The 72,089-nt window shown below is 41.9% G+C and overlaps 2 long non-coding RNA genes across 2 annotated transcripts; both read right to left on the bottom strand.

The window, feature by feature from the left end:
* Positions 1-5,788: 5,788 nt before the first annotated feature.
* Positions 5,789-15,572, bottom strand: LOC120741705. Its single transcript, XR_005697665.1, has 2 exons — positions 14,900-15,572; positions 5,789-5,991 (listed from the first exon to the last, which is right to left on the bottom strand). It is a non-coding gene; the product is annotated as an uncharacterized LOC120741705 (long non-coding RNA).
* A 42,940-nt stretch (positions 15,573-58,512) lies between these two features.
* LOC120741709 lies at positions 58,513-60,812 on the bottom strand. Its single transcript, XR_005697669.1, has 2 exons — positions 59,313-60,812; positions 58,513-58,952 (listed from the first exon to the last, which is right to left on the bottom strand). It is a non-coding gene; the product is annotated as an uncharacterized LOC120741709 (long non-coding RNA).
* Between the last annotated feature and the right edge of the window lie 11,277 nt (positions 60,813-72,089).

The following is a 72,089-nucleotide window of genomic DNA, read 5'->3' on the forward strand; positions in this document are numbered from 1 at the left end:
ACCAGGCAGTGTGTGTTTGTGTGGATGTTTGCATCAGACAGCCGGGAAAATCGAGTGGGAGGATGAAGAGGTTGACGCAGGCCTTCGCCCAGGCCTTTTGTTGCCTCTGACTGTTTCTGCCACCGTCGCTGCTGATGATAAACACCTCCACAGCCTCACAAAAGAAATCTGCTTCTCCACCTCCTGCTTGCCGTGCAGTTTGATTTACTACTCGAAGGAAATAACATTAACTTGTCTGCGTGCCCCTCCCTACCCCCTGCTCCCGCTCTTTGTTCACAGGTTTGTTTACTATTCTCTGTATGGAAAATCCTTCAGGAATGTAGAGGAAGTGGGTGTTTCCTCCAGGAGCTTGAGTTTTTTTAATGGGGTTGGGTGGAGAAGAACAAGAGACGTGGGGAGGATGGGGGGCAGCTGTTCCAATATCCCACAATACTTCAGGTGGCCAGACAGGCAGGCTGGTGGATGTGTGTGCGTAGCTTCAGGTTACCTGAGGGAGCAGGGTCTATTTTTCATCGTTCCACTGGTCGCATTAATTAAAGGTCCAATAAGTTAAGCTTCAGTTGTCAACTGCAGGGAGGAGGCAGTGTGGGTCTTTCCACCGTCCTGTTTTAACAGAAAATACGATAATCACACAGTATTTTGACATAACCTTCTAATTTTATTCGAGATTTTACCTTTTTTTCCAAGCACTATGAAACAGTGTTCCCTTTAAGTACCTCTTTAGCAATGCTGAAAACAAAGATTGAGTTTGAAGGATGGAAAAAAGGACTTTACAAAACAGGCTCACCACAAAGTCCACTTCCCAGGTCAAGAGTAAACTTTTGGTCTTAGCTTTTAAGCTAACATGGAAAAGTGGTCAGAAAGAGCAGGAGAAGCTGGACAAAGATGAGCACTTCTCGAGCTGGGAAAGGCAACACAATCTAACCAAAGCTTTGGCTGTGGGATCGCTTTGTCATATCAAGGATGTTTCTTAAGATTATTGGGCTTTTGTGGCTTCTAATGTAAAGGCAGAACACAAAGCCTCATCTCAAAATGCACATGTATATGGTTGGAAAGTATATTAAAATACCTGACAAATCCCAAATCACCTTAAAGGTATTAGGATACGCTATATTGGGGTTTTCTGAATGCCCAAGCCAGTGATTCTCATAGTTTTTCCAGCACTCCTCTTATCGGAAGCCAAAAAAAGTTCATGCCCACCCTGCCCATACCCCCATTTTCTTTTTCTTCTTCTTCCATATTTACCTTTAGTTTCTCTCCATAACTATCATCCCTACACCAGTGCAGCATCCCACCAGGGGGGCTGCCTTACCAATGGCTAAGACAAACCTTTTAAAACACCTTGAAGTGGCTCCAACAAATGTTTTTACATTAACAATGGAGCAAATGAGTACGTGCAGTATGGAAAGGTGTTGCTACAGGGGCAAACCCACAGAATAATTAACTAATTATAGAAAGCCCTTTAGCGTCTTTCCACTCATTGTTAAGCTTTTACAGCCTTGCAGTTTTACCGTTTTGGTTTAATCACATATCCAAGAACTGTCATTACCATTGTTTCCCTTGGCAACGAGCTGTGAAAACCGCCTAAATCAGGGGTGGGCAATCTCAGTCCACGAGGGCCGGTGTCCCTGCAGGTTTTAGATCTCACCTTGGGCCAACACACCTGAATCACATGATTAGTTCATTACCAGGCCTCTGGAGAACTTCAGGACATGTTGAGGAGCTAATTCAGCCATTTAAATCAGCTGTGATGGATCAAGGACACATCTAAAACCTGCAGGGACACCGGCCCTCGTGGACTGAGATTGCCCACCCCTGGCCTAAATAGTATTTCACTAATGGGTGTGTTTAAAAGTTTCTGGACACATGCCGCTGTTCTTTTCTTTCCTGCTCTAACTCCATTTCTACCATTATCATTGTGTTCTTAATGACTTGTCTGGTTGTCTCACTATACCATCTTGTGGTATACATTTTTTATTACACAAACGCATTGTGCTAGCTCCACTTCAGCTGGTCAACACAGTAGATACGTGTTTCAGACATTAGGCCATAGTGACATTTGTACCTCAGGAGTTTAAGCAATGCTAAAAGTGACTTACACTCATCAAGTGCTTAGAAACAGGCCTTCAAATGATTGCTAATATAGTTTTATTGCTGGAGATATTTTTATACAGCACACGCTTGTTTTCCGTCACCCCCAAGCAGTTGTGGCAGATGGCTGCCCCTCCCTCACTCTGCTTTGGCTTGAGGTTTCCTCCTGTTAAAAGGGAGTTTTTCCATCCCACAGTCGCCTGTTTTCATCGTTGGGATTTACTTTGTATTATTGTAGGGCTTAGAGTACAAAACACTCTGAGACGACTGTTGCTGTGATTCGGCGCTATATAAATAAAAATTGAGCTGAACTTTTAAAGTGCATCACCTTAATCTGTAAGGCCCATAACTAAATAAAGTGATGCATAATAGTCCTTATTTACAGACTTATAATAACTTATTCAATTACTTTCCTGAGGAGATTCTCAAAAGGTCAAAACCAAATCATTTTAAACATTTTGGTCATGATACTAAGTAGAACTTTAACAGGATCTTAACCTTCCTTTTGTTGCTTTAAAACGTTGATAAAAGAGTTACTCTTATTTGAGCCTTACGTTAACATATCTGTAATTTAATTGGCCTTTACTTTGTGCACTTAACTGTTTCTTATGTTTTCAAGATTGCAACTTTAAAGCATTAACATCTTCCTGTCTGTTCAAACTCCAATAAAACCTAATCTAATGGAATCAATCCTATTTTACAGTAAACAAAATTGCTTGTCATGATGACAGCAAGTCATTTCCTCTTTTTTATTCCACATAACAACGTTTAGTCAGTCATTGTCTCCAGTTCATTATTGGATTTGACCTCTGACCCGCTTCTTCCTGTAAAACACACCTCTGAGATTACACGCATACACCTGTGGTCACCTGCAACCTCCTTTGCTGACCTCTGACCTCTGGCGATTCAGTAGCTGCATGTAAACCTGCATTCAAAGATGTGTTTATGTTGAAGCGATTACACGAGAATGGCACAGCTGAGGAAAACATGGCCGTCGTAGCAGGAGTGCAATAATCATTTCCTGTCTCCTACTATGGAACTGATGGAACAAATTCACTCTATGAACATATGTGGGTCACAACCTTCCATTGTACTAGACGGTGCTCTCACTCCCACTTAAACACACACACACACACACACACACCCACTCCCAGTGCACTTCCACAGCATTGCCTTGTGAAAAGGGGCTGAATCATCTGGGCTAATGAGGACTTTAGATTGCCATGCCGCACTCATTCTGACTGTGTTTGCGTCTGCCTTGACCACTTAAGAGCCACAGCTGCCCACAGAAATGCCTGCATCCTGACTCTGTGTGTGTGTGTGTGTGTGATTCAGAGCCTTTAAAATCAATTTATGTACCTCTTTTTGTGTGTTTGTTTCCACATTAGCCTGAAGCAGCTAATGCAGAGGGGGCTGAATTGCAACATCCAAAATAAAGCTCTCTTTTCAAAGTTCATTTGCTCTGGAGTGACTACCAGGAAAGCTTAGATGCTCCCAGAATAGTTAGAATAGTCTTCTGTGTGATGTCCCCATGTACCTGACACGGCCACTGAAATGAAACAAATCCCAACAATGCTTTTCAATCACTTCCAGTCTGGTTTTATGTGCAGCATACTCAGTATAATCTCTGTGGTTTATACTTGTTTCAGTGGTTTGTACATGTGGAGTCTGCCTCTGCAGGGTGTGTGTGTGTTTCATATCTGTGTGTGTGTGTGTGAGAGCATCTCTCCAGGTTATGATCTGATCTCAGGTGTGTGATTGTGTTCGAGGAATCCAGCTCCTCATCTTCCAATCTGTCCATCTCTCAGCGCTCATGTAACAACAGATGAGAGTTCCACCCGTCTGCCACAGGTGATCACAGGACTCCTTTAACTGTTTTATGGAAAGCAGCCTGTCACACTGGTATGTGGCCTGTCTGTCAACGTTTAGCATAACAGCAAGACCACAGGTCCCTGCTTTTAATGTAACTTCACGTATCTGCTTTTATCTAATAACTTTACAAATAAGAAAAATTATTTGTGAATTGAAATATAACTTAACTTGTAAGGTAGAAAAAAGATCCTGTCTGTATTAAAAGCTTACAAATGTCGATAAAAGTTGACTCCTCACACACAGATCACTCTGGAAAAGGTGGTAACCAAATTTTCAGTAGGTGTGATGTTTCCTAAATTGTTATAAAATGACTCCCTGCAGAATCTTAAAAACTTTGGGAATACAATATATTTTTATTTGGTGCCATTAACTGTTGTCACTGTTAACTGGTCTAGTACTTTCTTTAGTGACAAGAAACCCTCAAAGGTAACAGCATTTCCACAAGAGTTAGCTGCACTGGGTGTTTAGAACTGATGAGAACATACTAGCACATTATATTAGCAACTTCTTAGGTGAAACACCAGCGGTCAGAGAGTGATGTCCTCCTGGCAAGCATGTTAGCAGTCATGCTGGTTTGCTAACTTGGTGAACATGATTGCTAATGTAGCTCCTGAATGTCCAAGCATAGCCACAACAAACTAGCTAGCATGGTTGCTGATTCTTCTTAAATGAAGAACTAAGCTAACTTTCATTTGCTTAAGCTAAACTTTGCAAGCAGCAGCTCAAAGAGGAGACTGCTGAGTGCGCACCTCTTATTTACTTGGGCTGAGTAGCTCTGGCAGTCTGAGTCAGAGCTACTCAGCCACGAGAAGCTACTGACTAGCTTGGCTGAGTAAAGCCTTGCTTTTCCAGTCACTAGCAGCACATTGTAGCATTATGAGGTGGTTGTGTAGGTGTTTTGGAACCATTTAATTTCCAAAAATAATTCACAAACTTCACAAGAAGTTGCTAAAGAGGCCTGTTAGTGTATTAAATATTTCCTACTGCTGTCAGTGTTTATAGAACAATTATAAATTTCAGCTTAACAAGCTGGAAACTGAAAAATGCACACAATATACACTGTCTCACGTTTAGTCCTTTCCTCTTGCACACCCAGGATGCCTCATGGAAAATGATTAAAATGCTTTAATGTGCTAGAATTAAATGAATGTTTTGATGTAGTGGCTCATGGCAAGGTGTGCTAATTAAGTTCAATATTAAAGTAAAATAAATTGGACTTTGTTAACAGAGGTTTGAATGCGTGAATATCTAAGTTCACAAGAGTTTAAAGAGCTGTCAAAGTTTATTCCTACTTGTCAGACTAACAAAACAGTCTGCTGTGAGGATGAACTGTCTTGTTTTTATTGCTGTTACTTTAACCCTCACTACTTTCACAGGAGCGTGAATGCTGCAAGTGAAAGTTCATTTCTGATTATATTTTTTGCATTACTGACTGTTTCAACTTGCAGGACTAAGATAGAGGATAAAACTAAGGGAGGGGAGGCAAAGATGAATAGAGCAGAGGGCGTAGAACATACAAGAATACATCAACAGTATTACTGTAGTCCCGGGTTCATTTCTATACTGGCACCATAAACCTTCAAGAAGCTTATGAAGGCCTGTTTTGCATGAATGTCATCTTTAAACTTTTTTTTAGGCTATGATATCCAATAGGTGACTGTGATGAATGAAATTAATTATAGTTCAGATTTATTTAGTGCCATAGAAGTTCACATGAGGAGCTATAATCCCATGGCCTCTTCCCAGCTAAATGGAACAGGGCCAGAGTTAATGTTATTAATTACATGTGTGTAACCTTTAATGACATCTCAATAAGGAGAGAACATTAGAAGGAATTGAACGTGATTTATTGAAGTACAGTTTAAGATTTGGATGGCCCATCACAGCAGAACAGGTCGGTAATAGGAATCAGAGCAAGACCTTCCGGAGTCTAGATGCTGGTGGTGGAGATGAAGGTTGAAGCTTGAACTGAGCCTGAGTGACGAGGGAGAGGTGGTGATGGCGAGGAGGTGGGTTGTATGGAGGCATCTGCAAGGGAGAATAGCAGATGGGCATTGAGATTTAAAGTACGCAGAGTGAAAGCTGATTGGCCTGAAGAAGGCCAGCAGAAAAATGATTGGACTAGACCAGTGATGTCACAATAAGCTTGACAGCATGGGAGAGTAGAACTTAGATTAAAGCTCAGATTAGCCGCCAGCACCTGGGAAGCGGAAAGATGTGTTACTATAGAGCTTCCTTACTGAACTTACTTATTAGCTTCATTTCAAAAAGGGTGAAAAATAGGTACCTCTTTAAAGTAGAACATAGAAAACACATAAAATGTTTAAAGTGAGAAATTGCAAAAGCCATTATTATTTGATGGCAGACACATGTCTCAAAAAAGTTGGAAGAGGTTTAAATGTCCTGGTCTGGTCTGACATAAGTTCCGAGTTGATCAAAAGTCCTGGATTGTCTTTGCCATTTCTTTCAGTTTGTGATGTGCCCGTGGTGTCCAATTTCCAAAAGGAATTTCAGATTTCATTTCTGGATGTTCAGATATGGTTTTTTCTTTGCAAGACACAACTTTAATCTGCATTTGTGGATGACACAGTGAGCTGTGTTCACAGACATTGATTCTTGAAAATGTTCTTGAGGCCATGCATTTTCTGAATGAATCATGCCTGTTTTTAAATGCAGAGCCTTCTGATTGCCCTAAGATCACAACTACTATTGAGGAATATCATTCTGAAATTGTTCCACAACTTGGAGACAGACATTTTTTGCAGATTGTTGAACATCTGCCCAGTTTTACTTTTGAGAAACTCTTTTTAAAGTGCTCTTTATATAGCCAATCAAGTTACTGACCTGTTGCCAATTATAATGTTCCTTTTTAGTACAACTTACTTTTCCAGCCTTTTGTTGCACTAGATATGTGTACATATCCAGTGCAATGTGTCCAAACAGAACTCAGAGGAGAGGAGGTATCCACGATGGGTGGCTGTGGAGATGTTGTCTTTAATAATTTTCAAGCCCTGCTTGAAGAGACAATTCACCAAGACTGCCTTGGTGTTTGAGGTCAATCTTGGATATAAAATAATGGTGAGGTTAGGTATGTTTTGGATCAATAGGATTACTGTAATTGTCCAGCATGATTGCGGTGGCAGAACAGACTGGATGTGCATGGCTGAGCAGACCATGACTTAACGGTTGATGGAATTAAACACACGCACAGCGCGTGCATGGTTGGAAATTAAATTTAGGAGAAGAAGAAAACAAAACCAGCCTATAATCCACTTTAGGATTATGATTGTCTGTCATAGCTTGTCAAGCAAACTGTGTGGATGGAGGGAGTCTTGTTTTGAACCGACCACTCCACTCTTACCTTCATGCCAACCAATACACACAAAATCACAGGTAGAGCATTCAGCCACAGTGTTTACCATTATCAGATGGCTCTGTAATCTGATCTGAGAGAGCTCAAAGAGAGAGGGAGGAGGCTGAAGAGTTATAGCAGGTAGATAGTGAGGCCATGCTCAGGAAAAAGGTTTAGGGACATGTTGGTGGTTTAAGTGGGAGTGCCTGTAATTGCTACCTAGTGAGCCCTGTGGGGTAAACTCATGATGTGTGCTCTGAGTGGGTGTTACTGATTAGGTTGGGGGTGTTTCTATAATTTAACCAAAGCACTGACCACTGAACCTCTTGACAACTCAGTCCTGGATGATAAATCAGTCTAATCTTTGAAAGGTCAGAAACATCTGCCTTCTTTGTATAAATGTGGGTGATCACTTGATTTAAATGTATTCCAGGCAATGCACTGATCAGGCATAACATTATGACCGCATGCCTAATGTTGTGTTTCTCCCCGTTTGCTGCCAAAACAGCCCTGACACATCGAAGCATCAACTCCACTAGACCCCTGAAGGTGTGCTGTGTTATCTGGCACTAGGGCTGCGTCGATTTGTCACGATTATGTTGACTATCAAAATTGTCGATGACTAATTTAATAGTCGACGCGCCGTTTGAAGCTTCGTATGATCCTAAAAGATGCAGGAATAAGTAGTAGGATTTAAGAGTGTAATAACAGACTGAAACAGAAGATGGCAGCACCGCATCTACAAGGATGCCAGCTGCTGTTAAACGCCAAAGAAGAAGAAGTTGCTGTGTCTGGTATTGTAGCTGTGTCCAAACTCAGGGGCCGCATCCTTCAGAGGCCACATTTGTAGGCCGATTACATGACAGAGACGTGGCGAAGGCTGTTCAAATTCGTAGACTCCTCTAAATGCGGCCAACAAATGGGTCCTCCTTTCCCCCAGATTTGAAGGATGGGTCGGGTGTATCCTTCGTGACCCAACCTATCCCAGAATTCATAGCGCGGCCCATTGTTGGTGCTTTTGGCCGTGGACAGGAGTCAACATGGGCATCTTGACTTTAACTCGCCTGTTGAATCAGACTACACAGGCCAGCCTTTGCTCCCCATGTGCATCAGTGAGCCTTGGCTGACCATGACTCTGTTGCTGGTTCAACACTGTTCCTTCCTTGAACCACTTTTGGAGATGCTCTGACACAGTGGTCTAGCCATCCCAGTTTGGCCTTTTCAAATTCACTTAAATTCTTATACTTGCCCATTTTTCATGCTTCTAACGTCAACTTTGAGGACAAGATGTTCACTTGCTCCCTAATATATCCTACCCATTAACAGGTGCCACGATGAAGAAATTGTGATATTTTCACCTGTAGCATTCGCGTCTTTCAACAGACAGAATGACTTCTACATGAAGCTTGTAGAAGCACTTGTAGCAACAATAACTTGAAGTGCTTGTTTTCTGTATTTTTGGAATTTTGGCCCAATTCAGTTTTATTTATACAGAGCCAAATCACAACAACAGTCGCCTCAAAGTGCTTTATAGACCCTACAATAACAGTACAATAATACTTACAGAGAACAACCCAACATATGACCTCCTATGAGTGAGCACTTTGGTGACAGTGGGAAGGAAAAACTCCCTTTTAACAGGAAGAAACCTCCAGCAGAACCAGGCTCAGGGAGGGGCGGGGCCATCTGCTGCGACCAGTTGGGGTGAGAGAAGGAAGACAGGATAGAAGACATGCTGTGGAAGAGAGCCAACGCTTTTGCAACGTTGCTTCAGTTCAATGAGGTTTGCAGGTGCTGCCATAGCATGTCAGCCAGGTTGAGGTCTAGAGTTTTAATGGTTCAATGCAGGACTTTGATTATTTTCTTTTTCATTCATTCTGTTGTAAATTTTCAGTGTAATTGGGATCATTGTCCTGGTGCATGACCCAGCAGATGGACTCAAATTTGACTCTTGAAAAACTTTAGTGTATAGAGTAGCTGGTGGTTGACTCGATGATTGCAAGGTTCCTGACTACCATGTCTACAAAACAAACCCAAATCATCAACTCTCCACCCCGTGCTTAATGATATGAAGCATTTTTGCTGATATGCAAAAATGTTTGGTTTTTACCAAATTTAGTGTTTTCCATTATGGCCACTTTGAGCTCGTCTGTCCAGAGGACATCACTCCAGAAGTCTTGCGTTTTTGTTCAGATGCAACCTTGCTAACATAAACTGTTATTAACATGTTATTTCTTTCAGAGAGGAGAGGCTTTCTCCTTGTGGCTCTTTCAAACAAGCCATACTTGTTTAGCACTTTTCTAGTTGTAGTTTCTTGTGAACTTTAACATATCTGGCGTTTGTCTTGGTTTTCTCAACTATAAACTCTTAGGCCTTAGTTGAGTTTGCTCTGACCCAGCATCTCCTCCCACCGGGTCCCACAATACAGAAATGGTGCCAGGGGAAGTGTAGTTCGGGTTCATTGTGTTTCCAGCATGCCACATCCACAATGGCATGAAAGACGTCTTGCTGGGTGAGACGGGTGAGGGAGGAAACCGAAGCAGCTGGAGCACACTCACCCGAGCGGTTTTCCATTGCAACGAGAAAAATGTTTCACTTTTGTCTTGCTGTATCGTAACAATAACAATAAGAACTCAGAGTTGGTCACAATGCTTTTTCCTCGATCCCAAATATCTCACATTCACAGAGAGCTGTTGTTGTCGCCGGCTTTCATCGAGCCATTCATTTCATGTCCTTGCTTTCTGCCTACGTCACAATGATTTAGGCTCTTCATGCTATTTGGAGAAATAATGATGTGATAGTGTCAATGAGAAGCAGAGAGGAGGCTGGAATACAAGACCACAGACTGAGCTGACATTTCCTCAGATCACGTTTGTTGTTGTACACCCATAAACAAACAATATAATATGGTTAACCAATGAAGTGACCACCCAGGTTTAGGGTTTGACTTCGTTCTTGGAGAAAACCCAACCCATCCTGTAATATGTTCCTTTTTGGACAACAGTTTCCCCACAGAGGCACATGCCAGCTCATATTTTTATGTGAAATTACTTTAAACATTATCCTATTTTCTTATTAAATGTTTTGAAAAGTTTAAACAAATGTTTGTATGTGCCCCTCATTCTTGCACAGGTTTTGTTTCAGAGCTCGTGGCCTGTTTTCTCCTAGAAAAGACACACGCTTAGTTAATCCCACCTATCTCTGCCCAGGACAAGCCTAAAAAAGATTCTTTTATTTCAAATATGTCACTACTTAACAGTGAAAAAAGTTCCTTTTAAATACTTACCTTTCTGTCCTTTAAATCACTGTCTTACTCTCCTTGTTATAAACGCACTGCATACATTTTAAAGTCTTGAGTGTGGTATTAGAGCCTCAACATTTCTTATTTAAAGTGACTTTAATGTCAACAATTAACCAACAAGTAAAGCTAATGTTGTCCTTTGCTAATAACTAAACTACTGGAACATAAGTTAACATTTTTGTTAACTTGAAATATGCTGAAATATGTGCAAAACACAAGACATAAATATATATATAATTTAGAATTTGTTACATGCTAACTTTATTTGCTTACTATACTATGCATTCTCATGTCCTATGGATAGTCCCATATTTTGCCAATATCTGAGTTTTACCCACGTTTAGAATGAATTCCTTACAGATTATTGTTAAATTAGGTCAATATTATGTATTTTTAAGTACTAAAAAGACTAATAATGTTGAACAAATTCAATTTAAGACATTAAATTCTGAATATATGCTCTGATTTACATTTTATTTTTGCATTTTGATTGCATTTTATTGGTCATTGCATTTAAATGAAACTTCAGTATATTATAAAAAATGATTGCGTTACCTAAATTGTGCTTCTCTGATAAAACTAAGTCACTGTTTCAAAAAACAAAACAAAACAAAAACCAGAGTGAAAAAGTGATCTGCCCTTGTGATTTGGACAAAGTGCAGCACGCATCATTAAATAGGAAGAAGATAAATAAGCATAAGAAAATAAACATGCCTCTGTATATTTGACATGAAAGCCTCCACTGTTCGTGCAGACAGGTTATACAACAAACAAGACCCGGTTCACCTCAAATCTCTGTTTTATAAGGTCAACGACGACTGACTGTTGTTGTTGAGGTTTGATTGATTTAGGCAAATCGCAGCAGAGGGTGTTATTGTGGGTAAGTGAGTCACCCTCATTTGGGCAACCGCAGGCCTGTTCATGTCTCAGAACTTCAGTTGGTAACCAGTAAAGTCAGTTATGAGTTCACATGATGTGACAGTTATGCACATGCTGCATGCTGTTGTATAAAAGAGGTGAGGGTGTGCAGCATTGCTCAAGCTTTGTTGAAATCTGTCTCTTGTGGAAGTGAAGATCTTAAATGTATCAAATTGCACGTTAAAACCCTTCTTGTTTGTGTGTTTGCTTGCTCGGTAGAACAAGGCAGAGCAAGCTGCAAGAGCTATCAAGCTAGCAACTGGGTACGAAATACATGCACACAGAAACAACTTTAGATATGCACGATTAATAGAGCTGCACTGCTAAAGACGATGCATTGCTAAAGGAGAGCTAATATCATTTATTCTCCATGCATCAACAAACAAAGATAAAAAAAAAATGCCTTCAAAAGCTTTAGTTGTGAAAAGGCATTGAGAACTGTGGATTTATCTTCCATATGGATGCAGGCTTATATTCCTTTACACATGAATGGAGAAGAATAGCACTAACAGCCACACCTGCACACCTGCAACTAAGGTTACATAATATTTAATACATTATATTACCGCATATTATCTGAACAATAGGACACCTGCTTTTTCCATTTTTAAAAAAAAGATTTACAGTCAAATGAGTGCATCAGCATAGGATTGCACCGTAGAGCAATTGTATTCCTTGAAAATGAAATGAAATTGTATATTTTCACATAAAATCATCTTAAATATTGAGAAGTTTCCCATTTGTTTTCTTCCTCAACCTATTCAGACATGTTTCTGTTTGAAAGGCAGACACCTGTTACTAATGCCTTTGGCATAGTAGAGTTCAGATCTTTAATTTCAGAGTCCACCAATCACTGATGTTTTAAGGTCAAACATGACACACTTGACTCCTCATCTGTCTCTCTTTGCAGCAAGTCTTTGCAGTTATAAAGTGCAAATTGATTGATGGGCAAGCAAGAGCAAGCTCCACATCAGCCTCAAGTGAACCTCGAGGCCAAAAGCTGGTATGCAGACGTACACACATGCAGATTTATAGCCCTGGTCCCAGAGGCATGAGTTACTTTCTGTCTACCCCCTAAGACATGGTCATGCACTCAGTAAAATAATGACTCTTTGAGCAGCAGTCAGTGATTGCTGGCCACAAAAATTTCACTTCAGCTCAGAATTTATGAGAGGAGTCATATTATCTGGCTTTCCCATAGGACACCATCAGGCCCTGTTAATTAATGGTATACAAGCTACCTGGGGTTTAAACAGATAATGGCTGTAATCTAAAAAGATTTGTTGGATGCAAGGTTAAATCCAAAGATTGCAGCTGTTTTTCACTGTTCATGTAGCATAGCAGGAGTGAGCATGTGAACAGCCCCACTCTACAGCTGCCCTCGGGCTACTACTCAAAATAAGAATGAAGTTACTGAACTGCTTTGTCCAGATCTACGTCTCTGTAGTCGGTCTGATATAAAATAGACTTAATTGTGTCCTGGCTCGTCTTCGTTATGTGTGTGACGATATTAAAACCGCTTAACAAAACAAAGGAAACTTTAAATCTATACGTATAATTATCGCTTGAGCCCTGCTTACCTCATCTGTCAGGGAATGACTCGAAGCCAGTGGTGTCACATTTAGCCAAAGTAAACCTGCCCTGATTGTTTGTGGATCAACCAGTCTAATTAAACAAGAGCAAATCTAGTCATGTTTGCCAGGAGCAGGCTGAGTCTTGTTTAGCCTCACCTACAGCAGAGTTCAGTAGTTCTGTAATCTGCCTGGTGCTCAGAAGCAGAAGGGATTTCCTTTCTGCTTTATTGGTGTTTTCTAGAAGATGAGCCTGTTGGACATGTTTAATTGCTCGAAAGTAGACATCATATTTATAATCATCATGCTGATAATCATCATACTGATAATCATCATGCTGATAATCATCATGCTGATAATCTTGCATCACATTTTTTATTCTAATAGCTTTTCTACATTTCCTAAGACTGTTTCACTACAGGCTAGCTATTGTCTTGTATGTTGATACAAGACATTTTATATTAAATCATATATAAACCTATATAGTTTTTTGTGTCTATGAAATCCTGCTGCAGTTATCAGCTATGTTACTGCTCTGATGGAAGCTACATTATTATTAGTGGTAAACCAGTGGTGGGAACCACACTTGCGTCTCATTTAACAGACAAAACTTAGCAGTAAGGAGGCTAAGCAGGCTGTAGCTCACAGATCAGCAACTCTATCTTTGAAATGTGATGGTCATGGTAGATCACGGTCATTATTTAAGCTTTATTAGTCTGAGCATGTACAAAGCTTGGTACAAATTCAGACGCATGTTTGACCGACTGATAGCTAAAGGTAGGTGAAAATATTCAGCAACAGAAGTCAGTTTGGAATAAAATGACTCTGTGACTCTTGCCTTATGGATGGATAGCACTATTTTACTTGGACAAAATAGTGCTATCCATTTAGGGACAATGTGTATATAAGAAAAAAGTTATAAAGTGCTTCACAGTGTAATATAAAATAGAGAGAAAAATGCATAGATATAAGTAGAAATAGAGCAACTAGAACTAAATAAAAGCAAACCTGTACAGACATATCTTAAAAGATTTATATGTGATATATAAATCTCACAGCAATCATTATAAATGTTTGAATTTTCCAATATTCAATTTTTATATGAATCGGAGTAAGCTGAGCAGAAGGCTTGGTTGATTAGAGACAGAATGACCCAGCTGGGTAGACTCCAGACCTCCATGATCCTGAACTAGATAAGCATGGAGGGAGTGAGTGAGTGAGTTTTGGTGACTATTTACTCATGCCTTGATGGCTAAGGTATTGTTATATTGATATGTTTGTATAACACTTGAAAATTATCTGTTGAATTAGCCTGTTCTGTGGATCTGTCCTGATTCCCGTTTGCGTTAGAAGGCAGCAGGGTGGAGACTAGCGAGAAGCACTTTTCCAACGGTGACAGGATCCGTCAGCGCTCGCCAAACCCAGGAGGAGATAGAATCAGTCAGCACGGGCCGAGCCTGGTGTTAGACAGCTAGCTTACTTACCCTCTGCTCAGAGCCTAAAGTCTCTGTTTGGAAGAAGGGGGAAAGTTCTCAGCACTTTTCAGCAGCTTCACTGCTTTTCCATACACTAGGCCTCTTCTTTCACCATCATCATCATCGCTGTGTGGATTCATGCCGACGGTCCAACTCGTGAGTGACACTAGGGTGTTGTATTCATGAGCTCTTATTGCTTTTTCACACCTTTGCATGTGCGTTAGTTTTATGCATTATGTTAGTGCGTGATCATCTGTGTGTGCCTTTTCTTGTCTAGTGTGTTTTTCTCTTTTAATGTGTCACAGTGTGTGTTTTTTACCCAGCAGGCCGGCGGTATGGCTGAAGGCCCGGCCATGAGAAGCAGCAGGATGACATCAGGGGACAAACTGTACTCATAACAATGTTGGTTTCCACGTAAACGGCCAGCCACTTTGGTCCTGTCACCAGTGTCAACCCTTCTCCTCCAGGCAGTTGAATCATCATCGCATTTAGGGGCCTGTCTAATCGCGTTGTCCGGCTAGCCTTGACCTCCACGCTGACGGCAAAATATCTATTTCACACTGACTTCCTTTTGTTTTCCATTTGTCTCTCTTTCTGTGTCCCTCTGCCCTTTTCCTCTCCTCTTTTTCCATCACTCCCTGTCCATTTCTCTTCCTCTTTCTCCTTCAGCAATGCCTGTTTTTCTTGGCAGGTGAAGACTCACGATGGAGGTTTGGTCTCAGTGACACTGCACATTTTCCCCTCTCCCTCGCTTCCTTGCTTACGGTCTATTCTCGGCCGATGACTCTGCGTCCTCAGCAGTTTAAAGGCGTTGCTCTCCCAAGGCGTTGAGCTAATTGATGTTCCATTTCCCCATCTCTACGTCACTGCATCTGAATGTGTGACTGATTAAGTTTATGTGTGCGCATTTTTCTTTTTCTGCTTGATTGTTCAATCACCTTTGTGTATTTGCAAAGGGGCGCGTTTGTACGTGCTCCCTCCTCTGTGAGTGCACACTTGGGTTGTCATTTTGTATATTCATATGTGCGGCGTGTCACTTATCATTGCATGCGTCTCCTGATTTAGGAAAACCTGACACGGCTGCTAGTGTTCCACAGTGACTGGAGCAAGTGTTATGTAATTAGACCTACTTCTATAGATGCTGCAGATGTCTCTCCCTCTGTGTTTCAGTTTGCGTACGTGTGTGTGTGTGTGTGTGTGTGTGTGTGGGCGGGTGTTATGGTTAGCGATCCATCTCCCAGGCATCTGCTCTCTATTATGTTTTAATGGATGTCAGATAAGAACATGACAAACGGATACAAAATGCCTGAGAGACGCCTCAGCTGTCCCACTGGGGGAGCTCGAGTCTCGTTCAGGAGAGGATAACTCTCCCATTTTTCTCTCCTTCCTTCTCTTCCCACCAGGGGCCCAAAAACCAAAGCCAAGCAATTTTTGACGATAGTTTTTATGATTTGTGTTGGCTCTGCTTCTGTGCCAGATGGGTGGGATTTGCCACATAGAACAATAAAATGAGTGCCAGAACTATTAGACAATCATTTTAAAGTATTTGAATGTCACTTTGTTGAACTTTTCTGTGACTGGGAACTTGACTTAACACTATTTGTGCTGTTTTAATGGTGTGAACCCCTCCTAAACTGCTGGTACTCCAAGCAGGTTAAAGTAAATGCTCAAAAATTATTTGACCACAGCTTTGTTACTCTGCCTGTTCCCATTTATAGGATAATTTTCTTTGGTCGTTTCTCTCTTCCACCATTTACAGCTGCATATTACAATCAGCTAATTACTTATAACAATAGCACTTCAATAGCACCAAGAAGCTACACACTAAAAAACACTTTTGGTCAAATTTCTTGATTAACTTCACTTATGAGGTGTTTCATCCCAGTCTTATTGTAAAATTTAATTACTGTAGGGTTCATTAGCTGTTATCTAACTTTTAGTTAGCTTCCTCCAACTACAGTGAAGTTTAATGTATGCACGTGATAATGTATCACTGGGGTTTTCTTTATAATAATGGAACAATAAACATGGTATATCCTTGTAGTTTAAGCAAGTAATAGTCTAACTAGACAACACAATGGCTGGGTTGTGGCATTAGTTGTTTTAACAGAAAACACAGTAGTATAACATACTTTTCATAATTGAAAATTGCAAGACTAATTTTAAAAGTTGGTTCAACTGGGGTTCATGTGACACAGAGCTTTCTGGAAACCCAGCTGCTAACATCAGCCTGCACGGTGCTAACCCTAACCAACCACTGGTGGATGTTAAGAGGTTAGCTGAATATAACCAAATAGACAAGGAAAGGGTCATTGTGAGTTGAACGAAGGACAATTTTAGATCCAATTTCAAAATTCTGACTTGTTGAAAAGATAAGAATCTCAGAGTTTTTTTGTGGTTTAAAAAGCACAAGCAATGGAAATCTATAGCAGTTACTTATATTATGGAAAATCATAGACAATATGAACATAAATAATAAATGTAACTACATTGGAACTGAAGATTGGTTACCAAACTGATTTTGTGTAGCCTTAAGATTAACCAACCTATCAGATAATGTGCCTTTAAGTTGTAGGATTTACAGAGAAAGAAAAAGAGACAGGACCCATTATTGAACCTTGAGGAACTCCAAAGGTTAGAGAATCACACATTCTCAACATTAAATACAATAAACATGCATAAAAATAATGCAAGAGTTATAATGGTACCTTAGCTGATATTCTCTGAATGATCTTGCGACAACTTCAAAAGTAAAATTTACTCCTAGAAGAACAAAATTTTGTAACAGAGCTATGTGTGCTGTGCCTTTAATGGTAACCCCACCATTTTCCCTTTTACTTTACATCTCTCCTTTCTGTCCTATTTTTTCCCCTCCTGGATCACCTCTCATTTTTCCAGATGGTCTTTTCACACTCCATTCATTCTGCTTGGACAGCAGGAAGTCAAGCCTGTAAGACTGGGACATGAATGTGTCCCCATTGGATGTTGATCCACCCATCGGAAAAGAACTGGAACTCTGGGTTCTCTGGCATCTTCCAAGTTAGCACTATCAAACTGGCTACCAAGCCAAGAAAATGAGTTAGGGTGTAGTTTACCTTGATTTAATACCCTTTTGGTCTGTTGCACTACTCTGCTTTTTTAAAACTTTTACTGGAACTTGATTTTCAAATGTGCAATTTAAAAAAAAAATCTTCATCTGGCTCTTGGTTTGGTATAAGGATATTATATCACTTGTATGGCGTATTATATGTCACTCAAAAATATATGTTACAAATTAAATTCATTCACACACATTCTCTATTTACTCCCTCATGATCTTTACCTTCACTTCTCCTCCTACCCAGCCACAGTCTGCTTCTCATTGCTGCACTTTGTTGGAGAGCCAGCATTAGAAGCTCCCTGTGGCCTCTTCAAATAAAGACAGTAATGCACATGACTTAACCAAGTGCTGTTCCAGTAACCATCTTCCTGACACAAATCAGTTGCACTGGTTGGGCTCCTGTCCCATGTTAGGACCCCTCTTTGAGCCAGGCTGGTATCCTGGAAACTACATGGTTTATGACTGCTGAGTGTATGAAACACAGCACTGCTTACGGGGAGTCCACAGCTCTTCAATGAAGACTCCATCCAAACTGTTAGATGTTATAGCTAAATTCATGTTCGGGGTCCTATGATGCTAAAACCATGCTGCAGTTTTTTTTTTAATTATTAGAAGGGCTATTTTAAAAGTTAAAAACATACTTTTTATATCAGAGATAGGGTTCGGCCCGATTTAGGAAAAAATGACTTCTAAAGTTGATCTGGATTTTTTTTCAGTGATTACTGAAAGATCATCTTGTTGTTTGTGAGAAAATATCACCAGCTACTAACCAGATTAATTTGATTAATACCAGGGGATTGATTTGTGCAGGATGAGGGGGGAATTTTCAGTTCTGGGAAAGTTATCCAATCCCTGCTGAGTCACATATATATTTGTGAGTGCATTTGTGGAACCTCTGCATGGTCACCGTTTGTACCGATGTAATCTAGTCACGCAAAGATTTTATTCACACATATGCAAATCCGTGTACGTGTGGACACAAGCATACTTGAATTTGAGTGACCCTGTGTTACTGAGTAAGCATGTAAACAGTGATTGCAACAGTTTTAACAAGCCTGGACTTGTGCAATCAGTGCAGATCTTGTGTGTGTGTTTATTAGTCAGAGGTTGGAGGTTGGGTAAAGGTGGTGAGAGACACCTAATCCACAGTTACAGAAGACTTAGCTGGAGCATTGCCAAGGACAGAGGTAATACTCTTTGTTTTTCATGTTGCTGCACGAGTGTGCAGCGAGAAGATGGCACTACTGTGATTAAAAAAAGGCACTTCTACATAATTTACTTTGTGCATCCCAGCTGAGTGACAAAGGAATAAAATGAGAATCAAAAACACGACTGTCACTGTTTCACTACATTTTATAGGATCTCTATAATAGCTTTTTAAGATTGCCGTTGCACTTTTCTTTTTTATGTTCATGATGATGTTCATTGTGTAAAGTCACAGGATTTCCTAAAACTGCATTTCCTCTAGTGACCACTTGAGGTTGACTCCTAAAACAAAGCAGTTCTCAGACGTTTTCACAGTCTGGTACAAAAGTCATGGAGAGTTTCTACCCTTCATAAGAACTTTGGATGTTGTTAAAGTTTACCTTTGACTGACAGGTGTGGTAACAATGGCAGCTGTAGCTGATCAGTGTGTGTTAGACCTCACCTCCTCTTCTTAATGTAACTAGAACTAGACTTTTTTTTGTGTTGCTGGTTCCTACTGGGGCGTAATCTGACAAATAATAAGCCCTGAGCCCATCAAAGAAGTTTGCGCTCCAGTTTTAGGGAGTGAGATTCGATCATTTTATTAATCTGTTACGTTTCAAAATGCAAAGCTGAGAAACCAATGGTTATAACACATTGAGTACATACACCTTTATATACAGTCTATAGGAAAAGTTTAGAGTACTCCAAGACTGCAGGGTTTGTACCACTGTGAGAACTACCACATGTTACACTGGACAACTTTAAAAAAACAATTATTGATTTTTTTAGTTATTCATCTCAAAGACAAAGCCATGCTAACACAAACAGAAAGAAATGTTAACACACTCGTGAAACACATTCTTATAACAAACAGCAGTGGCTGTCTTTGGTAACATAGTGACCCAAAGGACAAGCACTGGTTGCCTCAGACTCTGCTCACGATTCAATCTTCCTGTCTCTGATTATTGAGTTGTGGGCGTTCTCCATCTTTTGTCTGTGGTGGTTGGAAATGCAGATGCTTGATGAGGTAAACTTTTTGGAGTGTTTATAAAGAGGCTATAGGGGGCTTGTAGAGGATTATGCAGGATTTCCAAAGGATTGGTTTGGTTAATAAACCCGGGCTTGTTGGGTCCTGCATGTTGACAGAAAAGGGAATGCTGGTTTGCAAGGAGGGCAGCATATCTATGAACGTAGTGCAAACAGGCGCATGCACATACCTTTGGGGTGGCAGTTGTCGTGGTGAGACCAAAACCTGCAGCAAGGCCTCTCTCAGTGTGATAGGCCAGCTTCTAAATCTAATAACAGATAAGTGGAAACTGCACAGCCACACTGGCACACATGTGCAAAGAATTATGCCCCCGCCCCCCATTAACCAGCAAACTATCACTGGACTCTGACAGCAATCACCATCAGAGAATGAAAAGCAGCAGAGCATAAAAAGAGGACCGCAGCGAAATTCTTTGCATCCTGCTTTCTTAAACGATTGGATGGAACCCAGAATCAGTGAGGGGTTAATTGTTTGTTCCACGTGCAAAAAACCCAACAAAACAAAAAATCAAGATGTTTTAGTTTGTTCATTGTAGGCCACATGTGGACAGGGATGGTTTAAACTATTTACGCTATTCTGGGAAGAAACTTTATTACTTATCCCTCTGCTTCCTTACATATTTCTGGCCGACCTCATTAAACACAAGCGTGACATGATTGTGGTTGACACTAAATATGATTATATGTAATGTCCAAAATCTAATCATGCAATCTAATATTTTTTTTTTGCTTTCCAGACATTCCAGACAAGTCTTTTTTTTCTCTAACCTGCAAACATGCACATTTGGATTAAAATGAAATATGAAACGAGGATAAGGCCTTCCCAGTAGAGCTGCCAAGTGTGAAGAGCCATATTGAATGACTTGCCTTCAATTCATTTATTCCACTGAAAGCGTAAGATGACTGACTGCTGGAACTTTCTGTGCCTTGGAAAGGCTCAAAACACTTCAAGTTTAACTGTAAGATTAAAAATCAAAAGAAAGAAAAAACATTGCATTGTTCTTTATTAATAAAAATGTTAAACTCACAATGCACACGAAAACTTTCAAGCAACAAAACCATTGCATACATTTTATGTAGCACTCAGTCCAATAGAGCCCCTCTGGGATGTGGTAGAGCGGGAGATACACATCATAGATATGCAGCCTACAAATCAGAATCAGAATCTTTACCGTCATTGCAGCAACAACACATTGAACAACGTACAAAAGAAAAACAGTGTCGTAGTTAACAACCACCCTGTATGCAGACGCTGTGCTACTGTGCTCAGAAATGCTCACATTATCATAGATAGAAACATTAAAGTAGGAATTTACAGTGGAAACAAATGATTTTTAAAGCAATGTCAGAATCAGTGCATCTACAGGTGCAGGAATTTTGCATTATGTGCACAATGTGCATATGTGTGTTTAGCTTGGGTAGTATTACTACTACAAACACACTTATTGGAACAAAAGACTCCAGGGCACCTGTGGACGCAAGAAGACACAGTGATCAGAGTTAAATCCCTGCAGAGAGACGGAGGGAAAGCAAAACAATGATGCAAAGAGACCAACACAGCAGAAACTTTACTTTTATTCTGTGTGATGCAAGTCGCTCGCCTTTTTAGACAAGTTCCTTTTGTACATTACTTTGTGAATAAACACAGACACACAAACACAGGCTTGTTTCAATTACTTTAAAGTCCCAGAGACGTCTCCTAATCATCCTATCATGACCTAATCCTAACTGTAAACCAGGCTTCATTATAACATTTTAGAATTTACATTATGGAGATTTTCCTCTTTATCCAGCAAACAAGGGCAGGCGTTCACAACTATTACACATAAACACACATGAATACACACACTTCTCCTCCCCGTTCCCTCATTTTGCAGACAACACTCAGCTGGCCTGGACTACAACCAGCAGCTCTGATTCCTAAAGTAAACACTGCTGAGATATTTCAATCTTATCACCAGCCACTCTCTTCCCTTTAAAACTCTCCCCCTTAACAATCCCACACACACACACACACACACACACACACACACACACACACACACACACACACACACACACACACACACACATGCCATTCAAAGACTGTTGATAACTCTCTTTACAGTGCGCCTTGAAGTGTTTTACAGTAAGGGGTTGACCCTCGTGTCATTGATGAGGCCCTGGGTTGTGGCATTGTATTACCAATAACAACACTCGTTTTTTCTTTCCAGATTGAAGTCTTAGATGTTAGGACACAGTAGATAAGCACAGCAGATAATGATAAGCGTCGAGCTGATCCATTGATTTGAACAACATTCACCCTTACTTAAAGGTCACCTGGGGGGTAAAATGGCATACGTAAGCTATAATGTATCTCCATTAAAATGCCCTTGTCTGCTGACTGTACTCAGCTCAGTGCAGTTAAAATCGCTTGCAGCCCTTTACATAAGTATACCACCCATTTTATGTTGCTATGTGAAGTACTTGATGAGCTCTCTTAGGGAACTTTTCTTGACGTGCATTCTTAAAGAAATAAAGAAATAGGACAAATAGGACATTCAGAGCTCTTCCTTGGATGTTGGCTGCCTTTAGTTCTGTTCTCTGATCCCACACTGATTCAATAATGTTGAGGTCTGGGGAGGCCAATCCATGACTGCTGGAGCTCCACTGTGTAATTTTGTATCCAGGTATGCTTTTGCTGAATTGGCAGAGTGATGGGATCACTGTTATTCTGAAAAATAAAGCCATCACCAAACAGATGCTTTCCAAAGGGACCGCCCCTCATTTCAATGGATCAAAATCTGACATTTTTGACCGGATCCCCATCACCATTGGCTGAAATGCAAGGACATGACGTCCACTGACTGTTGTTCTGCTCCAATTACTTTTTTGAGTGTGCAACTTTTTCTTTTGTCCTTCACTTGTGCAGTTTACTCAAATTTTGTAAGAACGCTTTGCACACCAGGCCAAAAAAATATGCTTAATTTTTAGCAAAAGTTCTTTGGGAGTCTCCTTGTTAGTACTAAAATGCAGTTTTATGCATGCCAAACTGTCTTAGCATCTTTGTGGATTCAGCTAAAGAAATGGAAACAAATTACATGTTTTTTGTGACAGGCTGCTTAAGTGCTATGTGTGTTATGTGTAGCTACAACACTGGTTCATCCCTTGAATTTTTCTGTACTTTTACATGTACTACCCAGATTTTGTTGCAGACTACTATCACCTCCCACGATAAAGGAGTCCAGCTCGAGAAGCACAGCAAAAAGCTCAGAGATTTGACTCGACCTTCAAACTGTCCAGAGTTTAACCCCAAAAGCAAAAAAAGCATGAAACACAAATGGCACATTTCCATAAAGTTATCTCCATCTCCATACTCTTTCAAACGTTTCCAGCTTAACATAGCATCTTGCTTTCTACTTCTATAATGTTCCCTGGATTACGAATTAGTGCCACCATCTGTTAATGTCAATAAGCTAACTCATAATTTTAGTATAATGGTTATGGTAAACTGGAAACCCAACTATAATTTATGTTTTCTTTTGCCGATTTTCAGAAAATGTGGTTAAAGTTTGAGTTGCATTTGAAATACAAACCCTGCTAATGATATTTGAAGACTGTGTCTAAATAATCTAGTGACATTTATAACTCAGGATAAAAACTTTCTGACATTCACAGATAAACAGTCGAATGTTCTAGCTTTTTTCAGCTATTAAATCAGCTGTTTACACAATGTAGTTTGAACTTGCTCTTTCAACACTTTTTGCATCACGCCAAGTTTCCAAGACTGTTGCGTCACCTGCTGACCAGCTGTGTTTTAATGGCATTTTTATTTATTTACTTTTTAAATAAAAACCAATCTAGGAGTTTCTTCACTCTTCCACTCTTTTTGAAAAATAAGTCCATCATATGCTGGCTTAAACTTCAGATTTAGCTAACATCCCAACCCACCTACATATGCCTATACCCTGTAACACACCGTGCTGTCTATAGAAGCTTTTTTCACACTCTCCCAAAACAAGGCTCCCACTCACCCGCATAATTAGCATACATCTCACTATCACCTCCCCATAGGTAACCCACCTTTTTACGTAGACTTATTTTGATTGGGTTGGAAATACAAACTGTTGCATCATCTCCTGTGAGATCTAGAAGACAAATATTTTGAAATCAAGACATTCGATATACGGTCCTGAGCACGTGCTAGTGAGAGATATAAGGCGAGACCTTTTATTGCTGCTGTGCGATGCTGTTTTTAACCTGTGTTCTCTGCTGCATAAACAACAGGGAAACAGCAAAAAAGCTGTTTTTCATGTCAGGATTTAACTGAGCAGTTTGTGTATGTTTATCTCTGTCACTGTAAAAGCACAGTTGCTGACACCTTGGACCACGAATCACCCACCATATCATGAATGGATACTTTCTCACAAGTCACAATTTCATCTTTCAACGGTTCAATGTGTAGTTTGGGAGGAATACCACTTTTTTGCACTTTGGATGATCAAATAAAGCTCCATCACGATCGCGTATGTGCTTTGAGCGCCTCCACCCTTTCCTTATAAACGTATGTATGTGATGTGGATATCATGTATAGGCTCTGTGGCTTCCTCGAGGAGCGGAGTTGGGCTGCATGTTTGGATTGAGGGGGTGCTGATGGAGAAAAGACTGAGGGAGGGAGTGAGTGTGAGGGGGAAAATAAGAAACAGCTGGTTGTGCTGAGTCGCTGTCAAAAGGGGACAGGGGAAAAAAAGGGGTGATGGTGTCACTGATTGAAGAGCTGCACAGCCTGAATGAATTCTTCTCCCATAGTTTGTCACTATCTGTTCCCTTACGCAACATTTTGCGTGTTATTTCTAATGGTGATCCTTTGTTCCAAGAAATCAGGCCTCCACTCAGTTATTAAATACCCTTCCTGGGCTGGTCTGCAGAGACTCGTTTTACTGCAACTCTGGATGAAGCTCAAGCTCTGAGGTCACTTAAACTTTTCCCTTCATGTTGAGAAACTCTAAGAATTTTACTACAATTCAAAATGTTAGAATGCACAGATTTAAGGAGTCATTTTCTTTGTTTTATTGTAATTTTGGACTTATGGTGTTTCCACATGAGGTATGAGTACCTCCCTTACTGGCTGGTATTCATTCATTTTGTCTTTATTCATGCTAACTCAACTCATTTTTCAACCTGATCTCATAGCAAAACATTAGTCATGAAAAAGCAATCTGTTTGTTCTAGCAAATCGACACAAATTGACCTGTTCTTTAATGATAGGGTGTTTCCACCAACTAGCCTATTTGATTATTACTTCCAGACCCTAAAGTCAGCCTCTTCCAAGTTTTCCAACAAATACAAATATGTTTGAAGCTGTAACATTATTTATCGAAAGAAAAATCACAAAAAAGGTAGCACAGATGTTAGCAATGTCATCTCACAGAACGACTAAGGTTCATTGGTTTGGTGTCATGGGTCCAGCAGTCCTGGTGGGGGCGTAGGCTGGGATAGCCTCCAGCCCCCTATGATGCTGATAAGCAGATGTATGTATGTATGGATGGATCCCTCTTTCTGTCTGCTTTCAGGTAGAGTTACAGGCTTCATGCCTCGCCCCACCCTGTCTTGATTGATAGGTTTTCCCCCAACCGGTTGGATCCCTGAACCATAACAGGCCTTAAACCTTCTGTATTTGACAAAGTCTTAAACTGTGTCTACACAGGAGCATAGCAGGAGTGATGTGGTGACCAGAAAGTGAGCTGCAGTGACAACATGAGGGGATAAAGTTAGCAAAAAGGGTAGGTAAATACATTAGAAGCTCATGCATATACAACCGCAGTCTGGACAAACTATCATCAGCGATGAAAAAAGGGTGAACAGTAAATAAGATGAGATAAAAAAATGGGAAATTATTGTGTCAAAGCAGCCAAAACATGAAAAATAACCAAGAGTCTGAATTCAAACAGCGATAATGGAAGAGGATTCTGTCAGCGAGTGATATGGACACATTCCAAGCTTTTAGTTTAACATTCAGGCCACAAAAACATTCCTTTGCTGTAACATGTCGGGGATTATACCACTTTTCATTCACAACAGTTCACATTTTTTATTAATACTCAGACAAACATCCCTGTCCACCAGAAAAGTCCTGAAACCATGCTTGGTAACACTGTGGTCCGGGAAGTGTAGCCACGTCTCCGTGAAACACATCAAACTACACTCATTGTATTCCCTCTGGGTCTTAATCAGTTCACCAAGCTCGTCCATCTTATTGTCCAAAAACCTCAAAATCAACATGATGATAGCTGGAACAGATGGTTTATAGTTTCTCTTCTTAGCTTTTCACTTAGCTCCAGCTCTGAAAGTCTGTTGTCTCCGTAGCTCTACCAAGACTGTAAGCCTAAATCCGGGCACAAGAAGTTATGGTGGTGAAGACTCTCTGTTGCCAAGAGTATAACACAAAGAAAAACCACTGGAAGACTTGCAAAACACAAAAGCAGCCATTTCACCTCGTGATGAAAACACGAGAAAATGAAAAGCAACTTTATCAGGTGATCACGTCATTAAAATAAGAACGAAAATAGATAAATCAGACAAACTACAACAATGGGAGCTGCTCTATCAGACTGCCACTCAGCAAGAGGCCAGGAAAATTTAAAAAATAAAGAAGCTGATTATTGCCAGTAATTCAAGCATGCTCACTTTCTGTTTGAGGTCCAGAGAAAGAGATTTAGATAATCTGTCTGAACTGGCTTGTTATCAACCTGAACGGCATTTTCCCTCTCCTGTTGTTGCAGCAACATTGCCTTATTTCCAGGCCTCAGCTGTCAGCACAACGGCCAAAACGATTACTGTGAGATCCAAATCAGAGACTGGCTTATTGCCTCTAAGTTTCTAGTAAAGTTCAAATCAAGTCAGTCTATCGGCCCTCTATCAGACCAATGGAAAGGAACGCACACTTCTGAGACTTTGCAACACCAAGTGTAATAGTCCCTTTCTGAGCCTTTTTAAAACTTGATTCATTTAAGAAGGCTAAAGGCTGTAAACACCAAATCCATATGGAAAAAGTTATTAATCAAGCAGCTGTGTAGCCGTGAATGTAATATCTGTGTTTTTGCACTCAATGAATCATCCTGTGATCCTGTGGGGATCGTGAAGCAAATATTGAGAACTGTGTTAGCGAACAGAGGAAGCGACTGAAGGACGGGGAAAATATATAGCTGTGTTGCAACGTTCTTGGATTCAGAGCAGGGACAGAGAATTGTGGGGTGACCTTTCACCCCTCACAAATCATAGAGGAGTGTGAGTTTGGTCCATTAGTGGCCTGTTTTTGGCTGTAACTCAGGGTTCAGGCTGTACAGTACACAGCCCTCCACCCCTCCTCCTCTCATCTCCCAATTCTTATTTTTACTCCTCATGATCACCCCGTGAAGCCCACCACCCCTCCTGAAACTGCCCCACACTCAACCCTATAATTTGGGTGAAAAATCCAGCGGCTGTTATTTTTATTGAATTCCCAATAATGTTGCTGAGATTACAGTTAAGTGCAGGCGACTGGAGCTCGCGGCTCTGCTGTGGGAGCCGTTCAGGGGCCAGTGGGATGCTGAGAGTGGTGCCAGGGCGGGAGGTGGGAGGGTCATTGGCTGGTTTTTACATGGAGCAAGGGAAAACGCAGGGCAACAATCATCACATTTATAGATGGCTCGCCGCGCTCTCTGGGGCCAAGGCAGACGCTGCCAGGTTTGAAGCCAGCCAGCGGGCTACTGGCCACTAATAAAAGGATTTCATCCACAGGGAGTTGTAAAGGCACTGCATAGTATGCAAAGATGTGTAAAGTGAGTGCATGCAGTGTATATTCTCAGTCTTATTTCAGCACGTTAAGAAAGGTTTTCTTTGATTATTTGGCTCCTTTGTGTTGGTACATTGTATCTCTTCAGTGCAGCGTGACACTGATGACTCACACACCTTCCTCATATCCTGTTATATGAATTTTCAATTAATCATGCTGACTAATTTGTAATGCAGCATTTGTGTTTTTGTTGCCGTTGCTAAGTGACACGTCTGCAATTAGCGATCATGAATGGAACTAATATTTGGTTCTTTTCAAGCTCGACTCTGTGATGTCATATACGAGACTTCAGCGAGTAAAGTATTCGTGTGTGACAGATCTGAAGCTCTGTAATGCTGGAGCTGTGTTCAAAGGCGTGATTGTATATCAAATGGCCTAAATACTTTTGTATACTTTACACCTGTGAACTATAACGACTGTGGTGTCGCCACCCCTCGCTTGAAGAGGGCTTGTTCAGAGGCATCCTGTGGATTCTCAGTTGGTTTAGGATTTGGTGGCTTTAACCTGAGGAAAATTCTGTGGATTGAAAAGTTTTTGGATAAATGTTTATGTTTTTTCTTTTCTTTTTTAAATATTACAAATCAGAGACTGGCTTATACAATTAATCCATTTCACACAAGTCTACCATCTGGCACCAGTCCCTCAGGGAAAAATGTATATTCCCTCACCAGTTGGCAAGTAGTTTTTGGTGGTTACTGTTGGTCTTGCACAGAAACCACATAAACGTGGTTGCACAGGGGTATATGGTGTATGACACTGAAAACTTCATTGTGATTGTTTTGGTTGACAGTAGCTTGCATAGAAGATCCTCACTGGTCTTTAAACACTTGCAAACTGGTTTGTATCATATTTTGTCAAGTTTCACTACAGCTCAGAGAGGAAATGAGTCTTTGCAGATAAATTGGACCCTTCCAGTGTTGCCAACTCCCAAATAAGGAAAATCACTATTGGCTGTCCTAAAAGTTGCTAAATGATGTCATTGCCTAATTTGCATAATTGGCCATGCTTGAGTAATTTTAACCTACGTTGTAGGAGAGAGAAATAACATCGTGGAAGAGACATAAAGTGAGTAACAAACACCCTAAATGCATTTAAAACAGGGGTCTTGAACTCCAGGCCTCAAGATCAGGTGTCCTGCAGGTTTTAGACATCACCCTGTGTCACCACATCTCCAGGCCTCTGGAGAACTTCAAGACATGTTGAGGAGGTATTTAGCCATTTAAATCACTCTTGGATCAAGGACACATCTGCAGGACACCGGCCCTCGAAGCCTGGAGTTAGTGACCCCTGATTTAGAATATATTTAGAACTACAAATTAAACTTCTTTTAGCAATCATTGTTTTTTTTAATGTCACAATTCCAACCCTCCTCCTTTATCTGGGCTTGGGACCTGCAAAAGTGACCTGAAATAGTCACTCTATTTAACTCTAGCAGAGTTACTTTTGTGTGTGTGTGTGTTTTTAAGTAGTTTTAAACCTTGTGATCCACAAAAAGTTAGAATAAAAGAACTGACTGCGTTACAGTCAGGGCGGGAGCAGCAGCTTTGCTAATGTGCGACTCCTTTGCAGTTTTTACGCGTAGAGGTTAACATCTCCTGCTCTGACAGCTGCTGGGGGGACTGCTGCGTGAGGAAATCTGCCGCCTGCGTGTGCCTTGGCACGGGTGAGGAGCCCACGGCAACAACGGCTACTTGTTGTGAATAAGAGGGAGACGTGCTTTCACGTCAAGTCTCCAATAACACCAGCAAAAGTTGCCAGATTTGTAGTTAGTCGCTTTTTAGGAAAAAAAGTCGCTAAGGGGTCTGTTGGAATTGATATTTTTTTATATTGTCATTTGTCATGAGTGCAAATAATCTGCCAGTTGATTTTGTTTCCCTACAGGAAGAATGCCTGAAGTCAGGAGCCTGGGTGCTAATAAAAGTCATAAAGAGGAAAGTGCTGGTCGAAACCACAGTGGGACGGACCATACCAGGCTCTGCTGACAACACCAACAGCTGTAAAAATCGCAGAACCACCTGGATACACCAAAGTCATTGCAAAAAGGTGACACACTTCCAGGCCAGCTTGGAGTAAGTGGCAGGAAGACCGGGAACAAAGGGGAGGGAAAGCCTCCGGGGCCCCTCATCTCAATCCAGCTCGAAGGACCAAAAATATGTTGGGTTTAAGTCAACCCTGCTGGTAAACAGAACCTGTTACTGAAAGCAATCACACAGACACCAGTGTACATTTTACTTGCAAGGAGAGGGTTGGAGAGCATTGCTGTCATTTGCCTGTCCAAGCAACTCCAAATCATTCCTTCGCTATTGTCAGCAAGCAATCATTCATGAATATGCAACTACAAATACACGTGACATTCTTAAGCAGGCATATGTGAACAACATCAGTGTCTGTATTCTGTGTGTAGGTGCATGTGTGTGTGTGTGTGTGTGTTTCCAGCCATACTTTACATAGACATACAACCTTTCAACAAACTTAAACTGTGTATGAGTTATGTAGAAAAGCAGAAGTAAGCGTCTTGCTAAACTATAAATACAGGAACTTGCAATGGGTCTTGTCTCAAATGCACATTTAAAGGTATGAAGTCTTGCACTTGAACAGTCTGGTTTCTAAATCTATAATGGAAATTACCGCTGAATATAGCAACAAAGTCGCTAAGTTGGCAACATTGGACTCTTCATGCAAACTGTGACCGTGGCAACCAGCCAGAGGTTTTTGGTGCAACTCCCAATTTCACCTAGCAGCCTCCAGCAAACACTCACCAACTAATGGTGAATACCCTAACAGCTGGACATAATTTTTTACTACAAATGTTAGTCTTTTCATAGGTGGATTACGATAAAGTTTTGCTGAGATTTTTAACACAGAGCCACATAATTGCACTACTGGAAAAAATTACAGCCAGCCAACCTGACAGCGTGCGAGAGTGCCCTGCACGTCTACAACCCAGCTGCTGGTATGGTGAGTGTAGCTTCTCGAACCTCTCGGGTTCAACCGCACTTTCTCACATTTGTCTTTGCAAACACACACATGCACACACATAACACTCAGTGACACACAATGCAGCGGTTGCCCAGAGCTCCTGAGGGAGCAGCTTTGGTTTCAGCTTTGCATGAATCGTAGCGGTGACACTGCAGACACTTGACTCCTCCACTGAGGTTAGTTTGAAGCCAAAAAGGCCTCCTCTGCCTGGTAACAGCATGTTTTACTTCCAGACACAACACTGTTTCCGAGCTGGTAGCGGGATTTGACCCTTTTTCTCACACTCAAAATGATGTTATTGTGTGAGTTGTTCAGCGTCTTTGTGAGTCTGACCCTTAGTTCCCAGGCCCACCAGACCACCCTATGCAGCACAGCTGTCTTTAGTGTAACCTCCTGGATGATCCTCCTAGTAATCCATGTGTAATGATACCCTAATCATCAGTGAGGCACCAACCCTGTTATCCCACATACCCCCTCCCCCATCTGCCCCCAGGACTGAACGGCGCTTCTTGAAGTTGTTTGATGGCTTACATAATACTATTCACTTTTTTATGCGAACGAGTTATGGAATGAGTCACCTATGAAAATGCTACATGAACTGACTTTTAGATTGAGTTTTTCCAATCTCTCAAGAGGTCAATTATAAATTGAGAGCAGAAAATCAGTAATTACTATACTTGTCCCTATTTTTTCTTGGAACACTGTAGCACAGCAACAGACACTCATGCCCTTTACCAGAGGATACATATTAAACAAACTTTAAAAACGTATTAGCAGAACATCTTATAGGTAAAATATATAATAAGTCCACTGTAACTTATTTCTGCAACATCGATACTCGTGCAACAGCATGTATCAGTTTATCTCTTAAATCTCCCTCAACTAAATTCCCATTAAGCTGCTAGTGGTTAAGGTGCAGTTAGATGCTACGATAAAGGCTAAAAGCAGGTGAGACTAGTTAGCCTGGTCTGTAAACAGCACTTAAAGAAGTCACAGCTACTTCTCAGAAACATAGCGTGGCACACAACCCTGCCAGAACCACAATGTTCTTGCTTTTTTATTTTTATAGAGGTTAGACCTCTGTCTTGGATAGAGCCAGGCTAGCGGTTTCTTCCTGGTTTTTGTCTTTGTCCTAAGCTAAGCTAACAGTCTCCTGGCTGTAGCTTCATAGTTACATAACAGGAAAAGGTTTGATATCGATAATGTTCTCTATTCTACTAAAGTGAAATCCTTTGGGAAAGCTTTGAGAAACTTTTCTGTAAATGCCTCTGTCTGTCAGCGTACTCCTTTAATCACAGTCTAGTATTACTGTACATTCTTTTTCACTCTGTCACAGAGAAAAGGGGCAGCTGTCTCGCTTTTTTTCTCCAGACATTTGAAAAATAGTTTTCCACTCAGTGACTGATGCAATTTCTGTGCCCCTTCACTGGCCTGGAGCTGTATTCTCTGTGCGACCTGTGACACCCACGCCGCATGGAGCCTTGTTGACGTTGTGAGCGGATAGGAACTGGGCTGCAGTCATATGGCAGCTTGTCAGAGATTGCCAATAAAGCAGTGCTGTGATTTACTCGGGCCACTGCTTCCAAAAATAAGCAGAATGGAGTTAAATTTGTCCTTGGCAAAGAAAGATGTCTGATTCCTGATTGTGCCTTGGCCAAGAACATCTCTCCCCTGCCTCTGGTGTACACAGACACACATCAGGTCTTTTGGTCCAGTCCGTTTGTGTGTATGTGCTCAGTCAGGCCCAACATGTGTTGTGGCTCATCAGGCCAGAACATGGAAACTGTGAGTGGCTGCAGATGTTGAGAAGGGTAGAAGAAGTTTCTTTTTGTTGGTTTTAACATGGTTCCTCGCACTCCACTAAGACGCCTTGGTAGACCTTTGCCTTATCCCACAATCACTGGGGCTTAGAGGAGGATTGCGAGGTCTGCATAGTTCTCACTGTCCATAACCTCCCATCTCTATACAGTGATCCCTTGAGGATTAAGGCTCCAAACTGGAGGCCAAACTTTTGGACCCAATCCAAAATGCAATTGTGCAAAAGTCACCTTAACCTGAAGTGCATGCTTTTCTATTAAATCCATATCGCACCAGTTCGCATTGCTAATTGCCTTTTGGTACTTATTTTCTTCTTCAAAAACAAAATTAGACAGAGAACACCAAATAATTAACAGTCTCTATCATCGAGCACTTGGTGACAGTGGGGAGGAAGAAAATCACTTTAAGCAGGAAGAGAACTCCAGGAGAACCAGAATCAGGGAGGGGCAGCCATCTTCCAAAAACAGTTGGACTGGACTGGAGCAGAGGGACACCACGAACAACAATAGGACAAAACACACTTTATGAGGTCCAATATTGGACCCTAACACTGAGGAAGAACAGATACAGGAAATGTCAGTAGGTGTTACCTCCTTTACCTTAAATTGTGTTGGATCCTCTGGCACCAGAGATAACAGTTCCTTTAAGATTTGGCACATAGGCCTCAAAGCACTGTTAAGAACTGACACTAACTTGTATTAAGTTGTAATTTGGACCCAATGCCACATGATGTTGAATAATAAAGATGTTTAGTCCAAACAATATTTGAACATAATGGTGCATCATGAGTAAAATGATGCAAACAGAGAGTCAAAGTCATGTCAATGTCTGAGAAACACAAAGACAGACTGTGAGGACCACAGAATTCTTCAAACATGAATGGATGAACGACAACGACAGCGCCCTTTATTGATAATGCAACTAATGGGAGCTCACGCTATCGCCCATCATGACTAATCCTGAAATGTCACAGCAGCCACTTGGGATCCTAACCGCAGTATCCCCGTGGTAATTGCGTTGGCATCCGGATGGGCCTTTTGGATGGACCGCCACACCACACAGAGGGTTATTCAGCAGAGTAGACGTGTGGGAGAAAAAGCTTGACCTTGGAAACTATATGTTAAGCCTGTGGGGTTAGCGATCTCTCAGCATTGTCGTCACACTTGCAGGGATTCTCACACTCCCCCCTCACACACCTGTCTTTATGTGTTAAGAGTGCAGACTGGCCAGTCTGGGATTTCGTGAGGCGACGGTGCTTTTCATGGGTCAAGAGGTCACCCTCTGCGGAAATGTGGGAGCACTGTTTTAACGACTGAACAGTTGTTTTGTCTGCACTGTGTGAAATTTTCCTCTCAAAAATCATTCTGAATAAATCATTAGTCGAGTTCTTGGTGCTTTTTTTGTTTTGTTATTTCACTCCGCTGCAGCTCCAGCTTTATTTTGGATGTACCGACTGCAAAGGTTTCGGGGCCAAATATCTGCGAAAATATTCTGTGATACAAGCATGTGAAGAGCCTTAATAAGCTTCTCTTTTCATATCAATGTTTGCCATGAGAAACTCCTTGAAGGTAAAGTTAACTCATATTTAGCAATCACCAAACAGATGAACAATGAAACAATGTAAACAATCTCTTGACAGCAGATACTGGATTATTATGCTTCCTGAAAAACTATTAGAAGTGCCATGAGTCAGTTATTGGCAAATGCCTGGACATGCTTTTGTGATATTCAAGAATGAGCTCTCACATCCATCTGTTTTATTTTACTCAAGTGCTGATGGGGATTTAACTTCCTTAGTTCATCTTGAAACTGAAAATGAAAATATTACAAAGACTGAAAGTGTGTTTGAGGTGAAGCAAATGCAGACTCATACAGACCCATAAAAAAAAAGTTTCTCACCGTATACGTTAAATCAGAGGGGGATTTTTGAGTCTGTTAATACCAGACAGTGGCACAGGTTTAACTGCACTTTCAAAAGTGGTAAATGAGTTAAACTGAAGTCAGCAATAAACTGACTGAATCAAAAACCATCTGTTTTTCATATCTGGCCCTTCATCAAACTGGACATATTTTAAAATCCTGGTCATGAGTTTGGACAGTAGGCAATTTTAACAGTTGTGGGTGTACCTTGTACATTTAACAATCATGCCTGCAGTCTTTTTGTTTGCTGGAAAAATTACAAAGAAGTCAGCAGTCTATCTCAGTTTGCTAATCCAATCCTTTATTATTAGACAAACAGTCAACATAGTCACAAATGACCGGTTGGCGAGTGGTTGCTGGCTGTCGGTTGGTGAAATCAGTCACAAAGCAACTGCTTCACCAAAAACTTACTTGTTTTTGTTTTGATCACCAGCAGATTGCATCGAAAACACCAGCTTGTCTGCTAATGCTCACCAACTACATGTTAGCAATAGCAAAACTTGAAAAAGTCTGATGCAAACAGCAAAAATGGAAAACATTCACCTTTAAAGTAAAAGTTGCATATTGTAGCCAACACATTTTAGGGGGCAGAGCTTCAGAGCTTCACGACTGTGTCACTGGGTTTAGTTAGCAAAGTACTTTCCTAGATTTTATAGCAGCATTGCAGTCAAAGACTCCTATTAATGAGTTTAGACGATTTTATTATGTCAGAAAACTGTATAAATGAGTTTAAAAAGGCAGCAACTCATAGACGGTCAAAAGCTCTACTTCAGAGCCTTAGTAGGATTTAAATGAATGAGTTTAAATGCTTCAATTGTCATTTCTGAAGGTTTTTACTTTTTTTTTTAACCCATCTTAAAAAAGAATAAAAAATAAAAAGCATCCGATATGCATTTGGGTCAGATACCAATCTGATTATCTGTTTAGTAAAGTTTTTTTAATGTATTTACCCATGCAAAATAAGAAGTATTTTGCTGTAAATCACACCTGCTTTGTATTGACATTAGGATTTGATGGATGGCATTGCAGTGTTTCTATAATCCAGCACTGATTAAACTGTCATCAGGTTGTCTTTCAACATGCTGTATGGCTCTATTTTCCTGCTCTTCCATGCCCGTACAAGTAAAAAATAAAGCAAAGAGAGCAACAGCAAAGTCCCAGCACAGAAAAAGGGTAGACATCAATGGTGAACGCTATGAGACTAAGTCAGCTTAAACCAGCTTAAATAGCAAACGCTATATGAGATTTACACAGTGAATGTGTGTAGAAGAGCGTTAACTGAAGCATCAGCTGATACAATCTGGCCTTGAGGTCAACTGATTTAATTGTTTCTCAGCTTGACTCTCTAGCCCCCCCAAACTAATACTCTGCTTTCCTTGATGTTTAGCACTGCTGATTCTAAATGGACCCAACATGCTCAATCATCCAGGTAAGCACATCCCAGATGCTGATTCTGTTCATCTGGACTTTGCACATTCAGTGAGAGAAACGTGTCATCACCCATCCGTGATAACGTGATGTTTCTTCAGAAGTCATTTGGATGAGTGACGCATTGTTTTCCCACTGAAAACGCAAAGTCCAGGTAAACAGGATCAAATTTCTGGGATAGTAATAGCATGGTAACTGGGTCGAGCATCTCCAAAATGCCAAGACTTGAGGTCCATCTAGTCACTGGTTGCATCTGAAAATGCCACCAAAGTTCTTTTGTGAATGCCTTAGCATAAGAAAACAGCTTTTTGCTAATGGCCATGTTGTTTTAGCTCATCAGTGCATGGTCTATATCAGCGGTCCCAAACCTTTTTTGCGCCATGGACCGGTTTATGTCCAACAATATTTTAACGGACCAGCCTTTAAGGTGTCGCAGATAAATACAGCAAAATAAAACCAGCAAAATAAAACCAGCACTGGTACCAAAAAGAAAGACGATTCATTCATAACACACGGGAAAAGACCCAGGGAAACCGAGCTAAAAAATAACGCTAAAAAAAAGCTAAAAACCCTAAAAACCATAAATTTCACACCCGAGCCTCAACTCCAACCCCTGGCCCGGGGAAAACGACTCACGGATCGGTATATGGTAGACTCAGTGACGTTAAGTCTACCATATAGTCAATCTGTCCAATCACCAGCTGTTTGGTCAGAAGTCAAACAGGTGTAACAACTGTTCATTTCTCCATCCTTTGACCGCTGATACAGGAAGGAGAAAGGCTGCGGTTCTGGCTCAGTAATGTTATTAGCATGTGGATGCTAATCATGCTAATCATTGTGATGCAGACGACGGTGATGATTTGTCTTAGACTGCTTATTTTCAGCACCTTAAAACCTACACATTCATGTAATGTTCGGGTAACTTCTTGCTGCCAAATCAGATTCCTGCTTGGAGAAATAAAAGATGAAACTTGAACTTAAAATACCCCTCTCATTATTTTTCCGCCTTTCCTCTTGCCCCCGTCTACATCACCCCGTCCTCCTGTCCACAGAGGACTCACAGCCCTTATGCAACCCAATCAGTACACTATTTAGGGAAATTACGTTAAATAAACGGTGATGTGAACCAAATCCAAATAGGGACTCTTATATAAGAATGAGGTTGCTTCATAGATGAATGGCTCTTGGAATGGACATAGCTTCCCAAGGCCTGTATTTATTTTCATTACCATCGGAATAGCTTTGCCTATGAGCACCGAGGCGAATGAAGATGAAAAGCAAATGAGAAAGAAATTCATCTAAACTCATTTAATCTTGCAGAGTCACCACAGTTTAAACATGCAAGAAAGTGATTGATTCTTTTTTCAGGTTTCACTAAATCAACAGTTTCCCATGTCGATTAGCTGACAGCTATTGAAAGCGTGTAAGTACATGTGCTAGTTTTACGTCTGTGTCGGTTCATCTGTGTGTTACTGGAACACATTGTTAGTTTTTTTTTTTGCTGGTACGTCCTGGCATGTCAGGAGCACACCTGGGAATCACCGGCTTAAGTCTCCTCAGTCTCTGATGTTGACTTTGGATAGGGTTGCAGAAACACACCATCATGTTCTGACAGGAGACAATGCTGATAATCCCCAAGACATATAACTTGTAGATATGAGTAGTGCTACATGGTTTTGGATGACGTGGAATGGGTTTTTACACGAAGTTCTGACGCACAAGTCTGTCAGTGTGCGGGACTCAAAAATGATGCCAAAATACTTGAAATATGAAAGAAAGTTTAAAAACTTACTGCTGAATGTGGGTGGCATGAAGTGGTACCACGGTGCTGGTGTTATGAATAGATGAATATGGTAAATGGCCTGTATTTGTATAGCGCTTTACTTAGTCCCTAAGGACCCCAAAGTGCTTTACACTACATTCACACACTGGTGATGGCAAGCTACATTGTAGCCACAGCTGCCCTGGGGTGCACGGACAGAGGCGAGGCTGCTGGACACTGGCGCCACCGGGCCCTCTGACCACCATCAGTAGGCAACGGGTAAAGTGTCTTACCCAAGGACACAATGACCGAGACTGTCGGAGCCGGGGCTCGAACCGGCAACCTTCTGATTACAAGACGAACTGCCAACTCTTGAGCCACGATCACCCCAAGAACTCAACTCTTTTTTTTTTTATATATGTATGTATCAGTCAATCATAATTTTGCAGGTTTGGTAGGAACTCATCATCATTCCATGTAAGATTATGTGGCTATAATTAATTTACTATTAGAGAACTAACTTTGAAAATTATAGATTTTTTTTTAGACACATTGAAATTTGAAAAATGCAGAAGAAAGTAAGATTTTTAACTTCTGTGTAGTGCTTGAGGAACTTTCAGCATATCAAATGTAAGTATCAGCAACCAGAAAGCTAAATTAGCCTCTGTTAGCATCTTTTCTTTACCAGAAATGCCTTCAACTTCCCATGCTAAAAGTATATAACAGGTGGCTGTAGCCATGGTGACACTCAATGATTGGTCTCTGGACACTACATTTTGGCAACACCACGTTGGTTTGTGGAGCTGGAACTGGACACATCTGAATGAAAGAGTGAAGTGCTGAATTAGGCTAGCAAGCTACTAAGCCAGCGGTCCCCAACCTTTTTTGCGCCACGGACCGGTTTATGCCCAACAATATTTTCATGGACCGGCCTTTAAGATAAATACAACACAATGAAACTAGTACCGGTACCGAAAAAAAGAAGATTTATTCATAACACATGTGAAAAGACCCAGGAAAACCGAGTTAATGATAAAAACTATAACAAAATAACGCTGAAAACCGATAAAAACCCTGAAAACCATACATTTCACACCTGAGCCTCAACTCTCGCGGCCCGGTACCAAACGACTCACGGACCGGTACCGGTCCGAGGCCCGGGGGTTGGGGACCGCTGTACTAAGCTACAGCTATAAACTGTACAAGCGCTTTGCACCAAGGTTGGATGTAACACGTTCCAAAGTCACGTATTACTGTAACCCCATTACATTTTTTAGTAACACAGTAATGTAACGTATTACTGTATTAAATCCAGTAATTACATTACAGTTACAGTCATCTGCTCAGTTATCTGGGTGGATAGAACGAAAATATCAATGAAATATTTTTTTCTTCAAGCATTTCAAGCAAGTCTTGGTCTACATACAAGGAGGGACCGGAGGGTGTGTTCCAACTACAGGGGGATCGCACTCCTCAGACTCCCTGGGAAAGTCTATGCCAGGGTGCTGGAAAGGAGAGTCCATCCGTTAGTCGAACCTCGGTTACTGAAGGAACAATGCAGTTTTCGTCCTGGTCGCAGAACACTGGACCAGCTCTTTATCCTCTCAAGGATACTTGAGGGCACATGGGAGTTTGCCCAACCAGTCTACATGTGTTTTGTGGACTTGGCTTCTCCAAGTCCCCCCTCCCACAGGACTGTGTCCTTCGGGGTTTCCTGTGGGAGGTCCTGCGGGAGTATGGGATGTCTGGCCCATTGCTACGGGCCATTCGATCCCTATAAAACCATTGCAAGAGCTTGGTCCGCATAGCCGGCAATAAGTCGGACTAGTTCCCGGTCACGAGCTAGGGTGAGAATTTCGGCCATCCTGGAGGGGCCGAGTAGAGCCGCTGCTCCTCTACACCGAAACGAGCCATTTGAGGTGGTTCGGGCATCTGACAAGGATGACTCCTGGGCACCTCCTGGGTGAGGTTTTCTGGGCACGTCCCACCGGGAGGAGGCCCCGGGGCAGGCCCAGGACACGCTGGAGAGAATATATCTCTCGACTGGCCTGGGAATGCCTTGGTGTTCCCCTGAACAAGCTGGAGGAGGTGGCTGGGGACCCGGCCCCAGATAAGTGGAAGAAGATGGATGGTTGGTTACACATTTGAAAAAATCATTACTTTTTTAAAAGTTACTCTAGGATACAGAACACACAAGCCTGAAAAAAGACGACCAAATCGTGCCCTGACAGGTCAGCTGCCCTAAAAGCTTTTTTCCCCATTACTTTCTTTATTTTAAAATTATGTTAGGCTACTTGGAGGAAATAATTAAGCTCAACTTATATAACCTGGCACTGTAAAAACAATCTACAGCAAATGCTTTCTAACTACAAGGTGCCTCCCCAAGGTTTTGTGTGACAGAAAGATAGTCTGTGAGGTGAAAGCCACAGGTGTCCTAAAAAAAGTCAATTTTGTGTAGTTTGGCCACTCATTTGGCCCACTTACAGTATTAACACAAAATCTGCAGCTGCAGCTTTGAAGCACGTCGGTTACTTTAAAACTTTTTAAAGCATCAAAGCAAGCAGTGACCCTACTCGCAAACACAGACTAATAGCTAATTCTCCATAATAATCTGATAGCGCCAGTTCGCCAATGAACATGGACTGCAAAGGAACACAAGGAGACTACTGCGTACTGTATCCATAACAACAATAAGCTTCCTGTTTACATCCTCCAAAGCATCATGGGGGCAGCAGTTCCAAAAAGGTACAGTAGAGATAATTACCACCGTAGAGGTTAACAAAGAATAATAACAGGAAACAGTTCTGTGTGTTGTACTATTAATACATTTTTTCCACATTACAAGGGCTCAGCTCACCAGACTCACAGTTTATTCCTTATTTTGCTTAAAACAGTTTCAAAAGATGAATAAAAAAATGTGCATGTCGAACATTTGAACAAAATGCCGACGCAGCGCATGTGAAACACATTTACTCATGTCGTGCGTTATGAATTTATGTGTTTGCTGTGTTGCAAATGAGCTGTTGCGTTCCTTCTCCCACTCTGGAACTCAAATAGAGTTGCACCTCCAGAATGGGTGCTGAAATTTAGAGCCAGGAAAGCATTTCCAAAAGTACAATACATGACATACTTACCAACAGGAAAAACTGAAAACATGGACATGAAAAACAAACAAACCAAAAAAATAACAAAGGAAAAATAAATGGACGTGCGATGCTACGACATACGTGTGATGAAAACAAAAGAGGGATGTATGTTTGTCAGATTTAGAAAATGATATCGTTCCCTTTCTGCTAAGCAATTGGCCCGCTTGCTGCGCCGTGGCTAAACATTGACATTGGCTACGCTGCGAGTCGCTGGAACAGACTGGAAAAGGAGATTACCGTTTTCCCAAACTCAGACTAAACTCTGCCCTGTTTTCCATTTGACTTGAAAATGAATGGCACCCGAGAGAAAATAGGCAGATGAAAGACAGACGAGTAGGATGATAACTTGTGCATGATTCCGAAAAGAAGTTGATGTACATCAGATGACAGCCGCCCATTCCAGCCTCTGTTCAAGTTGCTCTGTGATCCTGCTTGTCCGCTTCAGCTTCGAGTACAAGACGTATGTGCTGCTTTTCCGCCCAGCTGGCTACTATATCTGTTATCTTTGTATATAAATACCAAGATATATTAATGCGCTCTTCTGATCTATAATGCAAGGATAGCTTTGCAGAGGCTTTAAGCACCGTGGCAGTGTTTATCTGTTATGTAAGCATGACAGTGCCCTTAGATAAGACAAAAACATTCATCATCCGCTCCCCTCACTCCCTCCATTCCTCACCCTGTGCCCACTTCCTGAAGCTGAGCTCAGCACAGATATGTGCCCAGCCCTTCCCACTCTCCCCCGACCTTTGCCCTGGTCTAGCGGATGAGGAAGTGTCAGTGGGAAAGGGCCCGGTCAGGTCGGGTCTCAGTCCTGGGATCCCAGGTTCCCGGCTGTTTGGTGAGCAAGCCGTTCCTCCTCCATGTATTGAGCCATCCACATATGTTTCCTGTTGTTTTTCAGTCTAGGAGTGCTGCGCCAGCCTACCGCACAAGAGCAGGGGCCTTTTCCTGACGCTTTGTTTGGCCTGGCCTCTGGGACTGGCTTAAATATAGGTATGTGCGACAAAATGCCCCCACCGTGCTGATCATAAGCCACAACCAATACATTAGAGTGTGGTGAGGTCTCACATCTTTTTCATTTAATTGCTTTTCATCTAGATCAGATATCTAAACAGCTCTACAGATGATGGGAGAATTTACAGGAGTGTTTACAGTTTATTGACGTTTATACTCAATTCATATCCGATAATTCACAGTTGATACAGTTTAGTAGGCTGTTTACACACTATTATGAGACAGCTGAAAGTGTTTATCAACATACAACAGTGGGGCCTTAAAGTTCATCCTTGACCATTATTGATTGATTTTATAAACTGAAGATACAATTACTAATGTTTCCAGAGCGTTAACTATATATCACATTCTCTTTGAAAGGAGACAATTTATAGTCATCTACCCGAACACTCGCTTGATCAAACACAGATGAGTTAAGAGACTAAACACTGTGATATGGCCTTAAAAGCTCTGCTGTTAATAGTATCACAATAGTATCAATAATTCATGGGGGAAAACAATGTTAGCAGATTCATTACCTAAGGCAAAATAAATTCAAAAGTATTTTGAAGAGTTTGGACTGCTCCACATAGGAATTGCAGTTTTATAACATTCATAAAGTGGTACAAATAGATAACTGAGATAAACAGTGGGGATGTTATGTTGTCTTATATTAAGCTGCCAGAGTACACAGGGCACAGTTTGTTGTGTATGGGGCTGCATGAAGGCAATGTAAGACTTTAGTCCATGTTCTGCTGGGAAACCTTGGTCCTGCCATCCATATGAATGTTACTTTGACTCATACCACCTACCTAAGCATTGTTGCACACTGTTTACCCCCTATGATGGAAGCAGTCATCTGATGGCTGTGACCTCTTTCAGCAGGATAATGCGCCCTACCATGAAGCAAAAATGGATCAGGAATGGATTCATGAGCACAACAACGAGTGTGAGGTGTTGACTTGGCCTCCAAATTCCCCAGATCTCAATCCAGTCGAGCATCTGTGTGACGTACTGGACAAACAAGTCTGTGAGGAGGAAGCCCACCTCACAACTTACAGGACTTAAAGGATTTGTTGCTCAAATTTTGGTACCGCAGCAAACCTTCAGGGGTTTAGTGGAGTCTATGCTTCAGGCTACGTCTACACTAGCCCGAATAAATCTGAAAGCGGCGTATACGTCTGAAAACGCTCCGCGTCCACACATTGTTTTCATTCGTTTTCACAGAGTTGTGCGTCCACATTGAAACGGCTGAAAACGCTTACGTTCCAGTACTGCGCATGCGTGAAACGCAAGACGATTCGACCTGCCTCATTTCTGTCTGCTGTTTATTTTCTTTCCGGCTCTTTGAAACGTTGCGGCAAAATCTCGAGAAAAAGCACCGAGTTTTTTAAATGGACTAACAATGAGGTGGAGTTGTTGCCGCGAGTACCACAAAAGTACAAAGTTGCAAAAGCGAGTGAGAATTAAATAATTTGGAGAAAAGCTATCTGGAGCATGTACCCTTTAATAGGGCTGTCAAAATTGAGAGCAATCAAAACAACTGCTGTATAATGCCCTCCGCTATTGGTCACATGACTGCATCTCATGACTAAAATGTGTCAGCATTTTCGAAAAGGCTCCGGCTTCGATGTCCACACTGCGACGCGAAAACGGCGTTTTCAAATGTATCCGCTTTGGAGAGCGTTTTTTTAAAACGCTGCATTTTCCTTGAACGGAACGCCAAAGCGGAGAGAAACAGATGCGTTTTCAAACGAAAACGTATTATTGTGGACATGGCCTCAGTGGGTCAGGGCTGTTTTAGCAGCAAAAGGAAGACCAACACAATATTAGGCAGGGGGTCATAATGTTACGCCTTGTTGATGTATGTTCAGTAACGGAACAGATCAGGTTGTGAAAGGTTTAAAAAAAATGCTTAACTCGCCAAGTTGGTCCAGAGATTGAATTTAGTTCTTCTTACCCTTGAACAGATGTGTTTGATGTTCCTAAGCCACTATCATGTGTTGAATGGTAGTTGATAGTTAAATGGCCTTTAGTACAACAGAGCATCTTTAGGACTAAATAAATCTCTGGGAGTGACTGAAGACATGTGGCGAGTCACACTTCAAGAAACTGTGCTATGGTTTACACCACAGCGCTGGAATATTAACCAGTGGAAATTGAACTTCTATTTTTATCTAATTATCTTCAGTGGAGTGTGAGACCAAGCCAACTGAACTGCCTCTGACTTTTCCGCAAAGCGAGCACTACATAGACCATCTACAGGGAGCAACAAGTCTCCTTTGATGTGGCTCAAGATGTTTTCTTCAAGGCCTTTTCTAAATTGAAAAGATACCTTGACACACGCTAAAGCAAAGCACGGCTGTCACATTTCAAGGCCCCTCGGTGTTGCCCCTCGAATGTTTTCCATCAAGAGACCGGCGGACTAATTTACAGTGTGGTGAGAAAAAACTGGCAGTTCAGCAATCCCACACCCCCCAACCCTTCCCATCGACTGCCATTGGCACCCCACACCCCCACTCCTGTCCTTCCCCTCCTCTTTCCTGACGCAGCAGTCCTGTGCCAGTGGGTGACATCACAAGCGCTCATCTCCAGAAAACACTGAAACATTCCCAGCAGCGAATACAGGAGAGATGGGAGAATGGCTTCCATATGGGGCTCTCTCGCTCTCTCTCTCTCACACACACACACACACACACACACACACACACACACACACACACACACACACACGCGCACACCAAACTCTTTTACCTCTCCCTCTTTTTCCACAGGGATTGATGAGCGCGATCGAAGGACAAGAACAAGAAACAGGAGAACTGGCAGTTTATCTTTCTGACTGAAATCCGAAATGGAGCTTTCATCTTCAGCTGGCACGCGGTGTTTGCCCACAGCCGAGCCCGCTCACCCAGATCTATCATTTTATCATCTCTGTGTGTAGACAGGAAAGATGGCTCATCAGGTCTTTCTTTCTCTCTTGCGCAGTGATTGAGGAAACAGTAACTGGATCTCGGTGCTGGGCCGCTCTCCTTCCAGCCGCCATGGTTTGGCTTGGCTCTGGGCCAGCCGGCCCTGACACTCCATAGCATGGGAACATCCTGCCTCCCTGGCCTGACTCACTGCTGTACCAGCGCCTTCTGAAGCAGTGCACACACCAGCTAGTACACTCACACAGGCACGCACAAATCATTTATTTGTGTCCACATCAATGCAAGATAAACAGTAAAGACACATTTTTCAAGGAGCAGTGTTTCCATATGGGGCTGATTTGAGATGACACATGCATGTATACACACAGACACACACACTGAAGAGGCAGGTTGTCACAGTAGGAAGAAGTAGTGCAGCTATGTGTGTGCGTGTGGCTGACTGTACTTCAGTAGAGTGCAGAGAACAGAGGCCTGCACAGAGATTAATGAATGTCTGCCCTTTGTTCTCTTGCAGTGTAGGGGGGTTTATGGCCCTACAGTAACACTTAAATCTCTCTCTCTTTCTCACAGACACACACACACACACACACACACAGTTCCTTTAAATAGGACTCCTCTTTCTAAAGGGTTTGATTTATAATCCCTTAGAGAGAGCAAAAGGCGGGCCATGGATGGAGAAGTGTGCGTTTCTGTCTGGGTGCATATGTTTGCGTGCGCATGAATCAGTGTGTGCATCAGTTCGCTTGCAGAGCGCACATGAGCGTGTTTGCGTGCGGTGCGTGCGACGAGATCAAGAAAGTGAAGCCTTCTTCAAAGCAGCTCCGAGATGCCATGGAAGCGGGGTCTTTGTTTGGCTGCCATGTTATTTTTCCCATTAATCATAGTTAATGTCCATCTAATCCTTCCTGCACTCTACTGATTGCTGGCCAGGGGGTCATCATCAGCAGACAGAAAAAGAAGGAGGCGAGGGAGCAGAAGAAGCAGGAGGAGGTGAAAAAGACGAGGAGTAGGGGTGGAGTGGCCCATTCGCTTCTCCTTAACCCTGACCCTGGAGCTATTGTTCCTCCTAACTGATTGGGTTTAAATATTTCAAGTGTTAGATACCGCCAGCCTGATCAAAGAAAAACGCCCTCAATTAATCTGCTGGCGTGCTCGCTGGATTAGCACATTCTTGGCACACTGTTGGCAAACAATGTAAAGAAAGAAAAGAAGAGGAATGGCTGAGCAGGGAGGAGAGGGCGGAACTGGTGGTGGTGTTGGTGGTGGAGGTTGTGGCGAAGCAGCAGGTGACTCAAGGGAATTGGAAGAAAAGGCCGCGCCAGCAATCAAGAGGGCTTAGCTGTATTTTCTTCCCTCAATGAACTCCTTGTCCCAGAGTTTATATGTACGTGTGTGTGTGAGGTGGAGGTGGGTGGGTTGGAGGTGGGGGAGGATAACACAGACTTTTTACATCAATATTGTTCCACTGGATTTCTACATGGAAACTGTGTAAGTCCCACACATGATGATTTTTCCCAGGATGTGTAGCAGGGTTTGAGTGTGCGCCAAAGCCAAATTTAGTGTGTAATCAGGTAGAAAAATAAAGTGGGAGGAAAATAGGAGAGGAGAGTGAATGTGTGTGTGTGTGTGTGCACCTGCTTGGCTGCCATTCCCGTGTCTGTGTGTAAGTTAAATTTTAGTGCGTTCACATAACTGTTTAATTGTGTGTGCTTTGTTTCCAGTTAAACCTACAATGCTTTACTGGGAAACCTCAGCAGTCCTGTCACATGTACTGTCCAGCTAAACATCACCTAGTGTCCCTTATCTGTAGCTCAGAAAGCGGTCTTTGGGCAAGATACTGACGTCCAAGTTGGTCTTCACTGAAGTGTGAATGTATATGAATTTTTGATAGTAAATGCTTATATAAATGGGTGAATGAGGCACTTTGTATAACGCTTTTTGAGTGCTTCAGTAGAGTAAAAAGCACATTATAAGAACTAGTCCACCTACCATTACCATAGTCACAATGACCTCCACAACAGCAGTGGTCTCCAACATAAAGTTAATGCATCCCACCCCAAACATCCAGCAGGATGCGTCACAACAGCTACAAACAATGATCCTCCATAACACGAGGACACTACTGCCAAAATCTTAGCGCCTGTCAATACAGGACCCCTCCAGTGGTCCTGTATCGGCCGCCGAAGGGGAAAGTAAGGCTAGTATTGAAGGGGGAAAACATCAGGAAGTAACTGTGAATGAAGGAGGTAATGAACAGACCAGAGTTCAGGCTCTGTGTTTGTATTTTCTCCTTTTCTGTGTCGTTGTATTTTTCTCTTCAAGCTATTACTGCGAAGCATTAGGACGAGGAGGGGAAATAATGGGAGGTTAATGGGTTTGATTTCACAAGAATGAAAGACTCTCATGCCGACGTCTGCATGGGTTTGTTTTGGATGTGGCTCTGTTTGGCAAAAGCTGTCCACAGCTCTGACTCATTAGATCAGCCACTTTATATCACTGAGAGTAATAAAAATTGAGGATTTTCACGTTGTTACATCGATAGCGGCATATTGGCAAATAGTTCTTCACAGTCGGATACACAGAGTCCTGGCATACTGCATGAGAAAGAAAATCTCATGTGCCCTTAATAATATGGAAGGATACAATTTATTCAGCATGAATAATTGCCAGCAACGAAAGCTGGACGAGGACTAAAGAACTACATTCCAGTAAAAACAGCCAAGACTGCCAAAAGCAACAATGGTAAATATCTTGAATTGTCGTGTCACCAATGAGGTTTTGGCTTCATTGGGCAACACTGAGGCTGTGCTAAAAACCCAAAGACTTTGCTGAAAGGTGTTTGGGATAATCACTAAGAAGTCATTTGATTTCTCACTGGTTTTTTTTTTTTTTTGGTCCCATTTGGTTCTTTAGCCGTCAGAATTGTTGTCTGAAGACCAACAAGGATACCCAATGGATTTACTTTGCCAAATGGATCATCACGGCCGTATTGGTCCATTTGATCGACTTTTGTTGTTATTATTTATTTTATTTTATTTTCAGTTGTTACAGACGGGACAGACATGACTAAGGGATAGGAAAGGGAGAAAGAAAGATGAAGGAAAAGAAAAACAGAAGGGAAGAGGGACAGTGAGAATGGGCACTTAAAAAGAGAAAGAAGAAAAAAAATCTCCTGAGAGAAAAAGAAGAGAAAACAAGCAAAAAAAACAGAGCAACATACTAAACACAACACCATCACGTTAATGTAGCTAAGTGTAAACAGCAGTAAATACTAAATATTGAATGTTGTTGTGTAGCAAGCAGGACCGACAGCGCACAATGTGCCTGGAAATAGCAGCCAGTAGAGGTGTAGTTTATGTCTATGAACAGTGAACACCCGTGTGCACACCTGTGTGGATCAGTGCGCTTGTATTCAAAAGGTTTCCACATGTAATGGTCTGCTAGAGGGTGTAGAGAGCCATAGCCCCGTCCCCCAGGGCATGAAGCAGGCATGGAGGAGATCCAGGCCCCAGACATCCAGAGGCCCCAGAGTGCGAGAGCCCAAGGAGGACCACCCTCCTGGGAAGAGCTGAGGAGAGCCCCAGATAGGGGTCACCCAGTAGCCATGGAGCAGAAGCCAGAGGGGGCTGCAGTGGCGTGCCCGCCGGCTCTGCCGGCAGCCAGCTGTGCCAGAGTGAACTGAGCTGCAGGCTCAGAGGCCGGAGGCCCGAGGGCCCCCTTTGCCCCGGAAGAGGCCTGACCGAGCAACAGGCACCAGGCCCTGCCAAGTAAGATAAGATAAGATAAGATAAGATAGAACTTTATTAATCCCTCGGGTGGGTTCCTCTGGGAAATTCGACTTCCAAAAAAAGCACAGCAACGACCGAAGTTACAGTTACAGAATTGTTATATATATATATACACACACACACACACACATATAAATACAGAGACAAATATAAATAAAATATACAAAGGGGATAAATAGAATAAATAGGAATAAAAAATAAAAATACAAGTGAATTGCACATTTCAAGTATTGTCTATTGCACTGTTGACTATTTACAAAAAGTATTGCACAAGGTATTGTACAGTGAAGTGAAGAGGCACTACAGCTTAGTTGTTCCCCCCTCCTTTGTCCTCCTGTTTCCCCTCCCTCTCCCCTCCAGAGAGGAGTTAAACAGTCTGATGGCGTGTGGGACAAAGGAGTTTTTAAGTCTGTTAGTTCTTGTCTTGGGGAGAAGCAACCTGTCACTGAACAGACTCTTCTGATTGTTTATGGCCGTGTGCAGAGGATGCCCAGCATTGTTCATAATGTACAGCAGTTTTTTTAGTGTCCTTTTCTCTGCCACTGTCACCAGAGTGTCCAGCTTCATGCCGACCACAGAACTAGCCTTCCTGATCAGTTTCTCCAGCCTGGATGAGTCCTTCTTTGCTGTGCTGCTCCCCCAGCACACCACAGCATAGAAAAGTACTCCAGCAACCACTGACTGGTAAAACATCCTCAGGAGCTTCCTGCAGATGTTAAAAGACCTCAGCCTCCTGAGGAAGTACAGTCGGCTTTGGGCTTTTTTATACAGGTGCTCTGTGTTGCATGACCAGTCCAGTTTATTGTCCACCCACAGCCCGAGGTACTTGTACTTGTTGACCACCTCCACCTCCTCCCCCTCTATCTGAACCGGCAGTGGACCTTCTCTGGACCTCCCGAAGTCCACAACCAGTTCCTTAGTCTTTGAGGTGTTGAGTTGCAGGTGGTTTGTGTGACTCCATGCGACAAAGTTCCTCACCAGACTTCTGTACTCCTCTTCCTGATCATCCCAGATACACCCCATGATGGCTGTGTCGTCTGCAAACTTCTGAATATGGCATAATTCAGAGTTGTAGCAGAAGTCAGAGGTGTACAGGGTGAAGAGAAGAGGGGACAGCACAGTTCCCTGTGGTGCTCCTGTGCTGCTGACCACAGTGTCAGACGTGATGTCCTTCAGCCTGACGTACTGTGGTCTGTCGGTGAGGTAGTCGGAGATCCAAGCCACCAGGCAGGGGTCCACCTCCATCTTGTTCAGTTTTTCCTGAAGCATACAGGGCTGGATGGTATTAAAGGCACTGGAAAAGTCAAGAAACAGGATCCTGACCGTGCCTTTTCCCCCATCCAGGTGTGAGTGGGCTCTATGCAGGAGGTACAGGATGGCATCCTCCACTCCGACACCCGCCTTGTATGCAAACTGTAGTGGGTCCTGGGCATGTTGTACCTGTGGTCGGAGGAGGTTGAGGAAGAGCCGCTCTAGAGTCTTCATAAGATGTGATGTCAGTGCCACCGGTCGGAAGTCACTCAGCTCATTGGGCCGGTTCCTTTTAGGGACCGGGACGATGCAGGATGTCTTCCATAGGGCGGGCACTCTCCCCAGTCGCAGACTGAGGTTGAAGACTCGTTGTAGCGGCTCCCCAAGTTCAGCAGTAGTCACCGGGAGTGAGCTGGTACATACCTGAGGGCCCAGCCCCGGACACCAAGAACCACCAACGACCAAGGGCATCAGTTACCGGCAGGGAGTGTGGTGAGGGGAGATAGGCCTTTGGAGGGCTTGGGAGTTCCCAGAGAGGTGGAGTGTAAGACCCGACCTGACACATAGACACAGACAAACAGGCACACACAGACACAAACATGCATTCCCACCCTCATGCACACATATACAAATACTCAGCACTCACCCAACATAGGGATAGACATACACGGACACTGTACACATAATCACACTCCCCAAACAAACTCTATACCCCGGGTCCAGGTACCCTCGTCCCTGGAGGGGGAAACGGCACCTAGACCCAGGAGAGGTTACCCTTTCCCCCGGGGTGGAGGCAAGCAGACCGCTCCAGTCTCCGCAGGAGCAGGGAGGCCCCGCATCCCAGATCCCAATCGGACGGCCAACACCTCCTTCCAGCCCCCCCCGCCCCGATGGCCAGCAGAGAACAGGGGTGTGTGAAGACCCCAAACCTCCCTCCTCTCGCTCATGTGTAGTGTTGCTGCGTGTTGTTCTAAGGTGCATTTAAAACACGGGAGAGCATGGTGCTGCTGCCAGAGAGCAGCAGGTGTTAGCACGGCCCTTCCTGAGAACCCTCAATGTCTACATGGATTTAAAATTGAGAGGTGGGCACCGGCGCCAGAGGTGGGGTTGAATACACACACCGTATCCACAACTGTTAGACGACTCCTGCTTGCCATGACTGATTTATTGCAGCATGAGAATATAGTTAGGAGTTTGGTGTTCAGGGTCCAAGCACATCACTGCCACAAAATATTTCACGTAAAAATCTGAGAATCATGAGTGAAATTAAATGTGGATGCTGGGGTTGAGGAGGGGCCGATCTACCGTCACTCCATTTACTGAAATTTGTTATGCAAACACAAGATTATAATCTAAAGTTACATTTAAGTTGCACCACCTTGCAGGCTGGATAGCCTCACTAAGCAGGCCGTTCTCTTTAGCAGAAGTTGATGGCACAACAAGGTAATGATGGAAAACTGTGTAGAAAACTATGACATTTCTGTTTGTTTTATGTGTTCGTTTATAGTACCTGACTGTCCTCACTCCTTATAGATCTTTTTTTGAACTTTGAGAAAATTCTGTGCTGTCTGCGCTGCAAGCATGCCAGCTGCACATGTGGTAGAAGAGTATATTTTTATGTATGTACAGTATTTCACATCCTTGGTCCTGTTCTTGATTTCCTTTGTGACATTTTCTTGTTGTTCAGCCAATAACAAAGGTTGCTGTCAGGAGGCCTCTGTCATGTTTTTTTTAGCACATGTGTGGAATGCATCTGTGTATGTGTACCGCTGATTGTTTGCAAGCGTGTGCGAGTTTGCAGCTGCAGCCGCCCTGGGGCTTGAGCAAATCAGAGGTCAAACACATCACATATTCCACATTTTGTACTTGAATGTTTCAAAACCATGTGCAAATGTAATATATATTTTTATTTAAAAAAAAACCCCAAATCTATTAGCAGATTGAAAATGTGCTCTAATCAGGTAGCTCACCACTAAGAGTAATGGGTTCTATTAATAATTACTTGCAGTACTTAACACACCTCAGTTAGGTGGCTTTACATATCTTAATTTAATTAAATGTAGAGAGAGAAAACAACAGATTGTGGTTAGAAGTAAATTAGAAGTAAAGGTAAGCTGGATAATGAACAACAGATTGTGGTTCATTATCCAGCTTACCTTTACTTCTAACATCTGTAAAGTGCACAGCTCTCACTCCATTTAATTCTAAATATAATTAGATGACTCAGAGCTGTGATGCAGCATTAACAAACCAGATAGGTCACACTTGAAATTAACTGACATTAGTTAACAGCTAATGGTTTAGCTACTGTGTAGCTACAACTGATGACTTATGGCACCAGCTATCAGCCACTTACAATGCAGTCCTGAGATCCTTTCCCAGGTGCTTCACCTCCCATTTACGCGTTTTATCCAGTGACCTCAACAGGTCACATGATGGGGCAAGATTTTGCAGTGGTTTCACCCTTAACCCCCAGTGATGGTAATGACCTGTGCCTTTTTTCACACCTTGGATTATGTGACTTACTTGATCAATAACGGGTCAAAGAACCTCTGGACTTTCTGTAAAGGGGACGGCCCTACAAGAGGTTAAATATTTTTACAACTGACGAAGCCTCTTGGATGAGAGATGAAACATTTTCATAAACCTAAAGAAGTCCAGTTTTCCCATAACTTGCATGCTGAACAATGACACTTACGGGTACCCGATACTTCCAAACGCAGACAGCATAAAAGACTGCACATCAGTCATTGGTTTGTGCAGTCTTTGAAGCCTCATGATTAGTGTTTCTGCCATCTCCATCACGGGTTCAAAAACAACCAAGTAACAAGGAGGAGCGGGTTTGACTGTTAAACCACATGCTCATTGGCTAATGACATTGACAAATTGTCAATAGTATGTTCAAAAATTAGAAAATCTGTTATTTAATATGGCCAAAAATGACTGATTGAGCCCATAAAATCAGGAAAGTATTTACAGAGGTCCAAACACAAAGCTGTTGTCCTCTATGGGACCAGAAGTCTGTCTGCACAGCTAAATGGTAAATGGACTGGTTGTCTACTCTCCTGGAACACTCGAAGCACTTCATACAACATGCCTCATTCACCCATTCATGCAAGCACTATTTCTATGCAGAAGTGCTTTCTATGTAACATTCACACACATTCATACTCCAAGGGACGCAACGGAGTATGTGTGAGCAACTTGGGGTTAGTATGATGCCCAAGGATATTGGGCATGCAGACTGGAGCAGCCAGGAAAAAACCACCAACCTTCTGATTAGCAGATGACTTGCTCTACATCCTGAGCTTTTGCCACTCTATTGCTGCAGCTATTGCCATCTCATGGCCGTCAGAGAGAAAACAAGTTTAAGACACTTCCACATTAGCATAATTTTTTTCCAACCTTGAAGCGACGTCCATGTTTTCCCCTGTCTGTGCTTTAAAATAAGTTCCACCAGCATAAGACACCTTGTGGGTATGCAAAGGTGCTTTCGTGGGTTGCAGCCAATGGGACACTCCAGCCAGAACCTGTAGAGAACTTATTCATGGGCTACTATGCACCGAGCCTGCAAGGAAGAACAAGGATTAGAGCCTCCAGTATTGTGACAAAGTATATTCAATTCCATTTTTTATTTATATAGCACTAAATCACAACAACAGTCGCCTCAAGGCACTTTATATGGTAAGGTAGACCCTACAATAATACATACAGAGAAAAAACCCAACAGACCCCCCCCCCATGAACAAGCACTTTGGCAACAGTGGGAAGGAAAAACTCCCTTTTAACAGGAAGAAAAGTCCAGCAGAACCAGGCTCAGGTAGGGGCGGGGCCGTCTGGCATCAGACAGGACATGCTGTGGAAGAGCACACCATGGGTTTGCCTGCTTTTCTGTGCTCATATACTTACATATCCATATTAATACTTGATATGTACATGCAGAAACCTCTTATGCTAGCCTGAAACTCCCACCATTTTTCATTTTTCAGTTTCTGAATCGGTTAACCAGCCTTGTGAGTCTTCATTTTTACACAGGGTGAAGAAAAAGTATCTGGTATGGCATGAAAGGAGGAGCAGGAGCCCATAAAATTAAACTATGCGCAAAGAAAGAGAGAAGGGGTCATAGAAAGAGTCAGAGATTTGTGGATAAAAGAGAGAAGTGAGGGGAAAGGGAGCGACAAAAAAAGGAGGTAGAGACAGAGAGACTTGGCTAACCTGCTCCATGATTCAGCCCAAACCACCACAATATCTGCGTGATATCATCACACAGATATCGCGCCAATCTCTGCTCACGTCCCCCTTCACAGATACACACACACACATAAACACATATGCTCTCCTCCAGTGGAAATTCCCTCATCATGACTCCTGTTATGATGATAATTGTTATGTCCAACATTACCATAGCGATGTTAACAAACATCATCACCAGACAGCAGAACTTCCAAACACTAAAAAAGATAAAGCATCCAAAGATAAAGCATCCAAATGCTATCAAACCACCTACACTTGCTGCATTGAAGCTTTAAATGAATCCTCCAAGGGATTTAACTGCTTCGCTTCAGTGGCTCTGCTGCTGACGTGTTAACTGCCCTCTGAGTTAAGTGAGTTACTGCTATAGAAGTCGTTGTACGAGTCCAAAATTAAAACAGCGCTGTAACCACAACTTTTCTACCGTTAGGTAACCCCGTGAGGGATATGACACTTCTGCATTTGCACTGTGTGTGTGCCAGTGTGTGTTCAACAGCATGTGAGTACGTGAAACTTTGTAATCATACTCTTGTGTCCTAAGGGAAACCAACTGGCCAGTCTGCAGTTGGGTGTGTGGGTGGGTGTTTTAAGGCTGTAGGTCAAGATGTTTAACAGATCATTAATGTTTTCTGTGAGATTAAAAAGCATAATCAGAGTCACAAGGGAACCTGTTATAATAAGTCTAGATTAAAAGATCATAGGCTGCTCATTGTTACAGCTGAAGAACAAAGTTTAAAAGCTGGAGGGACCCAGTGTTTTTTAAAGGCAGTTCAACTGGTCATATTACAAAATAAAAAGGCAATATGCTGTGTTCATTCATTGCAATGAACATAGTCAGTGGGTTTTGGTCACTTGAGCGCAGTTTTATTGTGCAACCATTTTTGCATTTGTATATTTGTAGTAAAATGCCGTAGAGCTGGCAGATGGCTTTGATTTCTTTCAGAACCTTTTGCGGTTTTTGTTACACATTGGAGAAAAAAATCACAATTGTTATTAATCTCTGACGCTCCTCCACATCGAAAGGAGCCAGTTAATGTGGTTCGGGCATCTGACAAGGATCCCTTCTGGGTGAGGTGTCCCGGGCATGTGTCGCCAGGAGGAGGCCCTGGGCCAGACCCAGGACACGCTGGAGAGATTATATCTCTTGACTGGCCTGGGATCACCTTGGTCTTCCCACGGACAAGCTGGAGGAGTTGGGTGGCTGGGGAGAGGGAGGGCTGGGCTTCGCTGCTTAAGCTGCTGTTCCTGCGACCCGGCCCCAGATAAGTGGAAGAAGATGGATGGTTACACGTTGTAAAAAATCATTACTTTTTTAAAAGTTACTCTAGAAAGTGAGTCTAGAAAGCCCTGAAAGTGCCAAAACCCACTGAAGGCATGTGACAAGTTCTCCATAGTGCTCGTAACAGTCTGCTAGCCAAGTACTGTGAAAAGTTATGTTTATTCATACCTTGAAGATCTGGTGCAGTTTTAAAGGCAGACTTTTCTCATAACTTCACCTCCTATGAAGTTCAAAAATGAAAAAATATTCGAGTCTGTAATTTTTTCAAAGCATCCGTGTCTGTAGTGAGAGTACTAACTAGAAAGGGACTTGAAAGAGAGAACAAGATTCTCCCACATTGGCTTGTTTTCATTCGCGCCCTGTCCAAAATCAAATTTAATAACTTTCTCCTCACATACAAGGTCTTGAATAATCAGGTCCCATCTTATCTTACGTACCTCATAGTACCATATGACCCCAATATAGCCCTTCACTCTGAGACTCCTGGCTTGCTTGTGGTCCCTATGAAGAGTAGAAGGGCTTTCAAGCAGCTCTTCTGTGGGACCAGCTTCCAGTTTGGATATGGGAGAGAGACACCATTTCCTTTTTGATAAAGCTTATAGTTCGGGCTGGATCAGGTGACCCTGAACCCTTCCCATGATGAACTGAGCTCTTCACCTACATTCACCTAATTTCATCTGTTTATACATCACTCTGTATTAAATTATTAGTTATAATTCATCTCTGGCTTTCTTCCACAGTGCGTCTTTTATCCTGTCTCCCTCCCCTCACCCCCAACTGGTCATGGCAGATAGCTGCCCCTCCCTGAGTTTGGTTCTGCTGGAAGCTTCTTCCTGTGAAAAAGGATTTATTCCTTCAGACTGTTGCCAAGTACTTGCTCATAGGAGATGGTCTGATTGGGAGAGCTTCTAGAGTCTCTCTATTATTGTAGGGTCTATGAATTGCAAGACAAAGTGTCTTGAAGTTTACTGTTGTTGTGATTTGGAACTAAGTATCCTTGTAGTTAGTGGGGCCTCAAACAATGTCAGAAGTTCTTTGACAAGTAAATACTGCAATAATGTTAAAAATGCACTTTTAACCACTCTCTCAGATTTGCAAACTGGATTTATTGCCTTTTGTTTCTATGTATACCCTCCTGACAACCACATACCTTAAATGCTGGATATGTGTTCACCACAACAAACGAAAGCCTAAAGAAATCCATTTATTTTAAATGACAAGCAAAACTTTGGCTGGCTGATGTTAACCACGGACATTTTGTTTCTTTATTTGTTCGGCCCGACAGTTTGGCTGCAGCTGAACTTTGAAGCAACACCTCACACCAGAAGCCAAGACTGTAATAGCTATATGCCCTGCCTGCTGATGCAACATTCGCGCTACATATGGCATCCAGCGAGCTTGCTTTCTTCACAAATTGCATTCATATTGTAGATATGCAGAGGCTTGAGCGACTGTGCTGACACGTTAAAGGGTGAGGATAAGCAGACGTATACGTTCATGCATGAAAGTCCACATATGCGCTCTGGAGCACGCAGGCCTCTAGCATTCCACCAGCATGAAAGTGCTTTCATGTTTACAGCAGAGCAAACAGAGAAGGGCTTCACCTCCTGTGTTTATCTGGAATATGCTAGTTTCCATGACTGCCTTCCCTCCTAGCAGTAAGAAACAAAACATTTGCTTGGAAGGATCAGAGGCTGACAAGCAGCGAGCATGAAAGAGAAACTGAGACGTGTTCGTTGTAATTTGTAATAGTCATTTGCTTACAAACTCAGGACTGTTGCTTGTGAGCACAGGTTATGTCATAGATGGGAACAAATCTTTAGTTAAGTCACAAACTGGCAGCCAATCCATTCATGCTGTTTAGGAAAGATTCTGGTTCATTACGGCAAGCTTCTCATTTTAAATCTGCACCCGTCAGTATTATTACATTCAAAAGTGGCTTTTTAAATGGTCAGCAGATGCATTGATGGTCAGCCATGCACGACATCGTGACCAAGAAATCACCCAAGAAAGATGTCAATGTGCGAGCCGTGGCAATATAAAACACAGATAGCTGAGGCCACTGCGGTTTGATAGTGGAGTAACTCACATGTTTCGCAGCCAGGAGTCTTCAGTTTATGTCTTAGTTTTGTCTTATTTTTTATGTCTATTTTTACTGGGGTGGCTGTAGCTCAGGTGGTAGAGCAGGTCGTCTGCTAACTGGAAGGTTGGTGGTTCTTCTCCAGTCTGCATGCCAAGTGTCCTTGGACAAGATACTACCTCCATGTTGCTTGTATGAATGTGTGTGAATCCTACTTGTGTAAAATGCTTCGAGTGCTCAGGTAAAGTAGAAAAACATATTTCTATATGCATTTATTCGCTGGATAGAGTTAGTCACCGAAAGGTTACAGTAGATATCTTCACAACATTAACTGTGCATGTCAAAAAAGTGACACTTACTCAAGGGGTCCATACGGCTTGTGCCCATAAGGCAAATAATCCCGTCTTTACGTGATGACCTGATGAATCCTGCTTCCGGGCCCAAACTACTGCGTTTATTAAGGCTGTTGTGTTTTTAACATGTTCTAATGCTTTGTATCTTGTTCTGTTTAATCTCAACAAGCCCCTAAAAACAGTCAGTGATCACTGTCGGCTTCTCCCGGTTTTTATTGCTGCTATTCATTTTAAAGCTCAGTTTTTAAAACCTTACAATGGAACTACAGCCCAGGCAATGCAGCAGTATATTAAAGACTAACCTTGTATTGTGGATGCATTATCTCAGTTGTTCTTTTGGCTGAAGTTTGTTCTGCCATGCAACTGTATTTGTCTCTAACCGTCGTGAACCCTCATGTTAACTTTTATCGAGTGGAAAAAAGTTAGCGTTCATGCTCCAGCTTCACTGTTTATATTATGCTAACATAGCTGTGCCGCTAGCGATCACGTACCACATCATTATATACCAGCTAGCCAAACTTCAGTAACCCTACAAACGTCACTGCTGTTTACTTTCCTGTCTTCATTTATGTCAGAAGTGATAGCAGAGCTGTACGTTTGAATTTGTTTCAGAAATCTCTCAGTCAGAACATGGTATACTATATTTTGATGGAAACTAGCGAGCTAACTTCCTGCTAACTTCTAACGTTAAATTTAATAAACTCTGTTTTGGTGGATGCCTTGATGTTAAACGTAATTGTTACACCTGGTAGAGCAGCAACGCTGATCATTTTATTACAGATGAAAGAATTTAGACAGTTTTAAACTCTCAGTGATGCTGCAGTGTTTGTTTGACTTTGGGACCTGCAGCGGAGTTTGGGCCCAGACACAGCTAATGATGTCAGACCTAAAGACTGGATAGAACAAGTCTGTCTATTGCTGCAGTCTGACAGCAAGAGAGACAACTTATGTGTGTCGGTGAGATTCAAGGGACTTTGGTAAAAACATCAGTATCTGACACCTTGGGAATGAGAACTAAGAATAGAGGGAAGAGCGGACAGCCTTTTCAATAAGCCAAGAAATCTAACAGGCAGGAACAGGTCATAATGCCATAAAGATGGCAAAGTGAAAAGAAATTGTAGAAGGCTCAAAGCCAGAGTGTTATTTTAATGCCTATGGTGCATATCACATACATACCCTGGCTTTATCCTTCATTCTTTCACGTGTGTCAGAAGTTTAAATAACTGAATCCTTCCAGTTTGACCTGCAAGATATGGAAATTTTCTAAACTAGAAGATATTGCTTTTCAGTTGAAGTTTCACACATTGATTTTGGCATTACAGTTTTTCTTTTAAAAGCTTTTCCATTTGTATGTTCCAAATATGTAAAAAAAATCTATAAAAATTGATGTACATCACTCTCACCCAAGCCCTATTCGTACCCCTCAAGTCGCCAGTAACTTGGTGGATGTTAAAAGTAGCTTTGGCCAGAAAACTTCATAATATAAACATGAACTGTGGAGTTTGTGCTACATGATCTTTTCAATCTTTTTGACCATCCGAGATGATGAAAAGATGTTAAATGAACAATCATTTCTTTCCCCTTCATCAACAAGCTTGTTTACCTTTTTGCAAGCCAGGAAGTTGTGCTCAGCAGCAAACAGCCCCCTGGCATCTCTCAGGCCTGAGAGTGGCTGAATATGAACCAGACTGTTGCTCCTGGAAAAGAGAAAGTGTTCTCAATTGCCTCCCCTGGATGGCTGTAATCTTCAGTATGTGTATATTCATGGCTTTGTAAGACAGTCCTGCATTCTTGTAAACCACAATGTCTTGTTGTACTGTCATAAAGTAAATCTAGGTAATGTAATAAGTCAAACTGGCAGCAGGGTCTGGGAAAGTACAGTCCCCCTGCTCTGTATCGGTTTGTAGTCAGTGGATGTGGTTGGCGGATGGGGACAGTGTATGTACGTCTCTCAGTGTGTGTGTGTGTGTGTGTGTGTAGTACTTGTGTGTCGGCTAGAGGGTCTAGCCAGCTCTCGCCTCACTCCATTTGCAATCGAACCCCAGCTGAAATAAAGAACACATGGGAGATGTTTTGAAGCTCCCTCAATGCTGGTTAAAAAACTGAATTTGCCCAGCGACTTCTTACTGTCTTTTTTCAACCCTCCGTCCATTCTTCATCCTACCTTTTGTGCTTGGAACTGTTCGCCCGGAACAGGCAACACCAGTCGACCTCAAAATTTCCATTAGGTAAGGAAAAAAAAAATAAACAGATGATGAGGGAAAAAAGAGAAGAAAGAAGTGAAACAACATTTGCGTGCACGGCAGTGATGGGAGGCCAAGTCCTGTGCCAACTGTGTTATGGTTGGCAAAGCTTGAAGTGCCTGATCAGTGGAGGGGAGGAGGGTGAAAAAAAACACAGAAGTGGAGCGACAGGCTGCCATACAGTGTGGTCACCAGCCGCTGTATGTTTGAACCATGGGAGAAATTCCATGTGGTTGTAATTTTCATATTAAAGTAATGGGGGTCTATCAGTATCTGAGATGTAAAGAGAGGGTGTACCAAGTGCTATGTGTGTGGAGGCGAGCCTTTATGTACATTTATAGTATTATTGAAGTAAGCATGTGTGTTCGAAGATATACTGTAATTCACCTCATAATACCACCTAATAATGGCACTTAAAAAATGCCGCAGTAAGCAGTGTTGTAGGGTGTTAAGAGGAAAATACAGAGTCCTTGAGAGCCATTCTCAATTTCAGTGTTACAGGAAAGCAGTTTCACCGCATATGAGGCTCAGGCTAGTACATGTAAAATTTTACCACTAAACAACTATGATCTTTGCAGAGCCCTCTTTTTTGTGATGGAACTGTGTCTCATTAGATCCAATGATGTTCCACACGAAAGTTGGGTTTGCTCTAAAGAGAAGTCTGTGTTTGCTTTTCATACAAGTTTATGAACTATGGTCAGATTAAAGCAAAAGAAGTTCAAGAGGACTTCTGTGGGTTGAAACAGCAGTCTGACTGAAAGATGCAGTGTTGGGGTCATTACTTAAAGAAGGTAATGTATTACACATTTCTTGTTACTTTTCTTAAAAGTAATGCAGTACATACCTTAAAATCATTTCTTGCATTAAATCAAATCAAATCAAATCACTTTTATTGTCACATCACATGTGCAGGTACATTGGTACAGCACATGTGAGTGAAATTCTTGTGTGCGAGCTTCACAAGCAACAAGCAACAGAGTTGTGCACTTTCTCAATGCTCAGTAAAATGACCTGAAATGCATTGTCTCATTGTTACTAGTTTTAACAATATAAAGCTTAGCTCCAGTTCCATAGAAGAACACATGAAGACACACATACAACCTTTCTTTTAGTTTTTATGTATGAACACAAAGCAAAGTTGAAAACTAGCCCAAAGAGACTTCAAAGTGATCGTCACCGTGATTTTACTTTAGAAACATGACCAGGTAGAAATGGAGGCCACAAACCTGACTGCTCATCACTGTTTTTGCTACCTGCTGTTCAGGCAACAAAGTCCAGGCTCTGGCTGCTGGGGGTCAGCTTACACAGCTTTATAATAACTTCTCTGCTACCTTTGCGTTAGCATTCTGTCAGTGCAGAGCCGAAGTTGTGTTAGCAGCATAATGTGGTTGTTTCTGTCCTGGACTTTTATGCAATAAAAATTAAAGTAATGTCCATATCTCTATATGTAATGTATGTATATGTAATCAGTGAATTTACTTAAAAATGTAATGTGTTTACAGGAATTTTGTGTGGAGCTTTGTGTTAGCTTGCTGCTACATGTTTGTTACCTTGTAGAGCGTTACACTGAACACTGTCGAAGACAGTGTGGAGGGGAGAGACTAGATTTAAATTAGTTATACTCATAGGCTTATTCCTAAACCTTTTGAATCACACCTTGTAATTCATTTGTTACTGGTAAATTTGACTTAAAATGCTAATGGGAAAGATAAGCAGTTCAATCATACTGTGTGAACTGTTTATTAAGGCTACCTCAAGTTTTTTACCACTTTAACTCTGTCAAGTTTTCTTTCATTTCAAGTATATAAATATAACCTTCGCTCTTAGCTCATATCAGCCTGAAACACCAGCCAGAAAGTGCTTTCATGGCACTTTCTTTTGGATAATAGTGCATATTCCAGGCTCCTGTTGCCTTTAAAGTATTTATTACAGTTTCATATGATAATCAGTGGTATCCTTTACCAGCACTGGTTGTCACTTTAGTTGCTTGACTCACTAGGTCACTAAATTCTATGTTCTCTGGTCACCCTATTGCTGCGTGGGCCTTCCTGTGTGGATGCTCTTTGAATCTCTGGCCACAGACTACAAAACATAGCCTCCGCGTCTAAAATAGTCAAACCAAACTGGAAGTTATTGTATCTCTCGCTGTCATTTTTGAGCCACATATGTTGAGTTGCTTTTGCTGACCACATAACTAATCATTATATTTAAATATGACATAATCTGCTGCTCAGCGCTGTTAAACGCACCTTTCTATTCGGATCCCAAAGGAAACGCAACCGCGCCACAAAGAGACACAAAACCTACCCCTCAAGACCACAGGGAGACACATGCCAACATAAAGAGACTTGATACAAACCTAATGACACACAAAATAACTCCAGTGAGACACAGGAAACAACCACAAAAACATACAAAAGAGACCAAAGGGAAACAAAGCAACCCAGATAACACCCAAAATGACCCCAAAGGAGTCAAAATTACTACAGGGAGTGTTTAGTCACTTCTCGCAGCGTGGGGTCCCTTTGTTTTATTATCCACCCGCAAGATCATAATTGGTTATTATGAAAGTGAAGTACAATGCAAAAAAACACATATTTGACAGGCTCTGGTTTGTATTGACAATAGTCAGTCTGAAAAACAGGGAAGGAAATACCGTATGAAGTATACAAACTCACTTAGACCAGCCCTCGCCCAGAGTGGCCCTTCCAGTCCTGCTGATACGCGTCCCAGCACTGGGATTTAAATCTGGCCTTATTTGCATGAGTTTCTGTGGGATGCTGAGACTTAAGATTATATGTGTCTTAATTTTAGCAAAGCAAAGTCAAAATATTCAGCTCCTCTGTAGCTCTGTACTGACAAAGCCAGGAGACTTCTGATTTGTTATCTACTATTCTACAGCTTAAGGGTTTTGACTTGTTAGACTTTTTAGTAGAGAGTATCATGGTATCTTTTTTTTTTTTTTTTGAAGTAGTAACAATGAATTGTTATTAGCTGCTCTCAGAAAAGCTATGAAAGGATGGCTCCAGCATGACTTTTGTTTCTTCTGCTGGGACATTTGCATGTGTTCATTGTGACTAAAGACATTTTGAAATCAATCTTCCCATAACTCTGTCTTCTTGCAGTTATGGGAAAATGACAACAGTTTTATGTGTCCTGAGTTGTTGTTCCCAGCACTAATAAAAATAGATGTGAGCCACATTTTGCAAAGTTGCAAGAGATCAGGTCATAGTGACTGAAGGGTGCTGGCATGAAAATGATGCTCAAACTTGAACATACTTATTTTAAGAATGCAGGCCCATTAAGCACTGCTTGCTACTCAAATACTGGATGAGGATCTGTGGACAATTATATACGACTGGAAACAAAAAAGGCAGTCTTTTGTTGATTAATTTTACACCCCCGGCACACTGTTGTATCTTTAAACAAAGAAAACTGTGTGTGTGTCACGCTTCACTGCTGGAACACTGGTATTTGCTTTTGACTTGTGCCAGTTAAAATTAGGTTTGATACAACTATCAGCCACGAAGAATGTATCAGCAGTGCAAACAGAAATCCGGTGATACATGAGGGAAAAGTGCATGAAGGAGCGGGCAAGAGAACAAAAACAAAGAAGGCGTGCTTATGTTTCCGTGCTATACATCAGATTCCCTCTTATTACTCCAAACCCAGATATTTGCAGAGTTTTCACACGTCCTTCATAAAGCCGTGTGGTTTTGGTTGGCTGAGCCCAGATGGGGTTTCTCTCTCTTGGCTGTCCGTGTGAAGAGGGTCCACGAGTCAGACAGCAGGATTAGTGGTAATAGTGCTTTACCGTTAAGACGGACGGGTGGAATGGAAACCTTGTAAGTTCTAAAAAAATAAACCAAAAAAAACTTTTCTAAAGAAAAAAAGATGGCACTCGAGATTAATGACGATGCGTTTTTAATTCGCTCTGGTGGGGTTTGAATACTTTCAGGGGAGCTCGGGGTCACTCAGCTCGCTGTACCTTTAAGGGCCATGTCAAACTTCATTTCTTGTACAAACATGAAAATTCCCCATGGTTGTAATTATGAGGTTTACACAACAGTTAGAGAAGAAGAAAAATAAGATGGAGAGAGAAGGGGGTGGTGAGACGGTGGAGGGAAATGAGGGAGGGGAGGCTTGCATTTGCCTGCTGGACGGAGGCCAAAGGAAGACTTGGCAGAAACTGTAGGATATCTGCGGTTGGACGAAGGACGAAAGGTCTGGATGCTTTTTAAACGCAGACAGAACGAGATGAGCGCCGCTAACCTACATCCAAATCTCGAGACTGCAAACTGTGGTCAGAAACCTAAAGCCTAGTGTGGTCTGCGACATCCAAGTCGCTCCTGTACGTCCTTCGTGTTTGCGTTTATGCAGTCGACCGTAATCCTCGTCTGGTCTCGCTCGTCTTGAGTAAATCTTCATGTTTGTTTGGTTCTCATATGGAGTTTGGCTTTTTGCGGTGGTCTGTCCTCCCCTGTGGTGGTTCGAGTGTGTTTGAAAGTGATCTGTGTGTCACTTGATTTACTGCACGTCATTATCCAAGACACAAGTATTTGTGTGTGTAGGTCTTCCAGCGAGTAAAGACTGTCTTCCGAAGTGAAAACTTCCATTTATTCATTTCTATTTTACATCCCACTGGTGAGTGTTTTGAAAATAAAACTACTTGCAGCAGATGTCCGTTTTCTTGTGCCTCAATTTTAGCACCCTTGCCACTTGATCTCTAGTCATACAACTCTAAAGCGTAGAATAAGTTGTATAAACTAACAATATGCATTTTCCATCCATATGTATAAAATGCAATTGATTAAAAATACAAGTTCTTACTGTGACAACTGCCTCTGGAAGATTTTCAAGAATTTGCAGGCCACTGCTCAACTCCAGAGTCTTAAACATCAATGTCTCCCGTGTGGGTAGGAGTATCCCATAAAAAGTGTTGTCCTCTCCCTGAAGAATGTCCAGTGCCACTGTAAGTGGCCTTATGACAGTGCAGTACTCCCTGATGAACTGATGTTCCCGCTCTGTCATGGCTGTCAACCCAAACTTGGGGAAGATGGTGTTCAGCTCAACAAGAGAAATCTCACAGGTTCGAGCCAGGGAATCATAAAAGGAATTCTTGTAGTGCAAGGAACTAGCAGTTTCTTTTCAATAATGCCATCCACTGTCTCTGCAGCCACTGTTGAACGACTGGCCTTGTTCCATAACCCTGTGCACTTTGTGGTAGCGCTTCTATATACTGCCTTTGTTTCTGATTGTGAAAGTAGCCACTTGTCAACATCATTACAAGAAACAAGACTTAATGTGTGTGAAGCACATCTCTGGTGTGGCGGCAGAGTGATCGTCACACCTACATTTTCATCGTTGTCATTTTCATCACCAACACTGTTTTTTAAGGCATCATTCATGTTTGTAAAAGTTACCTCGTCCTCATCATTCTCAGAGTCATCCTCCTCAACTGGCTGGTACTTTTTGAAGGCCTTGACAAAATTAGAGCCATTGTCCGTCACAGTTGATGTCATTTTGTGGGATATGCCATAGTGTGAGTGAATGATGTCCAACTCAACAGCAATGTTGCGTATGACGACCCTTGAATCTTCTGCTTTCTCTCTCTGCATGCTGTGTGGATTTATCCAATGTACTGTTACACCAAGATAGCTTTTATTAAATGCAGTCCAGATGTCTGCTGTAGTAGAGACGTATTCTAACTCATTAAATGTCTTTTTGAGCTCAACATTCATTTACTCGGTGTCGATGTATTTGGAAAAAGCCTTTCTGCATGGAGGGCCGACCCCTCCTCTTGTTGGTATCTTGGCAAGAAGAGACTTGAAGGAATCTGACTCGACTGTTGATAAAGGCAGCATGTTCTCAACGACATACCTAGCTATCAATTTGTTTAATTCAGTCTGTGCCACAGTCACAAATGTTTGTGGAGAAGAGAAATCAAGCTTAGACTGGTTGGATTGCGTCGCTACATCTCCATCGCTCGCTGAGCTCATGTTAGCCTCACCTGGGTTTGAGCTGCGCCTGCTAGCATCAACACCGTCGTTCTTGGCGACCAGTTTTGTTGAAGCATGTGACGTTGAGAGGTGCGTCGTAAGATTTGAATTGCTTGTAACTGATGTTGAAAGGCCTTTTGTTCCAGGGCATAGGTTACATTTCACATAGATTCTTGCCTTTTATCTCTTTGAGTGAAAAATAATGTCTGTACCTCCACTTAAAAAATGCTACCTTCGAATCATCCGGGCTCTCCATGACTTTTGTTACTGTGCTATCTGTTTGTATGTGAACATCCGCCCAAGTGTACCTCTGATTGGTTTACTACCTTACTCTTACTCAGCCAATCAGAACCACTTGTGCGATTGTTTTGCCCTCCTACCTCCCAGTAAGCTGAAGACAGCTTCAACCGGGTGTGTGTTGAAAAATAGTAACGCACCGCATTTTCTTGTTAGTAACTGTAACGGCGTTGCAACGATAGGAATAGTAATTAGTTAGATTACTCATTACTGAAAAAAGTAACGCCGTTACTTGTAACGCCGTTATTCCCATCACTGGATATTGGGTTGTTCCAGCTCTGCATTTTTTGTACTCTATTAGAGTAACTTTGCCTAATTCACAGTTCTAATTTACTTAGGCATTGATGCCGTCCCTCAGTTTATCCTGCCTGAAACAAGTGGTTTTAGCTATTTTTCCACCCTCCTTTTAAGCCAGCTTTCTTTTAATTGGCTGCAGCTCACAAACTGATGGTTTAAACAAGTGTGGGTGGGGTCCTGTGATGTGTGATGTAACAAGCATACCTCTTCCCAGTGAAACCATAGAGCAGAGAGTGGAAAAAAAAATCTAAATCACATTACAAAGTATTATGTTGACTTCATGGTTTCAAAATGGGCCGTGTGTAATATGCGTATCCACTGTTGTGACAAAGTGATAGAAAATATGAAAAGGCAAAAGAGGCCCATTTGAATGATTTAATGATGCACACATATAATCCTATTATTTGACACTATATATCCACATTATGTAGTTTAATATCAAGGACTTGGTTGCTTCATTCAAAGCTCAATTCCTCCTGTGTGTAGTTATTCTTCTGATTCAAACATATTCAAGGAAGATATTCAGATTTCACCGAGAGACACTTTTAGTCCTGATGTTGTGCCCTATAGTGTATACTTTTAAATGTTAAGCACTTTTTTTACACATGAAAATTGGTTTGTGAGCAGCGTTGGAGTAAAAATGGCTCTGCTGTTTAAAGTTGTCTAAGATTGTGGAGAAATCTCTCAGTGAAGCAGTAACCCTGAAGCCTGAGTCAGCAGGCATAGATGATGAACTATGGAAAGGCTAAAATGATGCATTCAGGTAGCTTGTCCAAAGCTTTTTGATGGTTCATTGAAGACCTCTTAGACATCTTTTTTTAAACGAAGGAATATCTGTTATGCTTGCTCCAGATTTATGTACATGCAGATGTAAACGCACAGTACTCAGATAGATACAACCTGTTTACTGTATGGTGTGTGTGCATTGGAGCAAAATCATTTAAGGTTAAAGAAAGATTATGGTTATTATTTAGCATAAACCTTGGTCTGGACACTTAACAGTATGGTTGAATTTCTTCAGAACTATGAGTTCCACTAAGCGCTGAGCAGAGATTCTGAGACCAGTACAGCTCAGGTTGCAGCTGGTTGTCTTCACACTGTGTGACCAGCCTAAGCCCCATAGGAAATAATTAGTGTCACTTTTAATTATCTGATATAATGCAAGTGTCTGCGAGTTTTATAACTTTCATGGATTATGTATGTCACAAAAAGATAAAATAATGAAAGCATGTGACTAATACTTCTCAGAGCTTTCATGCACACGGTGTTTGACACTGAGCTCACGTCCCCCCTTCCCTTCCTTTGTCAGCAAACGTCTCCTCTGTGAAACCTGACCGCGGGGACAATCATCATTCCTCGGCTATTAGCGCCAAATCTTTGGCCGGCTCTGAATGTGAAGAGATGTTGTGTTGTCAGCTGGATGGCTCTGGTTTCTCCCCAGATGAGTGGAGAAAGGGGTCAGTGACGCCTGTCAACGACCCCCAACGGCCCCTGGTTTCCTGTCCAGGGACTACTCAATGGCATCCATTACGTGTCACTGAAGAATCAAAATGGCCTCTGCTCTAGATTTCCAGCCCTGAGTCTTTATCATGATAGCAGTTCAGCTGAAACTCAAGAGTGTCCATAATGAAAGCTGGAAGCAAAAGCAAGCAGTTGAAGATATAGCTAAGATATATATGTGCTGATAAAGGTAATTAACAATGAAAGGCACTAAGGTTCTTTGTCCAGTTTTGGAGATTGGAAATCTTTTCAAAGGTATAATTTTGTTAGAGATAGACAGCTGTAACCTGAGATGGAACTGGAGGATGAAGAAGTCGTTAAGTTTGAGACGTTATTAGAAAGACGCCTGTGAAAGTCAGAGGAAGCAGTTAAACACAAAGAGCCCATGTTGTTTTCTTCGTCCGCACTTTATTCTGCCAGCACGATCTGATGGGGGTGTTTATGTCGTGAACGGCACTGCTAGGTGCTGTAAATGTCAGGACGATTTTCGTTTGAGCTGAAACCAATTCCCATGGTTAAACTGGAACTTACACTTAAAATAGCTGTCTTATTGCTGGAAGCTTAAGGCCCATGTAGAAATGGAGAGTTGGATCTCTGGTGTAGCTCTCTTTGCCTCTGAAAATGAACAGCAGTTCTGGGAACCAGCAGTAACAAATTCCCAAAAGTTGTGCCCACCTTGCTCATTGAAAGCACTCTTCTCGAGCTGCACGGTGTCAAGTCATTGGGTCAATATTTGCTTTTAACTTTTGACCTGCGTGTTTACTCTTCTTTGTACTCAATTACTGCTGTCACTGGTGTCAAGCTTAGAGAAAACTGGAAACTTGTGTGACAGTGAAATACGGAAGAGGATTAGGGCCACTGGAAAAAAAAAAGAGGGGACGTCTTTTTCTTTTCTTCTTTTCCAGAATTCTGAAAAAAAAGTCACAATTCTGAGATAAAAGTCAGAATTGGTGCAAAAACTGGCCTAGATGACAGAGAAGCACCTTGTTCCTCTTTTCTTTAAAAGAAACTATAGGGCGTGCCTCAGGTTCATTTCTAGAAAGGTGCATTAATATGTTCAGTGTTATTTTTTTCTATATTAAGTTCAAGCCTATAAATCATGTTACATCACAAAATAACATTAAAAACAAAACAAAACACATCTCTCTGGCTTTTCACTACGGAAGAGGATTAGGGCCACCGGAAAAAAAAGTAGGCATGTCTTTTTTTCTTCTTTTCCAGAATTCTGAGAAAAACATTTTTTTTTTTTTTTCAGAGCAAGCACTTTGGCGACAATGGGAAGGAAAAACTCCCTTTTAACAGGAAGATACCTCCAGCAGTACCAGGCTCAGGGAGGGGTGAAAAAAATAAATAAATAGTATCTATAGGCACTTTGTTACTAGCAGCCTGAGGCAAAATACAAAACTTATTCTCATTTCTTTATTAGAATTGAAATCTAACAAAATGCTATAGAGAACACAGTCTGACAGGCATAAGATATTGTTTTTGTACCAGCAAGGTGATTCCCAAAGAGCTATTAGCCATAAACGTGGCATATCACAGCATGGTGTGCAATGTGTTCTTACAAATTTTGAGGAAACTGGAAAAGGGGGGAGAACAAAACCAGAAGTAGCAGGCTAATTACACGAAGCCTCATCAGAAATGGTCTTGGTTTAAGGGTTCTTTCATGGTTTGGAGCTGAATTTTAGCTGGTGGTGCTGGAGATCTTATTAAAATTGATCAAATTATAAACACACGCAGATTTTGATCCACCATTAGCATCAGACTGTTTCATTTTTCAGCATGACAATGATCCCAAACATGCAGTAGTGCAGTAAAAGAACACAAAAATACACAATAGAACATTCTCAGCCATGGATTGGCCTCCCCAGAGCCCGGACCGCTACATAATATACAAAGGCCGCATCTTCTTGGTGGCGAACAGAACAAAAGGAGGCCAACATCCAAAGAACGTCCTTTGAGACCCTGGAGAACTTTTCCTGAAGACTATTTAAAGATGTAACAAGAAAGCTTTCCTAAGAGAGGCTGTGTTGGAGAATAAAGGTGTTCATACTAAATATTGACCTTTAATCTTTGAACTGTACAAACTCTGTTGTTGTATTATACACTGTGTTTCCGTGTTTGCACATGGTACAATAATTAACTGCCCCATTTCGGATTAAAGACATGAGGCGAGGCTCAGGACGTTTGCATAATAGTGTAAAAGGACACTTTACAAGCTTTTAGACTTTCGATTTGGAGGAAATATGTTTTATTCAGCTTAATGTTATTTAGTCAACGCCAGATGGTTATAATTTTAAAAAAAAACTGGCAAAAACACATCTCCTTTATTAATAAAACTATACCGCCTCAGCACTAACAACTAGCTCCAGCACTGCTGGTACTACTGGTACTTGACTGCAATTACTGCCACTACCCTAAATCACATGTCCATGTGTGTACAGTCTGCTGCTAATAATCCCGACTGCTGTGACCTGCCTTAAATACATCACTAGACTAATAAGCTCATTAGTGCTGTGCTGTTAGAGCAGTGGGTCAGGAGTTCTGCACGCAGACTAAAATTATGCACTAATACTGAGCATACATCTGAAACACACACACAGACACACACACACACACACTGCACACGCTGATTTCTGCACTTTCTCCATGCCTCTGCACAAACAGAATATCCTTTTCCTTCATGCCCCACATGCAGACATGAATGCAAGTGCAGGAAGAAAGGCTTACAGACTCATATCTCCTGCCACTCAATCATTCTCTATGTTCATTCTTTCTCAACTCTACAGTCATCCAGAGCATAGCCGAGACGGTTTGTGTAAAATTAGAAGTGAAACCACATCCTCCTTGATTGAATCTGTGGACCTGTTGGATCTTTGGGTGGCTGTGCAAACAAACTGTGCTGGATCATTACAGCCAGGCTCCTCTACGGCGTCGCAACACACACACACACACACACACACACACACACACACACACACACACACACACACACACACACACACACACACACACACACACAAAAAAAAAACAGGGAATACAAGGGTATAAACACACATTCCCCAAGTTAGGTTTAAGGGGATGAAATCCTATACGTGTATCTCTAATCCCTATCTACACCTAAATCTAACACAAGCTCACGCACACACACGGGTTTGTTTTATTTCAGTTTGCTTAGGGTAAAATACAAAACTATGTTAATGGATTTTTTGGCAAATGAGCAACAGAACTGGGTTGCCAGAAGTTTAAGTCCAGTTACTAGTAAATGTGCAAATCAACAGCTCCTGTGCCGGGACTTGCATGTGACAAAAGGAGTTACAAGGAAACAGGAATGAATGCAGCGTTGGACCTAGATGATCGACCTTTGATCTGGTAAGAAACAACATGACTCAACAGCCAAGAGGCCCTATCATTTGTGTTACTCCTCATATTGTTCCAATTCCTCGGCCAAGTCTGTCTGTGTCAGCGGTCTGATAGCTCTGATTTCTGCAGTGATTCATTGAGCTGGCTTATATAACTGACTGCCGCCCTCCTGCTTTCTGTTCACGTCCGCCCCCTACTTCACTTTCTTTCTTTCTTCTCCAATCTTTCTTTTTTTCAAACTCAGGCCTACAGCTCTTGGCGTCCTCACCACATGCATGTCTCCTCATCTCTCTCTCCCCCACCCGTCTGTATTTGTTCTGTTGTTCTGTCTCTCATAATTAAACGTGGGTCCACAGGTCATTTGAGAACAAACCTGTAGTTTGGCATGAGGAAAACTTTGCTTTGCTAACTGTAGCTATCAAGCGAGATGAAATCACAAAATACCTATTAGAAAAACATTTGACCAAAAAAAGCATTTCTGTGGGGTAAATCTTTCCAGATGCTTTAACAGAAGTTGTCCAGAGGACTCGTGCGGGCTGAAGAGAAGTCCAAGCAGCTGTCATTTGAAAGGAAGAGATAATTACAGCTGCCTTTCCTTCGCATGAGATTAACAATCAGCCAATGGTGGTTTTGCATAGAGATGGGCAGTTATGTTGAAAAGCCATTTTGATCCTAAAATTC

This window comes from Simochromis diagramma, unplaced genomic scaffold (genome assembly GCF_900408965.1).
Source record: "Simochromis diagramma unplaced genomic scaffold, fSimDia1.1 OVJJ01000486.1, whole genome shotgun sequence".
NCBI classification, from domain to species: Eukaryota; Metazoa; Chordata; class Actinopteri; order Cichliformes; family Cichlidae; genus Simochromis; species Simochromis diagramma.